Source organism: Triticum dicoccoides, chromosome 3B (genome assembly GCF_002162155.2).
Source record: "Triticum dicoccoides isolate Atlit2015 ecotype Zavitan chromosome 3B, WEW_v2.0, whole genome shotgun sequence".
Classification (NCBI taxonomy): domain Eukaryota; kingdom Viridiplantae; phylum Streptophyta; class Magnoliopsida; order Poales; family Poaceae; genus Triticum; species Triticum dicoccoides.
Window position 1 is genome coordinate 662486834 of NC_041385.1, and position 62840 is coordinate 662549673.

The 62840-nt window shown below is 47.0% G+C and overlaps 1 protein-coding gene across 2 annotated transcripts; it reads right to left on the minus strand.

Annotated features, from left to right (window-relative positions):
- Positions 1 to 30198: 30198 nt before the first annotated feature.
- LOC119277685 (pentatricopeptide repeat-containing protein At2g36240-like) lies at positions 30199 to 37203 on the minus strand. 2 transcript variants are annotated; one of them, XM_037558989.1, is made up of 2 exons: positions 35501 to 35704; positions 30199 to 35085 (listed from the first exon to the last, which is right to left on the minus strand). In XM_037558989.1, exon 2 carries the CDS (start codon positions 32662 to 32664, stop codon positions 30412 to 30414), a length of 2253 nt encoding a protein of 750 aa, XP_037414886.1. In that variant the 5' UTR covers positions 32665 to 35085; positions 35501 to 35704; the 3' UTR covers positions 30199 to 30411. The 2 variants fall into 2 exon arrangements, with proteins under 2 accessions (XP_037414886.1, XP_037414887.1); XM_037558990.1 differs by having other exon boundaries at positions 32671 to 35085; positions 35501 to 37203.
- Positions 37204 to 62840: the final 25637 nt, after the last annotated feature.

A 62840-nucleotide genomic window follows, 5' to 3' on the forward strand; every position in this document is an offset into this window, starting at 1 on the left:
CTTCATGCGCTTTACACCGATATGACCCAAACGGCAGTGCCACAAATAAGTTGCACTATCATTATTAACTTTGCATCTTTTGGCATCAATATTATGAATATGTGTATTACTACGATCGAGATCCAACAAACTATTTTCATTGGGTGTTTGACCATTTGAAGGTTTTATTCATGTAAATAGAACAACAATTATTCTCTGATTTTAAATGAATAACCGTATTGCAATAAACATGCTTAAATCATATTCATGCTCAACGCAAACGCCAAATAACATTTATTTAGGTTTAACACTAATCCCGAAAGTATAGGGAGTGTGCGATGATGATCATATCAATCTTGGAACTACTTCCAACACTCATCGTCACTTCACCCTCAACTAGTCTCTGTTTATTCTGTAACTCCTGTTTCGAGTTACTAATTTTTAGCAACCGAACAAGTATCAAATACTCAGGGGCTACTATAAACACTAGTAAGGTACACATCAATAACCTGTATATCAAATATACCTTTGTTCACTTTGCCATCCTTCTTATCCACCAAATATTCAGGGCATTTCCGCTTCTAGTGACCATTTCCTTTGCAGTATAATCACTCAGTTTCAGGCTTTGGTCCAGCTTTGGGCTTCTTCGCGGGAGTGACAACTTGCTTGCCATTCTGCTTGAAGTTCCCTTTCTTTCCCTTTACCCTTCTCTTGAAACTAGTGGTCTTGTCAACCATCAACACTTGACGCTCTTTCTTGATTTCTACCTTCGTCGATTTCAACATCACGAAGAGCCCGAGAATCGCTTTCGTCATCCCTTGCATACTATAGTTCATCACAAAGTTCTACTAACTTGGTGATGGTGACTAGAGAACTCTGTCAATCACTATCTTATCTGGAAGATTAACTCCCACTTGATACAAGCGATTGTAGTACCCAGACAATCTGAGCACATGCTCACTAGTTGAGCGATTCTCCTCCATCTTTTAGCCATAGAACTTGTTGGAGACTTTATATCTCTCAACTCGGGTATTTGCTTGAAATATTAACTTCAACTCCTGGAACATCTCATATGGTCCATGACATTCAAAATGTCTTTGAAGTCCCGATTCTAAGCTGTTAAGCATGGTGCACTAAACTATCAAGTAGTCATCATATTGAGCTAGCCAAACGTTCATAACGTCTGCATCTGCTCCTGCAATAGGTCTGTCACCTAGCGGTGCATTAAGGACATAATTCTTCTGTGCAGCAATGAGGATAAACCTCAGATCACGGATCCAATCCGCATCATTGCTACTAACATCTTTCAACACAATTTTCTCTAGGAACATATCAAAATAAACATATGAAAGCAGCAACGCAAGCTATTGATCTACAACATAATTTGCAAAATACTACCAGGACTAAGTTCATGATAAATTAAAGTTCAATTAATCATATTACTTAAGAACTCCCACTTAGATAGACATCTCTCTAGTCATCTAAGTGATCACGTGATCCAAATCAACTAAACCATGTACGATCATCACGTGAGATGGAGTAGTTTTCAATGGTGAACATCACTATGTTGATCATATCTACTATATGATTCACGCTCGACCTTTCGGTCTCCGTGTTCCGAGGCCATATCTGTATATGCTAGGCTCGTCAAGTTTTAACCTGAGTATTTCGCGTGTGCAACTGTTTTGCACCCGTTGTATTTGAACGTAGAGCCTATCACACCCGATCATCACGTGGTGTCTCAGCATGAAGAACTTTCACAACGGTGCATACTCAGGGAGAACACTTCTTGAAAATTTTAGTGAGAGATCATCTTAAAATGCTACCGTCAATCAAAGCAAGATAAGATGCATAAAGGATAAACATCACATGCAATCAATATAAGTGATATGATATGGCCATTATCATCTTGTGCTTGTGATCTCCATCTTCGAAGCACCGTCATGATATTTATCGTCACCGGCACGACACCATGATCTTCATCATCTTGATCTATATCAATATGTCGTCACATTGTCGTCTCGCCAACTATTGCTCTTGCAACTATAGCTACCGCATAGCGATAAAGTAAAGCAATTATTTGGCACTTGCATCTTAGGCAATAAAGAGACAACCATAGGGCTTCTGCCAGTTGCCAATAACTTCAACAAAACATGATCATCTCATACAACAACTTATGTCTCATCACGTCTTGACCATATCACATCACAACATGCCCTGCAAAAACAAGTTAGACGTCCTCTACTTTGTTGTTGCAAATTTTACGTGGCTGCTACGGGCTGAGCAAGAACAGTTCTTACCTACGCATCAAAACCACAACGATAGTTCGTCAAGTTAGTGCTGTTTTAACCTTCGCAAGGACCGGGCGTAGCCACACTCGGTTCAACTAAAGTTGGAGAAACTGACACCCGCTAGTCACCTGTGTGCAAAGCACGTCGGTAAAACCAGTCTCGCGTAAGCGTACGTGTAATGTCGGTCCGGGCCGCTTCATCCAACAATACCGCTGAACCAAAGTATGACATGCTGGTAAGCAGTATGACTTGTATCGCCCACAACTCACTTGTGTTCTACTCGTGCAAATAACATCAACGCATAAAACCTAGGCTCGGATGCCACTGTTGGGGAACATAGTAATTTCAAACAAAAAATTCCTACGCACACGCAAGATCATGGTGATGCATAGCAACGAGAGGGGAGAGTGTAATCTACATACCCTTGTAGATCGAAAGCGGAAGCGTTAGAACAACGCGGTTGATGTAGTCGTACGTCTTCACGGCCCGACCGATCAAGCACCGAAACTACGGCACCTCCGAGTTCTAGCACACGTTCAGCTCGATGATGTCCCTCGGACTCCGATCCAGCCGAGTGTCGAGGGAGAGTTCCGTCAGCACGACGGCGTGTGCCGATCTTGATGTTCTACCGTGCAGGGCTTCGCCTAAGCACCGCTACGATATTATCGAGGTGGATTATGGTGGAGGGGGGCACCGCACACGGCTAAGAGATCCAAGGGATCTATTATTGTTGTGTCTTTGGGGTGCCCCCCTGCCCCCATATATATAGGAGCAAGGGGGAAGGTGGCCGGCCTATGGAGGAGGCGCACCAAGGGGGGAGTCCTACTCCCACCGGGAGTAGGACTCCTCCTTTCCTTGTTGGAGAAGGAAAGAGGAGGAGTAGGACTCCTCCTTTCCTTGTTGGAGAAGGAAAGAGGAGGAGAGGGAGAAGGAAAAGTGGGCTGCCCCCTTGTCCAATTCGGACCAGAGGGGGGCCGCAGGCCTCCTTCCTTTTGGCCTCTCTCCTCTATTCCCGTATGGCCCAATAAGGCCCATATACTCCCCGGCGAATTCCCGTAACTCTCCGGTACTTCGAAAAATATCCGAATCACTCGGAACCTTTCCGAAGTCCGAATATAGTCGTCCAATATATCGATCTTTACATCTCGACCATTTCGAGACTCCTCGTCATGTCCCCGATCTCATCCGGGACTCCGAACTCCTTCGGTACATCAAAACTCATAAACTCATAATATAACTGTCATCGAAACCTTAAGCGTGCGGACCCTACGGGTTCGAGAACAATGTAGACATGACCTAGAACTATTCTCGGTCAATAACCAATAGCGGAAGCTGGATGCTCATATTGGCTCCCACATATTCTATGAAGATCTTTATCGGTCAGACCGCATGACAACATACGTTGTTCCCTTTGTCATCGGTATGTTACTTACCCGAGATTCGATCGTCGGTATCCAATACCTAGTTCAATCTCGTTACTAGCAAGTCTCTTTACTCGTTATGTAATGCATCATTCTGTAACTAACTCATTAGCTACATTGCTTGCAAGGCTCATAGTGATGTGCATTACCGAGAGGGCCCAGAGATACCTCTCCGACAATCGGAGTGACAAAACCTAATCTCGAAATACGTCAAACCAACATGTACCTTTGGAGACACCTGTAGTACTCCTTTATAATCACCCAGTTACGTTGTGACGTTTGGTAGCACCCAAAGTGTTCCTCCGGTAAACGGGAGTTGCATAATCTCATAGTTACAGGAACATGTATAAGTCATGAAGAAAGCAATAGCAACATACTAAACGATCAAGTGCTAGGCTAACGGAATGGGTCATGTCAATCACATCATTCTCCTAATGATGTGATCCCATTAATCAAATAACAACACATGTCTATGGTTAGGAAACATAACCATCTTTGATCAATGAGCTAGTCAAGTAGAGGCATACTAGTGACGTTATGTTGGTCTATGTATTCACACATGTATTATGTTTCCGGTTAATACAATTCTAGCATGAATAATAAACATTTATCATGATATAAGGAAATAAATAATAACTTTATTATTGCCTCTAGGGCATATTTCCTTCAGTACGTACATACGGGCGGGGTCTCCAATGCCTACTCGTACATATGTACGGCCAGGGCTCGTGTACATGGAGAAGCAGCGGAGGGCAGCAATGGCGTCCTGTTCATCGACAGCCAACTGGCTGGGTCAGAACAGAGAAATTGTATCCTGTTCATCGGGAGGCAACGGAATGCGTCCTGTTCATCGGGAGCCAACCGGCTTGGACGGAACAGCTGAAGCGAGGCCTGGCGTACCGCAGAATAGAGGAAATGGCCTTCTGTTCCATCGCCTACGGTAGAAACGGGATCCTGTTCACCGGGAGGGGTCTGGCGTACCGCAAAACAGAGGAAAAGAACTTCTCTTCGACCTCCTACAGTCGAAACGGGGTCCTGTTGATTGGGAGGGGTGTGGCGTACCGTAAAACGGAGGAAACGAACTTCCCTTCGACCTCCTACAGTCAAAACGAGGGTCATGTTCATTGGGAGGGGTGTGGCGTACCGTAAAATGGAGGAAATAGACTTCTCTTCAACCTCCTACGGTCGAAACGGGGGTCCTGTTCATCGAGAGAGGTGTGGTGTACCGCAAAACTGGACTCCATGGGCTACTGTTCATCCACCGTCGACCTCCTCCAGCCTCCACTAATGACTGTTCATCCACGACGTCTCCCTCCTGCCTCCACCAGCTACTGTTCATCCAGCCTCCACTGGCTACTGTTCAACTAGCCCTCTACGAGCTACTGTTCATTCAGCCCTCCACCGGCTACTGTTTAACCAACCCTCCATGAGGTCCTGTTCATCCACCCCCAACTGGCTAGACGGGGGTCCTGTTCATCAAGCGGCAACGACCTCTACTACCACGGGGTCCTGTTCATCCAACCCGCACCGGGAACTGTTCATCCAACCCCAACAACGCTCACTGTTCATCAAGAGGCAGTAGGTTTGATCGGCTTAAGTTAGCAGCAGTAGAGAAGGAATCGCTCGATCGGATTCAGTTAACAGCCAGGGATCGATTGATCGCTCGGGTTCAGTAACACATAGCCAGTGCAATCGCTCGGGTTCAGTAGGCGAACGCCTCTCTCAGGTTCAGTTAGAGTCCAACGCCTCACACCCACGCACGTACGTGTACGAGAGAAACGCGCAATCCCTCCATGCATCGCTCGGCCCCGACCACCCACCGTAACCTGGAATTCCCCGATATTTTCCTTGCCCTCACTTCTACCATGGTATCTTTCGTCATGGACAGCCCAAAGAATGTCATGCAGCTGCTTCTCCGGCCCCCTCAGAATGAAAAGCCCATTTTCTGTCATTATTTTTTGTCATAGAAGTAGGAGCCCACCACATCTATGATGATACCGGGTTTTGTCATAATTATCGTCATAGAAGTGTCATAAGCATGACAGGAAAAAAATCGTTCGGCCCAAAATGTCATGGATGTGTCTTTTTTTGTAGTGAATGTAGGAAATGGTACCCACTGCCCAGGACTAATTCTGATTTCTATCTGCAAGATAAATTTGTCAGCGCAGGGGCAGAGGTGGTAGAGAATGGTCCGGATAAGGCATCGGATCCAGGGAAGACGGTGGAAGGCCGCAGGGCACGTGGCGAGGCGGCCATCCGCCAGCCGCGGAAGGGGAGGGAGATACTTATATATTTTATCCTTTTCCTAGGGTATATTTTCTCTTGTTTAGACCTATATTTTCTCTTCTTTTATTGGGAAAGAATGTGGCCAGAATCAGTGTATAGAGATGGGCTTAGCCCCGATGCGCTGGTCTCTCCGTTAGCGTGTTCGCTTATTTCTCAAAAAAAAAAACTTGTGCGCTTGTTCTAGAAAAAGTAACGGGTTTTTTTAGGGTTAACATTGCCGCTTTATTTTGCTTTTTTGCGGATTTTATTTTGCTATTGTAGCTAGGAATATCATCCAAAATTACATCTAAAATAAAGTCCGGGGGAACCCCCTCCCAAACCATACAAAGTTCGTCCCCAACACCAACTTTAGCTAGCTTATGTGCGGAAATATTAGAAAAATGACGAGTCCATTCAACCTTGAAGCTCACAAATGTCTCCAGCATCTCCTTGAGCTCTTGAATCCATGGTCCAACGACATTCGTGTTCTTCTTCGGGTCTTGCAACATATGCACAACTGACTTGTTATCTAGCTTGACTTGGACTCTCTCAATCCCTCTCTCCATAGCAAGCTACACAGCGCTCTTACAGGCAAGAATCTCAACCGTTTCTGGGTCACACTATGTTTTATTTATATTTTCGATTTTGGGCATTTTGTAATGGTCAAACGATAGACATATGAAGGGACAACTAGATTCCAAGGGATTTTAATATGAGGCCAATCACTCATCTCACCCAGGATGTACCGCAATTTGTAAGTGACCTTATCTAGCAAAACACGGCGGATTGGATCAGGAAATTAGTTTGCAACACCTTCATCCCCATCGATGCCGAGGCCATTCTATCTATTTCAATTTCAATGAGGATTGGAACTTTGATCGAAAGGGCATTTTTGTTTTCGTTGAGATCTGCTTACCGAATGATTATCTCAACAAAACACCACGCATGAAGCGTGGCTAGAGGACCGAGTTAATTCATCAAACTCTAAAGAAGAGCAGCAAGTGTGGTGCAAGCTATGGAAGGTACAGACGTCGTCAAAGATCAAATTTTCCCTTGGCGTCTTGCACAACAGTCTATCCCATCTACGAACCTGCTCCACCATCGCAACATGGCTATTTGTAGCAAGTGCACTCTTTGTGGGGTGAAGGATTCATGGAGACATTTGCTCCTAGACTGTACAATGTCACGTTGATCAGGACTTAGTGGAAGCTATGAACCAGACAAGGGAACCCGATGCCAAGTGTTGGATATTTTCTCTACTAGTATCACTTCCGCATTCAAAATTCATCCGACTGTTCGTTGCCCTATAGGCTATATGGCATGCTCGCCAAAAAGCAATTCATGAATATGACTTCTAAAGCCCCAACACCACACACGAGTTTGTGGAGTGTTTCCTTGGAAAGATTACTGCATACAAAGCACCGTCCATTCCACATCAGACTAACATTTGCCGGGGCACTGCTCCTCGGTGGATTCCTCCTCCCGTGGGTAATGTAAAACTAAAGGTGGATGGAGTTGTATCCAAAATGTTAAATGTGGGCTTGATCAGTCCTATACAGATAAATCAACGGAGCATGCCTGGTAGCTTTGACCCTAGTATTGGCAAGAGTTGTTGACTTTGCTTCCCTTGAGGCTTTGGCATGTCAAGGAGCCATGTTCTTAATGATAGATCTCATGCAAACTCGTATCGTCATCGCCTCGGATTGCAAAGAAGTGATTAAGATCATCAAAAAGGGAACTGGTGGGATGCATGGACAAATCATTCATGAAATCAAGTTTATTTCGTCTGAGTTTCAAGCTTGCTCTTTTCTTTCTGAAAGAAGAGCTTCAAATATTGAGGTACACAACCTCGCTAAACACACATTAGGTTTACTTGAATGATGTTATCTTTCGCTTCTTCACCCTCCCAAGCAACTTGCTGCGGTGCGTGTGCCGGTGGGGGTGTGATGAGACCCACAGGCAATGGTACGGGTGGTGACTTGGCGCATATCTGGTTGTTGCCTGCTGAAGAGCAGGTGGATGAGCAGCCAACGAACATGGTTGATGCGGCTAGAGCTTCTGATGCTAGGCAGAGTAAGTAGAGAAGAGGAGAACCAAACGTTGGATATGTCAGTTTCATTACTTGCAGAGTAGCATAGCACCATATATAGTCATAGTCTAGGTTTGGACTCGAACCAGCTAGAGGAGCACGTCTCTCTTTTTTCTAAAGCTGAGCAACGTGTCTTTACTAGTACACTAACTTGTTCTGTATGCCTTCCCAAGTCTTTGCTTTTCTTTCTTTTTTGGCAAGGAAGGAAGGAGGACAAAATTGAGAGTTCTTGGGACTCAAACCCAAGACCTCTCTGTTGAAAACCAAGGGTACTAGTCACTTATGTGGCGAACGTTCCCTGGGAGGAGGACGGCAGACAAACGCATTTTCCTCGTAGTTTTAGTTGCAACACAAGATCGAACGGTCGCAATTTCGGGAATGTTATCAGACGAACGAGCTCAGTTTTTCTTTTCTTCCTATATATAAAAAAGTATGCTAGTTGGTGTCGGCTTAGTCAAGAAACGATTGTGCCAACCTTGACCGTTGGATTGACATTCAACGTCTGTCGTGTTTCTTCAGTCTCTTCTTCCTCCAGCAGCCAAAGCTAAACTAGTGCCGGCGGGACCGCCTACTCCCGCCTCCCAAGGCTGGTTGTGCTGTCGCGCAAGCATCATGGCCACATCACACCCTAAAACTATGCGCACCTTCCCTAGCTCCTGTTCGTTCCCGTCTGAGGCCTCACCGTCGTCCTCTGCCTCGGTTCGCTTGTTGCGACGCCGCCCTCCAGTGTTGTCAACATGGTCAACAACCGAGAGGAATAAGGAGATGTTTGTACATGGTGAGGATTATAGTAGGGACCCAGCAGCGCGCGAAGTATTTTTTTTTGGGACGGAGAAGGGTATCAACTGGGTTGTGCGAGAGCTGTGGCCCGTCTAGCCCAGGCTTTTATTTCATATGTTTACCTCATGACCAGCCCAGCTTTTTTCATTTCTGAAAATGGCTAGCCCAGCTATTTTGTTTTTTGCAGAATAACCAACGTAGGCATACTTGCTTTTCTACGCCCTGTTGGGCTAGAAATCTTTCAAGACGAGGAGGGATGCATTCGGGCTTGCCCAGAAAATGGGCTATAAGTTATAAGAAATGAGCTATAAGTAATAATAAATGGGCTATAAAATGAAAAAAAAAATACAACAAACAGGCAATTAGTTCCAAAATACTTTTTTCTTTTAGATTTTAATTTTTTAAACTTCATAGTTTTTATGCGGGTTAAATTTCATTGGATTTAAATTAAGGTATCTTTAGTTTTTAAATTATTTTTAAACTGACTAGAATTTTTGGGTTGTATGCTATTTGGGACAAATTTGGAAGCTGACTTGTTGGTCTACTAGGTTGACGTGTACGAAAGGCTTTGTTAACTTAGTTCACAAACGATTCTAGTAGAAGTGACCGCGGGATGTTAATCCAGCGATCGTGCTGCTTCTTCAATATCTGATCTTCTTGCTCTAGCCGCCCAAACCAGCGCCAGTGGGACTGCCTGCTCCCACCTCCTGTGACTGGCTGTGCTGCCGCACAGGCCGCATCGCCCCACCCTACTTCGTCGCTGGCCAGGCCATTCCTCTACTCACCCACACCTCTTGTTATTTTGCGGCGACGGTAGCCGAACCAGTAGACCCTCGTACTCCCCACCGCATGGGCAACCACTGCGGAGTCTTTCCTGACTCCGTGTCATTCCCTTCCTAGACCTCGCCAACGTCCACTGCCCTGGTGCTCTCGGCGCGGCTTGGTCAACGTGGTCAACGAACGACATCCATCAGAAGTGGACTGTACGTGGAGAGGCTGACAGCTGGGTCCACAGCCACACACAAAGAAATGCCTCCTTATACGCTCAAAATACTGATTCCTCCACTTGACAACTGGGACCCACCGGAAGGGCCTATGTATTTCGCGAAAAAAAGGTTCCCCCCGCTGACAGCTTGGATCCACCAGCTATATCTTCACACGCAAGGAAGTGCCTCCTTATTATGCACAAAAAGATGAGTACTCCCCCTGCTAGCTCGGACCCACCATAGTGGGAGGCTGACTTGTGGGCCTACTAAGTTGACGCGGACGGAGGGCTTTGTGAACTTAATCAATATGAACGATTCTAGCTCCAGTGACCGTACGATGTCCATCCAACGGTCGTACTGCTTCTTCAACCTCTGGTCTTCTTGCTCCAGCCGTCGAAACATCGCCGGTCGTGCCGCCTGCTTCTGCTTCCCGTGGCTAGCTGTGCTACCGTGGAGGCATCACCGCCCCCTACTACTCCCACTGTTGGCCATGCCATCCCTCTACTCACCCACACCACCTGTTATTCTGCGGTGACGGCAAACTCACACCGCAGCCGAACCAGTCAACCATCATACTCCTCTCCGCGTGGGCATCCATTGTCGAGTCTTCTCCGGCTCCGCGTCATCCCCTTCCTAGGCCTCGTCTCCGGCTCCGCGTCATGCCCTTCCTAGGCCTCGTCGTCGTCCTCCGCATTGGTGCTCTCGGCGCGGCGTGGTCAATGTTGTCAAGGAACGACTTCCATCGGAAGAGTACTGTACGTGGAGAGGCTGACAGCTGGGTCCACGGCCGCAGCAAAGAAGTGCAACCTTATTACGTGTAAAATAATTATTTCTCCACCTGACAGTAGGGACCTATCGGATGGGCCACCGTATTTCGCGAATAAACATTTCCCCCTGACTGTTGGGACCCACCAGCTAAATCTTCGCAAGCAAGGAAGTGCGGCCATATTACGGGCAAAAAAAATTCTTCCCCTAACACCTGGGACCCACCAGCAATAACTTCACACGCAAGGAAGTGACTTCTTATCCTCTCTGACAGTCGGGACCCACCTGGTCGAACCGTATATAGTGTTGTCATTTTGGTCGCAAACGTGTACGTATATAGTGGTTGATAGGTCTGTCTGCAGGCTGCAACAATGAATCGTGGCCGAGTAAGGAAGGGCACCTGTCGTAGTAGAGGCGCGAACGTAGCATGTCACGCAGTCCCGTCAATATCATGTACACGTACGTACAGACAGGGTTTTCATAAATTTAGAAAAAAAATCTTGTAATTTATATTAAAAAAATAATGCATTTTCAAAAATATTCATGGGTTTTAAAAAATACGCACCAATTTTTAAAAAAATCATGTAATTTAAAAACTATTCATGAAATTTGGAAAATGTTCTCCAATCTAAAAAATGATCCTGTATTTTTTAAAATAATAGATTTTGAAAGTTGTTCTATAGTTTTAGAAACAATTGTATTTTAAAAACCGTCCTTGTTTTGAAATGTTCATGAATTTTTAATAAGCAGAGAGTAGTAGAAGAAAAATGAAACTGAAAATAAAAAAGAGAGGTAAGAGGTGAAGTAAAGACCCAAAGAATACCGGAGGAAAATCGATACAAGAAAACAAAAAAATATCATATGAAACATGTACAGAGAGAAAAACAAAGAAAACCATCCGCTTTGCTCGATCCATCCCTGAACTTGGGTTAGCCCATCACCACGCTTATGTGTGTGTTTGCTCGATAGATCGCCACAACGAGCGGCGAATAGGATTCACCCTATATACTACAACATCTGCCCAAACCTACTCGTATTCTATTAGAAAAATCTACTCAATTTTCACCTAAAAGACAAAAACAAACTGCCCTGCTTTCATTTATTTATTTTTGATACAAAAAACAGTAGGAAAGGGTTCTACGGTGATATCTTTAATTGAAGTAAAATATAAATATAGGAGGAAGATGCAGTGTGATACTTGGCTTTTAATTGAAGTCGTATCGTCATCACCACCTTGGACTGCAAAGAAGTGATTAAGAACATCGAAGAGGGAACTGGTGGGATGCATGGACACATCATTCATGAAATCAAGTTATGTCTTCTGAGTTTCAAGCTTGCTCTTTTGTTTCTTAAGGAAGAGCTTTGAATATTGATGCACACAACACGATAGTACCTTTCTACACCCAGGAGCAAATACTCCTGGTGTGAACAGTAAAATAAAAATATATAGAAAAATGTGCAAAAAAATTTTGAAATATTTTTGTGACATACTTTCACAAATGTTTGTTGTGCATACAAAATTTCATCGCGTAATCACATTGGTGGAAGGCGTACCAAAAAAATCAAAGCTCCAAAATGCTTTTGTAAGTAACATTTCAGAGCATCGATTTTGTTTTTTATCACGCCTTCCACTAATGTGATTTTGCGATAAAATTTTGCATGCACAACAAACATTTGTGAAACTATGCCACATTTTTTTTAGAATTGATTGAATTTATTTGATTTTTACTGTTCACACCAGGAGCATTTGCTCCTGGGTGTAGAACCCACACAACATTGCTAAACACACATTAGGTTTATCTGAAGGACGCCGATCTAAATTGTACCCCTCTAAACATTATTGAGCAATAAAGTGGAGCGTGGGTTTAGCCTAAAAAATGCAGTGGTTCTTTAGTCGGGTCTTTTCCTTTTTCATTTTTCAACCAATTTAAATATAAATATAAAAATGTTTACACAAATAAAAAAATGAAGAATTTAAACAATATAAGTATTAGCAAATTTATAAAAAAAATCACAAATTTAAAGAAATATTCTTGTAATTTATAAAAAATTAGAGAATTTTCATGTAAGTTAAAAAAATAGTCACCAATTTTTAGAAAATGTTCATGTATTTTACAAAATGGTCATGGAGTTTGAAAAATGTTCTAAAATTTAAAATATGATAGTATATTTTAAAAGTTGTTCTGAAGTTTTAGAAAAGAATTGTATTTTAAATGTTCATGAATTTTCAATAGGAAGAAAGTAGTAGAAGAAAAAATAAACTGAAAATTAAAAAAAGGAGGGGAAAAGATAAAAAAACAAAGAAAACTGGAGGAAAATCGATACAAGAAAATAAAAAAAACAGATGAAACACGTATGGAGAAAAAAAAAGAAAACCATTCATTTTGCTCGAGCGATCACTGAACTTGGGCTGGCCCATCGTCACACTTACTCTGCGTGCGTACGTGCGCGGCGCGCTTGTGTGTGTGTGTGTGTGTGTGTGTGTGAGTGTGTGTGTGTGCTCGCTAGGTCACCACAACGAGCTGCGAATAGTGTCCACCCTATACACTACAACATCTGCTCAAAGCTACTCGATTTCGATTTTAAAAATACTCAATATTTACCTCAAAAACAAAAACAAAACTACTTGTTTTCATTTTATTTTATATTGATCTAAAAACAGTAGGAAAGGGTTGTGCCGTGATTTCTTTAATTGAAGTAAAATACTAATGTATAGAGGAGGGAGAGGCGGTGGTCATGTTAGACCTGCATCACCAGGAGATGATGCGGTGGACGCGTGATGGTGGGACCCCCTCTGCCATGTGGCACGGACCCACCTGTAAGGCAGGTTGCCAAGTGGAGCGCGGCTATATAGCCAGTTGTAGGCCAATAGGCACGGCTTGCGATGTGTGTGCAGTGATAACTCTGAATTCTCACCTAATATGTACCTCCTCCCTTGGAAAGAAGCTTCTTTCCCAAGTCTCGATCTCATCCCCTTTCCCCTCTCGATCCGATCCGCCTAGATGAGTTCGTGAAAGTTGGTAATCAGAGCTAGGTTTTGCCCACCCAAAAAATTTCTTCGCTGCCACTCATCCCCTCTCGATCGAGCCGTAGAATCCACCGCTGCGGGTTCGGCCTTGCTTCGGCGAGCTCTGCTCGAAATCCCCAGCGGGGTTGGCCTGATTTGGAGTGAATGCGACGGCGCCGCCCAGCAAACCCTCTGCTCAAACTCGTCATATCATCACCGCCATGACGGAGTCCACGGGAGAACTCAAGACAATGCTGCAGGCGCTCCTGAAGCGCTTCGATGAGACCACGCTTGCAAGCGACAAGCATCGCGAGGCCCAGATCACGTTCAACACGCAAGTGTCCGCGGATCTGGCGCACATCCGCAAGCAACTGGACCTCACCAAAGCCAACATCGACGAGGTACGACAGCAACGCGAGCCACCACCTTCGCCGTTCACCGCCGAGCGCCGCCGACAGAACGCCGCCGACCACCAAGACAGCGACACCCAGGCCTCTGCGGTGACATCGCTGGAGCACGTCTGAGGGTCGCGTCCTCAAGGCCCCGCCATCGGCCCCGCCAACGACGGGCCGCCCCTGCTTCCTACGCGCCACCCTCTGTAGTTCGTGGGCATCGGGCAGACGACCGTGTTCACGGCGGGCCGCAATCCGCACCACGGGCCGCGTGAAGAGTACACGGTCAAGCCACTGAAGCATGATTTTCCCCACTTCGACGGTGACGCGCCCAACCTCTGGATCGGTCGCTGCATCACCTACTTCGACCTCTACCGCATCCGGCCGCACAGCTGGGTGACCACGACATTGCTCTACATCGACGGCCACGCGGCGCACTGGTTTCGGGCGAACCGGCAGACGCATCGCTCGCCGACTTGGGAAGAATTCACCGCGGCCATCATCAGCGAGTTTGCGCCGGATGAATTTGAAGTGGAGATGCATAAGCTGCTGCAGCTCCGCCAAATCGGCACCGTCTCCGAGTACAGGACAACGTTTGAGGCTCACATGTATCACCTTCTCACCCTCGACGCGTCGCTCAACCCCAAGTTGTGTTGGGGAACGTTGCAGAAAATAAAAAATTTCCTACGGTTTCACCAAGATCAATCTATGAGTTCATCTAGCAACGAGAGAGGAGTGCATCTACATACCCTTGTAGATCAAGCGGAAGCGTTCAAGAGAACGGGGTTGAGGGAGTCGTACTCGTCGTTATCCAAATCACCGGAGATCCTAGCGCCGAACAGACGGCACCTGCGCGTTCAACACACGTACGGTCAACGTGACGTCTCCTCCTTCTTGATCCAGCAAGGCGGAAGCAGAGGTTGATGAAGATCCAGCAGCACGACGGTGTGGTGGTGGATGCAGCAGGGATCCCGGCAGGGCTTCGCCAAGCGTCTGCGGGAGGGAGAGGTGTAGCAAGGGGGAAGGGAGGCGCCAAGTGCAAGGGTGCGGCTGCCCTCCCTCCCCCCCTCTATATATAGGGTCCCCAGGGGGGCACCGGCCCTAGGAGATGGGATCTCCTAGGGGGGGCGGCGGCCAAGGGGGGTGCCTTACCCCCCAAGGCAAGTGGAGGCGCCCCCTCCCCTTGGGTTCCCAACCCTAGGCGCAGGGGGGCCAAGGGAGGGGGCACACCAGCCCACCAGGGGCTGGTTCCCCTCCCACTTTAGCCCATGGGGTCCTCCGAGATAGGTGGCCCCACCCGGTGGACCCCCGGGACCCTTCCGGTGGTCCCGGTACAATACCGGTGACCCCCGAAACTTTCCCGATGGCCGAAACTCGACTTCCCATACATAATTCTTTACCTCCGGACCATTCCGGAACTCCTCGTGACGTCCGGGATCTCATCCAGGACTCCGAAAAACTTTCGGTTTGCTGCATACTAATATCTCTACAACCCTAGCGTCACTGAACCTTAAGTGTGTAGACCCTACGGGTTCGGGAGACATGTAGACATGACCGAGACGGCTCTCCGATCAATAACCAACAGCGGGATCTGGATACCCATGTTGGCTCCTACATGCTCCTCGATGATCTCATCGGATGAACCACGATGTCGAGGATTCAAGAAACCCCGTATACAATTCCCTTTGTCAATCGGTATGTTACTTGCCTGAGATTCGATCGTCGGTATCCCAATACCTCGTTCAATCTCGTTACCGGCAAGTCACTTTACTCGTACCGTAATGCATGATCCCGTGACCAGACACTTGGTCACTTTGAGCTCATTATGATGATGCATTACCGAGTGGGCCCAGAGATACCTCTCTGTCATACGGAGTGATAAATCCCAGTCTCGATCCGTGTCAACCCAACAGACACTTTCGGAGATACCCGTAGTATACCTTTATAGTCACCCAGTTACGTTGTGACGTTTGGTACACCCAAAGCACTCCTACGGTGTCCAGGAGTTACACGATCTCATGGTCTAAGGAAAAGATACTTCACATTGGAAAAGCTCTAGCAAACGAACTACACGATCTTTGTGCTATGCTTAGGATTGGGTCTTGTCCATCACATCATTCTCCTAATGATGTGATCCCGTTATCAATGACATCCAATGTCCATAGTCAGGAAACCATGACTATCTGTTAATCAATGGGCTAGTCAACTAGAGGCTCACTAGGGACATATCGTGGTCTATGTATTCACACGTGTATTACGATTTCCGGATAACACAATTATAGCATGAATAAAAGACAATTATCATGAACAAGGAAATATAATAATAATCCTTTTATTATTGCCTCTAGGGCATATTTCCAACAGTCTCCCACTTGCACTAGAGTCAATAATCTAGTTACGTTCTGATGAATCGAACACCCATAGAGTTCTGGTGTTGATCATGTTTTGCTCGTGGAAGAGGTTTAGTCAACGGATCTGTGACATTCAGATCCGTATGTACTTTGCAAATATCTATGTCTCCATCTTGAGCATTTTCACGGATGGAGTTGAAACGACGCTTGATGTGCCTGGTCTTCTTGTGAAACTTGGGCTCCTTGGCAAGGGCAATAGCTCCAGTGTTGTCACGGAAGAGAGTGATCGGCCCCGACGCATTGGGTATGACTCCTAGGTCGGTGATGAACTCCTTCATCCATATTGCTTCATGCGCTGCCTCCGAGGCTGCCATGTACTCCGCTTCACATGTAGATCCCGCCACGACGCTCTGCTTGCAACTGCACCAGCTTACTGCTCCACGATTCAACATATACACGTATACGGTTTGTGACTTAGAGTCATCCAGATCTGTGTCGAAGCTAGCATCGACGTAACCCTTTACGACGAGCTCTTCGTCACCTCCATAAACGAGAAACATGTCCTTTGTCCTTTTCAGGTACTTCGGGATATTCTTGACCGCTGTCCAGTGTTCCTTGCCGGGATTACTTTGGTACTTTCCTACCGAACTTACGGCAAGGCTTACATCAGGTCTGGTACACAGCATGGCATACATAATAGATCCTATGGCTGAGGCATAGGAGATGACACTCATCTCTTCTATATCTTCTGCCGTGGTCGGGCATTGAGCCAAGCTCAATCTCACACCTTGCAATACAGGCAAGAACCCTTTCTTGGACTGATCCATATTGAACTTCTTCAATATCTTATCAAGGTATGTGCTTTGTGAAAGACCTATGAGGCGTCTCGATCTATCCCTATAGATCTTGATGCCTAACATGTAAGCAGCTTCTCCAAGGTCCTTCATTGAAAAACACTTATTCAAGTAGGCCTTAATGTTGTCCAAAAGTTCTATATCATTTCCCATCAGAAGTATGTCATCTACATATAATATGAGAAGTGCTACAGAGCTTCCACTCACTTTCTTGTAAACGCAGGCTTCTCCATAAGTCTGCATAAACCCAAACGCTTTGATCATCTCATCAAAGTGAATGTTCCAACTCCGAGATGCTTGCACCAGCCCCTAAATGGATCGTTGGAGCTTTCACACCTTGTTAGCATTCTTAGGGTCGACAAAACCTTCTGGCTGCATCATATACAGTTCTTCCTTAAGATAGCCGTTAAGGAATGCCGTTTTGACGTCCATCTGCCATATCTCATAATCATAGTATGCGGCAATTGCTAACATGATTCGGACGGACTTCAACTTCGCTACGGGAGAGAAAGTCTCATCATAGTCAACCCCTTGAACTTGCCGATAACACTTAGCGACAAGTCGAGCTTTATAGATGGTAACATTACCATCCGCGTCCGTCTTCTTCTTAAAGATCCATTTGTTTTCTATCGCTCGCCGATCATCGGGCAAGTCTGTCAAAGTCCATACTTTGTTTTCATACATGGATCCTATCTCGGATTGCATGGCTTCAAGCCATTTGTTGGAATCTGGGCCTGCCATTGCTTCTTCATAGTTTGAAGGTTCACCGTTGTCTAACAACATGATCTCCAGGACAGGGTTGCCATACCACTCTGGTGTGGAACGTGTCCTTGTGGACCTACGAGGTTCAGTAGCAACTTGATCCAAAGTACCTTGATCATCATCATTAATTTCCTCTCCAGTCGGTGTAGGCACCACAGGAACATTTTCCTGAGCTGCACTACTTTCCGGTTCAAGAGGTGGTACTTCATCGAGTTCTACTTTCCTCCCACTTACTCCTTTCGAGAGAAACTCTTTTTCCAGAAAGGATCCGTTCTAGGCAACAAAGATCTTGCCCTCGGATCTTAAGTAGAAGGTATACCATATGGTTTCCTTAGGGTATCCTATGAAGACGCATTTTTCCGACTTGGGTTCGAGCTTTTCAGGTTGAAGTTTCTTGACATAAGCATCGCATCCCCAAACTTTTAGAAACGACAGCTTAGGTTTCTTCCCAAACCATAATTCATACGGTGTCGTCTCAAAGGATTTAGACGGAGACCTATTTAAAATGAATGTAGCTGTCTCTAGAGCGTATCCCCAAAATGATAGCGGTAAATCGGTAACAGACATCATAGATCGCACCATGTCCAATAGAGTGCGATTACGACGTTCGAACACACCGTTACGCTGAGGTGTTCCAGGCGACGTGAGTTGTGAAACGATTCCACATTTCCTTAAGTGCGTACCAAATTTGTGACTTAAATATTCTCCTCCACGATCTGATCGTAAGAATTTTATCTTTCGGTCACGTTGATTCTCTACCTCATTCTGAAATTCCTTGAACTTTTCAAAGGTCTCAGACTTGTGTTGCATCAAGTAGACATACCCATATCTACTCAAGTCATCAGTGACAGTGAGAACATAACGATATCCTCCGCGAGCCTCAACGCTCATTGGACCGCACACATCGGTATGTATGATTTCCAATAAGTTGGTTGCTCGCTCCATTGTTTCGGAGAACGGAGTCTTGGTCATTTTTCCCATGAGGCATGGTTCGCATGTGTCAAATGATTCATAATTGAGAGACTCTAAAAGTCCACCAGCATGGAGCTTCTTCATGCGCTTGACACCAATGTGACAAGGGCGGCAGTGCCACAAGTATGTGGGACTATCGTTATCAACTTGACATCTTTTGGTATTCACACTATGAATATGTGTAACATTATGTTCGAGATTCATTAAGAATAAACCATTGACCATCGGGGCATGACCATAAAACATATCTCTCATATAAATAGAACAACCATTATTCTCGGATTTAAATGAGTAGCCATCTCATATTAAACGAGATCCAGATACAATGCTCATGCTCAAACTTGGCACTAAATAACAATTATTAAGGTTTAAAACTAATTCCGTAGGTAAATGTAGAGGTAGCGTGCCGACGGCGATCACATCGACCTTGGAACCATTCCCGACGCGCATCGTCACCTCGTCCTTCGCCAGTCTCCGCTTATTCCGCAGCTCCTGTTTTGAGTTACAAATATGAGCAACGGCACCGGTATCAACCCAGGAGCTACTACGAGCACTGGTAAGGTACACATCAGTTACATGTATATCACATATACCTTTAGTGTTGCCGGCCTTCTTGTCCGCTAAGTATTTGGGGCAATTCCGCTTCCATTGACTCTTCCCTTTGCAATAAAAGCACTCAATCTCACGCTTGGGTCCATTCTTTGACTTCTTCCCGGCAACAAGCTTACCGGGCGCGGCAACATCCTTGCCGTCCTTCTTGAAGTTCTTCTTACCCTTGCCTTTCTTGAACTTGGTGGTTTTATTGACCATCAACACTTGATGTTCCATTTTGATTTCTACCTCTGTTGACTTCAGCATTGAAAATACTTCAGGAATAGTTTTCACCATCCCCTGCATATTGTAGTTCATCACAAAGCTCTTGTAGCTCGGTGGGAGCGACTGAAGGATTCTGTCAATGACCGCCTCGTCCGGGAGGTTAATGTCCAGCTGGGACAGGCAGTTGTGCAACCCAGACATTTTGAGTATGTGCTCACTGACAGAACTATTTTCCTCCATCTTACAACTATAGAACTTGTCGGAGACTTCATATCTCTTGACCGGGGCGTGAGCTTGGAAAACCATTTTCAGCTCCTCGAACATCTCATATGCTCCGTGTTGCTCAAAATGCTTTTGGAGCCCCGGTTCTAAGCTGTAAAGCATGCTGCACTGAACGAGGGAGTAATCATCAGCACGTGACTGCCAAGCGTTCATAACGTCTTGGTTTTCTGGGATGGGTGCTTCACCTAGCGGTCCTTCTAGGACATATGCTTTCTTGGCAGCTATGAGGATGATCCTCAGGTTCCGGACCCAGTACATATAGTTGCTGCCATCATCTTTCAGCTTGGTTTTCTCTAGGAACGCATTGAAGTTCATGTTGACATGAGCGTTGGCCATTTGATCTACAAGACATTTTTGCAAAGCTTTTAGACTAAGTTCATGATAATTAAGTTCATCTAATCAAATTATTTAATGAACTCCCACTCAGGTTAGACATCCCTCTAGTCATCTAAGTGTTACATGATCCGAGTCAACTAGCCCGTGTCCGATCATCACGTGAGACGGACTAGTCATCATCGGTGAACATCTCCATGTTGATCGTATCTTTCATACGACTCATGATCGACCTTTCAGTCTCTTGTGTTCCGAGGCCATGTCTGTACATGCTAGGCTCGTCAAGTTAGCCTAAGTGTTTTGCATGTGTAAATCTGTTTTACACCCGTTCTATGTGAACGTTAGAATCTATCACACCCGATCATCACGTGGTGCTTCGAAACAACGAACTGTCGCAACGGCGCACAGTTAGGAGGAACACTTTCTTGAAATTATTGTGAGGGATCATCTTATTTACTACCGTCGTTCTAAGTAAACAAGATGCAAAAACATGATAAACATCACATGCAATCAAATAGTAGTGACATGATATGGCCAATATCATATAGCTCCTTTGATCTCCATCTTCGGGGCTCCCTGATCATCTTCGTCACCGGCATGACACCATGATCTCCATCATCATGATCTCCATCATCGTGTCTCCATGAAGTTTCTCGCCAACTATTACTTCTACTACTATAGCTAACGGTTTAGCAATAAAGTAAAGTAATTACATGGTGTTAAATCATTGACACGCAGGTCATACAATAATTAAGACAACTCCTATGGCTCTTGCCGGTTGTCATACTCATCGACATGCAAGTCGTGATTCCTATTACAAGAACATGATCTCATACATCACAATATATCATTCATCATTCATCACAACTTTTGGCCATATCACTTCACAAAGAAATTGCTGCAAAAACAAGTTAGACGTCCTCTAATTGTTGTTGCATCTTTTACGTGGCTGCAATAGGGTTCTAGCAAGAACGTTTTCTTACCTACGAAAAAGCCACAACGTGATTTGTCAACCTCTATTTACCCTTCATAAGGGCCCTTTTCATCGAATCCGCTCCAACTAAAGTGGGAGAGATAGACAGCCGCTAGCCACCTTATGCAACTAGTGCATGTCAGTCGGTGGAACCTGTCTCACGTAAGCGTACGTGTAAGGTCGGTCCGGGCCGCTTCATCCCACAATATCGCTGAAGCAAAACAAGACTAGTAGCGGCAAGAAAGTTGACAACATCTACGCCCATAACAGATTTGTGTTCTACTCGTGCAAAAAGAACTACGCATAGACCTAGCTCTGATACCACTATTGGGAACGTTGCAGAAAATAAAAAAAATTCCTACGGTTTCACCAAGATCAATCTATGAGTTCATCTAGCAGCGAGAAAGAGGAGTGCATCTACATACCCTTGTAGATCGAGCGGAAGCGTTCAAGAGAACGGGGTTGAGGGAGTCGTACTCGTCGTGATCCAAATCACCGGAGATCCTAGCGCCGAACGGACGGCACCTCCGCGTTCAACACACGTACGGTCAGCGTGAAGTCTCCTCCTTCTTGATCCAGTAAGGGGGAAGGAGAGGTTGATGAAGATCCAGCAGCACGACGGTGTGGTGGTGGATGCAGCAGGGATCCCGGCAGGGCTTCGCCAAGCGTCTGCGGGAGGGAGAGGTGTAGCAAGGGGGAAGGGAGGCGCCAAGTGCAAGGGTGCGGCTGCACTCCCTCCCCTCCTCTATATATAGGGTCCCCAGGGGGGCGCCGACCCTAGGAGATGGGATCTCCTAGGGGGGGCGGCGTCCAAGGGGGGTGCCTTGCCCCCCAAGGCAAGTGGAGGCGCCCCCTCCCCTAGGGTTCCCAACCCTAGGCGCAGGGGGGCCCAAGGGGGTGGCGCACCAGCCCACCAGGGGCTGGTTCCCCTCCCACTTCAGCCCATGGGGCCTTCCGGGATAGGTGGCCCCACCCGGTGGACCCCCAGGACCCTTCTGGTGGTCCCAGTACAATACCGGTGACCCCCGAAACTTTCCCGATGGCCGAAACTCGACTTCCCATATATAATTCTTTACCTCCGGACCATTCCGGAACTCCTCGTGACGTCTGGGATCTCATCCGGGACTCCGAACAACTTTCGGTTTGCTGCATTCTAATATCTCTACAACCCTAGCATCACCGAACCTTAAGTGTGCAGACCCTATGGGTTCGGGAGACATGTAGACATGACCGAGACGGCTCTCCTGTCAATAACCAACAGCAGGATCTGGATACCCATGTTGGCTCCTACACGCTCCTCGATGATCTCATCGGATGAACCATGATGTCGAGGATTCAAGAAACCCCATATACAATTCCCTTTGTCAATCGGTATGTTACTTGCCCAAGATTCGATCGTCGGTATCCCAATACCTCGTTCAATCTCATTACCGGCAAGTCACTTTACTCGTACCGTAATGCATGATCCCGTGAACAGACATTTGGTCACTTTGATCTCATTATGATGATGCATTACCGAGTGGGCCCAGAGATACCTCTCCGTCATACGGAGTGACAAATCCCAGTCTCGATCCGTGTCAACCCAACAGACACTTTCGGAGATACCCATAGTATACCTTTATAGTCACCCAGTTACGTTGTGACGTTTGGTACACCCAAAGCACTCCTACGGTGTCCGGGAGTTACACGGTCTCATGGTCTAAGGAAAAGATACTTGACATTGGAAAAGCTCTAGAAAACGAACTACACGATCTTTGCGCTATGCTTAGGATTGGGTCTTGTCCATCACATCATTCTCCTAATGATGTGATCCCGTTATCAATGACATCCAATGTCCATAGTCAGGAAACCATGACTATCTGTTGATCAACGGGTTAGTCAACTAGAGGCTCACTAGGGACATATTGTGGTCTATGTATTCACACATGTATTACGATTTCCGGATAACACAATTATAGCATGAATAAAAGACAATTATCATGAACAAGGAAATATAATAATAATCCTTTTATTATTGCCTCTAGGGCATATTTCCAACAAGTTGTTCATCACGCAGTTCCTGCTGGGTTTGCACGACGATCTGCAGGCTGCGGTCCGTCTTCAGGAGTCGTCCAGCATAACACGCGCAACGGTGTTAGCCAGGATCGTGGAAGAGGAGGCAGGCACGCAACATGCTCGACCGCGGATCATTCCTGCGGGGTGACCACCACCACCACCTCCCCCACCGCTTCCTCCTTGGGTCGCGGGGGTGCCTAGGCCAGGGGGCGCTACAGTGCCCAACGACGACCTGACACGCGAGCGGCAACTTTGCGAGCACCACCGAGCCAATGGGCTCTGTCTCAAATGCGGTGATCGATACTCCCGCGACCATTGCTGCAAACCGGCCACTCAACTGCTCACAATTCAAGTCGGGGACTATGGTGAAGTGCTAAGCGACGACGCTATGCATGCCCTGGATCTGCTCGACGCGCCGGCTGATCAAGATCCCGCACCGGAGTGTTGCGTGCTCTCCACACACGCTGTTGCTGGCACCGAGTCGCCGCGCACCATCCGCCTGCGCGCGCTCGTCGGCAATCAAGTCATGCTGCTCCTGGTGGACTCAGGGGGCATGCACAGCTTCGTCTCCAAGGCGTTCGCCAAACGCGTGCATGCACCATCTGTACCAGTGCCAGCGGTGGAGGTCCGCATGGCCAACAGAGAGCACATGATTTGCAACAGCATGGTTCAAGGGTTGAACTGGTGGATTCAGGGACACACGTTCACCACCGACATGAGGCAATTGGATCTGGGGGCCTACGACGGCGTGCTCGGCATGGACTGGCTGGAGCAGTTCAGTCCGATGAGCTGCCAGTGGCTCGAGAAGACTATGACCTTCGAACACCACGGCGCCATGATCACCCTGCAAGGTGTTCGACCCAAGCAGAGTGAGAGGATGGAAGAAATCGAGCCCGAGCAACTGCACAAGTGGCAAGCCGGCAACGATATTTAGTACATGGCAGTCCTGGACTTGCCCCGTGCACCAGAGCCGCACGCGACCAAGGTGCCACCAAGTGTGCAGAGCGTCTTGACGGACTTCGCCGACGTGTTCGCCCACCCCAAGGGCTTGTCTCCACATCGTCGTTATGATCACGCCATCACCCTGGTGGACAACGCGTGCCCCGCCAACTCGTGACTGTACCGCTACTCGCCCTTATAGAAAGACGAGATTGAGCGTCAGGTCCAGGAGATGCTCTAGTCGGGCGTCATTGAGCATAGAATGAGTCCCTTCATCGCGCCTGTTATGCTCGTGAAGAAGGACGGCACCTGGCGCTTCTGCATCGATTATCGCCGGCTCAACGACGCCACAGTCAAGAACAAATTTCCCCTGCCCATCATGGACGAATTGCTCGACGAGTTTGCCGGAGCAGCCTTCTTCTCCAAGATGGATCTCCGTGCTGGTTATCACCAGATACGCATGGCGCGCAAGCGACGAGGAGAAGACGGCATTCAAGACGCACCGTGGCCACTTTCACTTCAAGGACATGCCGTTTGGGCTGACGAACGCCCCGGCAACCTTCCAGTGTCTGATGAATGCAATCTTCGCCAAGTACGTGCGTAAGTTTGTGATTATATTTCTGGATGACATCTTAATCTTCAGTGAAACATTGGAGGAGCACCTCCGCCTCATCCTCGCCCTGCTCCGAGAGCACCAGCTGTACGCCAAGGAGTCCAAGTGCTCTTTCGCCCAAGACAGCATCTCCTACCTCGGCCATATCATTTCCAAGGAGGGCGTCGCCACGGACCCCGAGAAGACACAAGCTATAGTGGCATGGCCTACCCCAACCACAACGACAGAGCTTCGCGGCTTCCTCGGCCTCACCGGCTACTACCACAAGTTCATCGCGCACTATGTCATCATTGCCAAGCCGCCCACTAGCTTGCTGACCAAGAAGGGCTTTGAGTGGACAGAGAAGGCGCAGGTGGCGTTCGATCTCCTCAAGCGCACAATGGTGACTGCGCCTGTGCTCGTGCTCCCAGACTTCGCACGCCCGTTCGCAATTGAGACAGACGCGTGCGACATTGGCGTTGGCGCGGTGCTGGCTCAGGAAGGGCACCCGGTGGCATTCTTCAGCAAAGCCCTAGGCGTGCGCAATCAGAGGTTGTCGGCATATGAGAAGGAGTTCGTCGTCGTCATGATGGCAGTCGATAAGTGGCGGCATACTTGCAGCGGGGTCCGTTCACCATCATCACGGATCACAAAAGCCTATGCAACATGCAGGACCAGCAGCTCGCCACCGACCTGCAGCACAAGGCCATGGCCAAGCTAGTGGGGCTCCAATTCAAGTTCCGCTACCGTCGTGGCAGCAAAAATGGAGCTGCTGACGCTCTGTCTCGCGTGGGCACGACGCTGAACCTCGACGCGCTCTCCATCTGCCAGCCCGCGTGGGTTCAGGAAGTGGCAAATTCCTACGCCACGGACGCTGATGCGCAAGATCGCCTGGCTTGCCTCGCGATCCACAGTCCTGACGACGACGGGTACGAGCTCTACAAGGGGCTCATCCGCAAGCAGGAGCGCTTGTGGATCGGCAAGAACACGGCACTGCACACCAAGATCATCAGCGCTCTGCACGACAACGCGGTCGGTGGTCACTCCGGCGCCACGGCCACCTACCAGCGCGTCAAGAAACTCTTCATTTGGGAAGGCTTGAAGACCGATGTCACCGACTATGTGCGGCAGTGCCCAGTCTGCCAGCATGCCAAGCACGAGTAATCCAAGCCGGCAGGCACGCTCGCACCCTTGCCAGTTCCAATAGCTCCCTGGCGCGACCTCACCATGGATTTCGTGGAGGGCTTGCCATCATCGGTGGGCTTCGATTCGATAATGGTGGTCGTGGACAAACTAACCAAATCTGCGCACTTCATTCCGCTTCGCCACCCATTCAAAGCCCCTCAGGTGGCCAAGGTCTTCTGGGATCAGGTCATCAAGCTGCACGGCATCCCGAGCTCCATCATCTCCGACCGCGATCACGTCTTCACCAGCGCTCTCTGGCATGAGCTCTTCGCCAGCGTGGGCACCAAGCTGCTCTTCACCACGCATATCACCCCCAGACGGATGGCCAAAGCGAACGCGTCAACCAGTGCATGGAAATGTACTTGCGTTGTGCCGTGCACGACGCGCCCCGGCAATGGCGTCGATGGCTGCCTACAGCGGAATTTTGGTACAACTCATCATTCCATTCCTCGATAAAATGCTTCCCCTTCAAAGCTCTCTATGGCGTCGAGCCCAACCTGGGCGCCATGGCACTCTGGGACGACAAACAGGATGCCCATGATCGACGGTGAGCCCTGGGACTGGGTCGTGCACACGGCGCGGCTGCGAGAACACATTCTCCGTGCCCAGCACATGTTCAAGAAGCAGGCCGATCAGCATCGCACCGAGCGCTCCTTCGAGGTGGGCGACGGTGTTCTCCTCAAGCTTCAGCCCTATGCGCAGTCGTCGGTGGCCAACAGACCCTGCACCAAGCTGGCGTACAAGTACTTCGGGCCATTCTCGATGATCGACAAGGTCGGCAAGCTGGCGTACAAACTGGAGTTGCCGGCGGACAGCAAGATCCACCCCGTCTTCCACGTATCCCAGCTCAAGCCATTCACCCCCAACTATACACCGGTCTTCTCCGAGCTGCCACGACCCCCAGACCTCGCCGGCCACGATGACGAACCGGTGGAAATCCCGGAGCGGCACATGGTCAAGCGTGGCAACAACACCTTGGTGCAGGTCAAGGTGCGCTGGCGCAACGACGAGACGGCGACGACGTGGGATGACTACGACACCCTTCGCCGCCGTTTTCCACAAGCCTCGGCATGGGACGCACCACCGGCCGCCGCCGAGGACCAGCAAGCACAACCTGAAGACGACGTCCGTTCTGAAGGAGTGGGGAATGTCACACCTGCATCACCAGGAGATGATGCGGTGGACGCGTGATGGTGGGACCCCCTCTGCCATGTGGCATGGACCCACCCGTAAGGCAAGTTGCCAAGTGGAGCGCGCCTATATAGCCAGCTGTAGGCCAGTAGGCAGGGCATGCGATGTGTGTGTAGTGATAACTCTGAATTCTCACCTAATTTGTACCTCCTCCCATGGAAAGAAGCTTCTCTCCCAAGTCTCGGTCTCATCCCCTTTCCCCTCTCGATCCGATCCGCCTAGATGAGTTCGTGACAGGTCAAGTTACAAACAATTTGTCTCCAAGCTTTGAAACGAAGTAGGTGTTTCATCTTTATTCTATTGGCAGCTACAGTGAATCTTCTTTGAGATTCCTTAACCACCTTCCTATGATGGGATCTTCATTATTGAAAATTATTCCATTTCCTAGCCCTCCATATGTTCTAGCATCCAAGGATGATGGTATCCATGCTAAAAGGCTTTTTGGTCACTTGCCTTACCGGCTCCACTTATGTAAAAAAGTTAATCCATTTGAACTTGTTGGGAGCAATGGTATTCGGTTTTTCTCTTCCAAAAAATATTATTTTCAAACCCCGAACGCAAACGCACACATGCACTCGCAGCACCACCACATGGGCACATACACAAATTGCCTACTGATGACTAGAGTCATTGAGCTTCAAGCCCCTCATACTGAAAGAATTTTTCGCCTTAATGACATAGAAGTACTCACCTTACCGTCCAACCCAGGTTGATTCTCTTTCTAAAATACATTTTAACTATCGGAATTAGATGTTTATTTATTATTCAACTTTAGGTGGTTTTGCATTTTCAAATACTGCTGTAGAAGTCTACCAACTGGAACCTTCCGCAGCCAAAAAAAGGAAACAGAAAACAAATTAAAGGCACACAATTCAACATACATCCTCTCTGTTTTTCTTTCTTTCAGGTTCGTTCACAATTTTCTCTAGCAACATAAATATGCCTGGTTGCTTTTCCATCATCACAGCAGATCACTGTAACCACCCTGCTGCCTATGGATGATATTCATTCAGAAACAGAGGAGGAAACAGATTCTGACAGAGTTGTAATCCCGAATATGGAGACGCTTCTGAGACATAGAAAAAATAACTGAAGAAAAGTTCCGTCCCACTTTTATTACTCCTGTATTTTCTTCATCTGTGATCTTCTCTCATGTCATGGCAATTCACCGGAGCCAACAGGGTTATTACAATCATAGCATTTTCAGATGTTATCTTCACCGCTGCTTCTACCCGACTAGTGCTTCATCTGCAGGAACGCTGACAGCAGATGGCCTGCATAAGGCTAATTTTTTTAAAATAGTACATTTTTATATTAAATTTCAGAAATATTACGTCATAATTATATATTTTTTTTAAATATTACCCAGTCGGCCTACTGCTGACCGATTGGATCCAGTCGGTCTACTGCTGGCCGATTGGCCCCCAGTCGGCCCACTGCCGGCCCACTGGATCCAGTCGGCCCACTGCTGGCCGATTGGCACCTAGTCTGCTTCTTCTAGGCCGACAGGTGCATGCACCCATTTATCTGTTGAATAGGTATTTAAAAAATGTTGAAGAAGTATTTTAAAAAATGTTGAACATGCATATAAAAATGTTAATCAAGCATTTGAAAAAAAATGTTGAACAAGTATTTGAAAAATGTTGAACAAATATTTGACTGTTGAATAGGTATTTGAAAAATGTTGAACAAGTATTTTAAAAAAAATTATCATGTATATAAAAATGTTAATCAAGCATTTGCAAAAAATCTTGAACAAGTATTTGAAAAAAAATATTGAACAAGTATTTAAAAAATATTGATCATGTATATAAAAATGTTGAACAAGTATTTGTAAAAATGTTGATCATGTATATAAAAATGCTTAACAAGTATTTGGAAAATTTTGAACAATTATTTAAATTTTTTTGAACAAGTATTTTAAAAAATAATATAGAAAGAAAAGAAAAAAGAAAGAAATAATGGGGAAGACCGGCTCAGTCACCTCTAGTTGGTCACAATCCCTTTTCTAACCAGTAACTGGAAGCTGATGGGGTGGTTAGCTGCGCTGGCGATTGCCATGGCAGCTTCCAAATGTTAAACATTTCAAAAAAATTAAATACTTGTTTAATATATTTCAAATACTTGTTCAACATATTTTCAAATACTTGTTCAACATTTTTACAAATACTTGTTCAACATTTTTATATACATTGTCAACTTTTTTAAAATACTTCTGCAATATTTTCCAAATACCTATTCAACAATTTTCAAATATTTGTTCAACATTTTTTTCAAATACTTGTTCAACTTTTTTTCAAATACTTGTTCAACATTTTATTTCAAATGCTTGATTAACATTTTTACATGCATGGTCAACATTTTCCAAATACTTTTCAATATTTTTCAAATACCTATTCAACAGATAAATGGGTGCATGCACCTATCGGCCTAGAGGAAGTAGACTTGGTGTCAACCGGCCAGCAGTGGGCCGACTTTGGCCAATCGGCCAGCAGTGGGCCGACTGGATCCAATCAGCCGGCAGTGGGCCGACTGGGGGCCAATAAGCCAGCAGTAGGCCGACTAGATCCAATCAGTCAGCAGTAGGCCGACTGGGTAATATTTTAAAAAAATATAATTATGGCGTAATATTTCTGAAATTTCATAAAAAGATTGTATTATTTGGAAAAAAAAATAGCCTGCATAAGTGCATGCCGCTCTGGTTGATCAGATTGATGAGCAGCCAGCAAATTTGAAATATTACGCTTCAGTTTTTTTAACCAAATTCATAAGGAACCATGTGTTGGGAGCTAAAAATGATAACATTCATATGTTTCCAGAAACTCCACAAAATGGCTGCACAAGAAGTGCTCAAAACAGCATGCCTAGTGTTACTAACCAAAAAACAAGCTACAGATTCAGAATTATGACTACGTAACTGATTTCAAAGAACTCATTCACTTCACTCCAAATAGCCTTAGGTACCAAACAATCAAATCTGAAATCTGAAACCAGTAGGTTTCAGCGCCACAAAACCTGAGTAACATCAAATTACAACAAAACGTCCAACTAACAGAGGAAGGGAAATATTACAGACATGCTCGATATAGGACGCGATACACCATTACTTCAGCACCACGTGACACTCTTCATCATTCAGCGCCATTGACCCGAAAGTGCGACATGCAGCTATATATCTTCTTGGTTACCATGGCTTGCATGTTGTCCACATATTGATAGAACGAAAATCTCCATGTCTCGCTGCGGAACATGAACATGCCCCAGTACAGCCAGAACCCAAAGATGAACCCAGCAGCCACGAAGCAATACAACCACAATGCCTCTCTATCTTCAGCCTGACTCTCTTCGGTTTGCGTAGGTGTCGACGAGTTTACACAGTCTTCCAACGGAAACCCGCACAGCCCAGGATTATTGCTGTATATTGAAGGATCTACGAGTGTCTGCAACTGATTGCCCGTAGGTATCCTCCCTGATAAACTGTTGCTCGAGAGGTTCAGGACGCTTATGGTCTTCAAATCTGCAAAGCTTGGAGGAATTTCCCCTGATAGTTGGTTCCGAGAAAGGTCCAAGGATTCCAGCAGTACCAGATTGCCAATGTCTTTGGGAATACGACCTGACAAATGATTTCCTGATAAGTTCAGGTACCTGATTCCAAGAAGCGTTGTGAGCCCATGTGGGATCTCTTGTGAAAGAAAGTTCCCAGATAAGTCGATACCGGCCATGCCTGCTATCACCATAACGTAAACATGATCTACATTCTTCCAAACTATTTGGATTTGCTGTGCATGCACGCCGTAGCCAGTATATACATAGTCAATTTGTTCCTGTTCATGTGCCATGCCAGTAAAATTTGAAAAATCATCTGGAACGGGTCCTGTGAGCTTGTTTTTTGACAAGTCCAACAATTGGAGTTTGTGAAAGTGTAATACCTGAAGAGGTATGACACCTTCGAATGTGTTGGATGACAGACGAAGAAACTTGAGTCCAGGTAAGTTCTTGCTTATCCAAGATGGTATCGTACCTGAGAAATTATTGCCTCCAAGATCTAGAGTGATCAGGTTTTTACATTTCTTAAGACCAAACGGGAAGGCTCCTATGAAATGGTTATTGGCTAGGTGTAGATAGTTCAGATCAACACTACATGTCCTCGAGAATGGAACCACGCCACTGAAGGAGTTGCTCGATAGATCCATGAACATCAAGCTTGCCATGTCCCAGAAACACTGGGAGAGACCTCCATGCAAGGAATTATTTGATAGGTCTAGGAAGTCTAAAAGGGTATAATTACAAAGGAATACCTCGCCCCAATCTGTCAGAACCGTGCCATAGAACTGGTTTTCACTGAAATCCATTGCCTGAAGCTGTCCAAGATGCTCATGAAAACAGTCCCTTAACTCTGCAACAATGTTGTTTGCCGTGAAGTCAACACTGTGCAAGGATGTGCAGTTTTTAAAGGTCTGACGGTGAATGCCGGTAAATCCATTATATCCAGCAATGAGAAATTTCAGTGCACCTCCTGCGCAAATGGATGACGGGAACACCCCAAAGAAGTTATTCTTTGCAATCTCGACCTCATCCAGGAGACTGCTATTCCCAAGCTCCGGGAAGATGTGGCCTCCAAGTTGGTTTTCTGACAGATACAAATACCTGAGTTTTCTCAGATGAATGATGGTACCTGGCAGCTGCCCTTCCAAATGGTTATCATCCAGCTCTATGGACTGCAGTTCTGTCATGTTTCCAATCTCCAGCGGGATTCTCCCTGTCAGCTTATTGTTTCGCAGGATAAGCTTCCGGAGCTTCACGAGCAACCCAATTGTTGGTGGGATTGACCCTGTCAAAGTAACTGAGTACAGATCGAGCTCGTCCAAGCTCGTCAGGTTACCAATCTCTTCAGGTAGCGTGCTATCAAGCTTCAAATATCTCAATCGCAGTAAACCAAGGTGCATCAGCTGGCCAATGCTGCGAGGAATGGCGCCTCTCAAATATGGGTTTCTGCTGAGGTCCAACACAACCAAACTCGTGAGGTTGCCAATCCCCGCTGGAATTGTGCCATATAGACCAACGTCGTACAGGATGAGTTTCTCCATGTGGGGAAAGGCGGGGAAGTCGAAGTCATCAAGTGTGCCATTCAGACTTGTCTCGATAAGCATGAGCTGCCTGATGTGCCCAGCCAAGTCACAAGTGACGTGCCACCAGTTGCAAAGGCTTGTGGAGTTGGCCATCGACCATGTACTAAGGGACCCATCGGCATCGACCAAGCTAGCCTTCCACTTCACAAGTGCTTCAGCTTCACCCCGGATGTTGGCACTCGCCGGCGCGGCGACGTATAATAGGAGACAAGTGTAAGAGAGTAAGAGAAAGCATACAGAATGGAGATGCTTCATGATGGCTTGGTAGAAGCTTCGCTTGCTGCGGAGGATATGTCTCTGGATGAGCCAGCCGGCCGGCCGGCCGTTCCTAACAGGGTGGTCTGGTGGAGTATTGTAGCTTACATTAAGGGCAAGCACTACATGCTAGTCTTAGTAGTCCATTATAGAGGGCTGCCCATAATAAGAATAAGAAATATGTCGTTATCAGGGTGACACTTGGAAGTCATGGCACAATATGCTTAATCAACTCCAGTACTTGACCATATCACCCGATATATTGTTGATATCTAACATGCTGAAGACAAATAGACAATACGCTACCAATGCTGAACACATAGAACCTTGGTCCTGCCTCCTAGAGCAGCAGTTCAGGCTTCAACGGCAGAGGCTTGCGCCCACAAAAAAAGGCACACAAAAAGAAGAGAAACATAGGCAAATAAAACGGAAGCACATTTGCCAAATATAATTACCAGGGTGTCAACTCTAATAGTGAAATGTATCACTATCACCCTGGTTGATATCTAATATGCTCTTTGTCACAAAAAAACTAATATGTTGAAGAACATAAGCTACCAACCCGATATTCATGATTTAGATGCTGAAGACTTTGGGTACTGTAGTTACCAAAACCAACTGATATGTTGATTAGCACTGTGAGTACTTTCACTTTATATATTTTGTAGATTACAAATGGCAAGATGTATGCATGTGTCGTTATCCAAAAAACATTTCAACTCTGATACAGGAATGTATCACCTGAAACATTTAATCGATATCTAATATGCTGAAGATAATAAGCTACCAAGCCAACATTCATGGTTTAGAAGCATGCTCCCAGAGGAGCAATTGAGGCCTCAATGGCAGGAATCTAAGCCCGGAAGAAAGCATAAAGAGAGAAAATTAGCTAAAAATACATTTTAGAATATATATTTCTAGTTCGTGCTTCATTTAGTGTTCAGACCAAAAATGCATGCATCCGGCACTAAGTCATAAAATTCTCTAAAAAATATAGAGAAAGTTACAAAAACAAAGAAAAAAAAGTGAATCAATTTAGTAAGAAAGTATCCTATCAGATTCAAACCAGTGATTTGCATCTTAGCACGAGATTACTCTACTATGAATTTAATGTGCGGAAAATAATGGGTGTGGCTAGCTCTCATCTAGACGAGAGTTCACTAAGTCTCATCTAAGTGACATTAGCATGGAAAAATAAAAAGAAAAAAAACTGCATGAATCTCCGCATAAAATCAAATGGCATAGGAGTTAGATGAGACAATTCTCATGAGAATTAGCAAATCCGAAAATGATGTCAAAGAAACTAGTAATGATTCTGTATCCCAACTTACTCGCCTCCTTTTACCTCCAAACTTCACAAGCTCCCTTCCAATACATTTGGCCACCCTAACGGACGGAGCCTGCAGTATACTTACTAGTACACTTTTGCAACGAGTTCACTTGTTTCAGTTTCGAAATCCTTGATTATCTGGGTTTTTTCGCTTTTATTAGAATGGGAATATATGTTGTGCAGGGTGACATGAATAAGCACTATATCATGGCAGCAAATGAGTAGCAACTGGTAAATGGGTGTTGTATATGGCAGATTTTATTCAGTATTGTTACCAAGAAAACTTTTATCATGGTTCATATATTTCTCTAGATAACTCTTATGGGTTTCACCTCTAGCCTACCCCAACTTGTTTGGGACTAAAGGCTTGCAGCATGTTGCTGTTGTTGTTGTAATGTAGGACGTTTTTTGACACTAAAAAAATGGCTTACATTATGAGACGGAGGGAGTATTTCTCTAGATAGTCTATTTCAGCCAGCCAATCTGGAAGGGTAATTCAATAACAATGTGGGACTGTGGGTACTGTCACTACTGCAATCAACTGATATATTTGCGAAACACTGCGAGTACTGCCACTTTACATATTCATAAGATGAAGTTTATAAAAAAGGTACTTAGCTCATATTACTACAAATTCTCCTGGTCAGCGTCCATGAAATATAATGAAGTAGATGGCCAATAGTAACTGATTATTGGGGAACAAGATCAGCAGAAGCACAAATTGATGGTGAGTGCAATTTTAGCTTGTTAGGTCCCCGGCGTGTCAGCCATTTCTCATAGTATTTAAACCAGGATGACTAACCTTGTCAACGTTCCAAATCCAAACATAAATCTGTTGATGGAAGGGAAATATCCAATCACGTTCTGCAACCAGCTGAGAGGCTTATCTTCTAGCATTCTGGTCAGGCCCGGCAAATTATCTTGGTGTTTCTCGAACATATCACAAATGCCTCAAGCAGAATAACAGATGCAGGGGTGATTTGCTAGATGCACGTGTTGAGCTTGGGGAGGAGGAAGGCCATGGCTTCATGTTCTTGCTTGGGTGCGTGCAGTCAATACCCATGTGCGCTGTTCATTGGATTTCCCAAACGCTATTTTGTAGAAGCATTTTTAGTCCAAACAAAGAATTGTACAAACTAGTTCTAATAAAAAACTAACTAAAATGCATTTTCCTAAAATCTCTCCTAAAACCTGTTTTCTGATAACCCAGCTTAATTTCTTCCAATCCAAACAACCACTAAGTTGACTTTAAATATAGTTATATATCTATTCCAAAAAATGGTATAGCTATATGCAGGCTTGGCGAGTTGGCTGATTGCATCCTTGACGAACAAAGTAAATATAGATCCCGTAGGAGGACGAACAAATCAGTGAATCGCGTAACTATTTACAGATACCATGAGTCCAAGACAATGACTAATGGTGCTTTAACTAAGAAGCAACAATGTGTGCAGACAACAAAATCGAGACTAATATTCGAACTAAAGGGCATAATCAAAACAATACCTCATTCGAATCATTGGAATTTCGCAACTTCTGTCAGTGCAATTATGACCACCGCTCGTCTCAACTGCCATCTATCTGACTATCCCTTGTTTTGTTTTATGTTCCTCCAAAAGTCTTTGCACATGAATTCTAAGCTCCAACTCTCTGACATCTTGCAGTTTGATGCTTCCATGTGGCCAACAAATGTTTGGAGCATACACATGCCTAGAGGAGTTCACTTGTTATTGCAAAGATCTCCGCACGTGTAAGCTATCAAGAAGCCTATTGTAAGCCACAATGTTAGGTATAAACCCTAAATCAAGCATTTCATCCAACACAGCCTCGCCTTCCGACACCCTTCCCTGCCTACCAAACCCCTGCACCAGCATGCTATAGGTCACACCATCAGCCTGAAAACCCTTCTCCTTAGCCAGAATCCTCAGCTTGTTTGCATCAGAAGTCCGTCCAGCTTCACAAAGTGCCTCCAAGATACAGTTACAAGATATGGTATCTGGTACAATCCCCTCCCGAACCATCCTTCCCATCAACCGGCACACATCATCCAGCCTCCCCGCCTTCACCAAGCAATCCAGAAACGTTACGCCAGCAGGGACACTCAAGCAGGATGCCCTGTTCCTCTCCAATACCAACTCCACCACTTCCACTGCTTTGTCCACCCTTCCAACATGGCACAGCGATTCAACCAGATCCAAGCAATCAAACCCTTCCTGCGCCACCGCATCCACCAAAAACTCGGCAAATAACTCTGCTGCCTTCGAAGCCTCGCCTCCACGGCACAGCCCACCGATCAAAATCTCCATGGAAGCAACGGACAGCCCGACCCCAAGCTGCAGCATCTCATGAGCAACCTTAAGACCTTCCTTGTGCCTTCCTTCTCTGAAGAACCCGCGCATAAGAGTATTGAAGCTCACACCAGTCGGCGCACAGCTCCGGCGCCGCATCTCCTCAAACCACCGCATGGCGGCATCGACGCCTTCGACGCGGCAGGAACTGTTGATGAGTATGTTGAAGGTGTAGGCATCCGGTGCGACGCTGTGGACGCTGGTCATCTCGCTGTAGAAGCGGATGGCGTCGTCATGGCGGTGGACACGGGCGAGGGCGTGGAGGATGATGTTGTAGAACTCGGCGGGGAGGGGCGAGTCCGCGGCGCGCCGGAGGGACGCGAGGGCTTCGGAAGCCGCGGGGATGTCGCCGGAGGTGGCGAAGGCGAGGATGGCCTTGCGGAAGGTCGGGAGGAGGTCGGGGCATGCGAAGATGGAGTCGTCGGCGCAGGGGCAGGGGCGCGAGAGGACGAGCTGGAGGAGGCGCCGCAGCGAGGGGAGGCGCGCGGCGAGGAGGCTCGTGAGCCGGTGGTCGGGGCGGAAGGCCGAGGAGGAGTCGGCGGCCGCGAGGAGGAGGTGGAGGTCGAGCGGCGCCAGGCGCGGGTGGTGCCGCGCGCGGCGCAGGAGGCGGAGGAGCGCCTCCGGGGAGGAGGCGTGCGCCGAGGGGAGAGCCGGGAGGGGGCTCGGCGGCGAGAGGTGGGAGACGGCGAGCGGGAGTAGCGGCAGGGAGGGGTCGAGGGGGATGGAGGCGGGCGAGGTGGAGATTTCGGGGGTCTCCTCTAGGGTTTCGATCTCCGGCGAGATGAGGCGCTGGTGCTTGGAGATGATGGAGGGGAGCTTCCGCGCCAGGCGGCGGGAAGCGGCCATCGCCGGCCACGGGAGGGGAAGGGGAGGAGTGTTTTTTTTTTTTTGAGACAAATCAGAGGAGAGGAGAGGAGTGTGTGTGTGGCCGGGACAGTGAGATGGGCTTAGCCCATGGGCTACATGATTCGATTTCCACTGGCGAAGCCCAGAATATAGTACGACTACTATTCAAATTTCCCCATTGAAAAATGGTAAATGCTTGCGTTCGGCGCGCCGGCCGAACTTTCAGCCGGCTCGTGCCACGCTGGCTGTGGCCCCTGCCTGTTTCCTGTGCACGTGAAGTCCGTCCCGCACGCCACACGTGTTGTGGACCCGCTCGACCGCTTTTTCTGCCTTGACCTTATCTCTTTCTCTCCAGCCCTTTTCACTCGTTCTCATCCCCATCGTCTTCGAGTGAATTGCACGTACAGTCCCCATACTCGTCGGTTTGGTCCAGAACGGTCCTCGAGCTCGCGGGTTGCCTCGCTACGATCCTGGTACTTGCGAAGATGGTCCATCGACGGTCCTGGGGCGGGCCCCACGTACGTACGCGTCTACGCCTCAAGCCACGTCAACGCGGGCCGACGCAGGCTGTCACGGCCTCGCGGGCCGCATCGTTTTCTCTATAGTTGAGCTTGAGAAGCGGAAACTTCCTCTGTTCGATCCCCAATTCTTTCTCCAATCCCTAACTGTAGAGAACCATGCGTGGCGGCGGCGGTTGGGAACCACAGGCGTTCGCTGGAGAAGGCAGCGGCCATGGGCATGGCGCCCGGTGGCAGGGCCGGCGAGTGCAGGATGTCGAACAGCGGCGGTGGCGGGGTGCTCTGCGTGGGTCATACGCGCAGCGGCCGGCGGCAGGGCTGCTCCGCGTGGTGTACAAGGCGGCGGACTACAATGTGGAGGCGGAGTGGAAACCGTGCTAGTGCTCCGCGGCTGCGCGGGAGGACGGAGAAGGGGGCAGCGCCGGCGCTGGGCCGAAGGACACTGTCTTTCGAGCCCCTGCGGACGGCGACAATGGAGCCGCAGGTGGTGCGGCTGTCGGCGGCGGCGCAAGATGCTGCTGCAGGATTCCGGCACGATATACGTCCGTGCGTCGCTGCTGTCAGACGCCGTCCGGAAGTCTGGACCAGCTGCGGGGAGGCACTGTCTGCACAAGATGCAGTGTACTGTTCTGAATTTCAGTGGACAAAATGCAGTGAAATATGTTAGTTAAGCCAGATGATCTGGGCTGTCTGTGATCTTTTGGTAATTGCATAGTACGTACTGTGTTGTGATCTGTGCTATGATTGTGATGAGTTTTGTAGCCTGAACAAAAAATTCCTATTTGATATATGATGTTTGAGCTGTGCCATTTGGTGAGATTATTAGCATTTGGTCAGATTGGTACCATTTGGTCATTTGCTTACCATTTTCTACATGATATGATCTTGTAATGTGCCAGGCACATTTGGTCATGTGATGTGCAACCTGTACAGGGCATGGGTGATGTGCAATCTGTACAAGGTATGGTCATGTGCTCAACCATTTGGTCACTGCTTTGCATTTTCCACAGGATTTACACATGAACTTGCAATATTCAGAAAGTAGGCAATAGATCACAGGATATTTGCAAATCTCAGGAAACACAAACAGCATATCACATAATTTGGGCAATATATGACAGGAAACAAACAACATATACTAATCTGACGGCACGACATATGGCATATCCAAAGACAGAATGATCATGAACAGTACATGATCAGTTCATGGTCATGAGCACATGTGACAAAATAAACATAGTTTCAACTAGGTAGTGGTCCAAAACACTCTCATGCTCCTGGTCTCTACTGCACTCCGTAGGATTGATAACATCAGGCAATTGAGTGGTGGGGTTTGCAGTAACATTATGCCATGTTTCTGCGGTAATGTTATTCTCATGCCCAAGATAAAACATGAGAAATCTGTGTCCCTCTCTAACCATTGCCTTGATGCACGCTGTGTCGCTGTCCTTTGATAACAACCGAAGACCATCTTCATTGATTTGCATACCCGGCAGCAATAAGTATGTGCTAATTCTTCCCTTTCTTTCATAACCCAGTGTCTCAATTAAATCATCAAACATGGCCATGCATATTATGTTAGCTTCGCAGTAATCATAGCAAACTTTTCTGCCATTAACATATGATCTATTTCCTCCGGTCCCCGTGAAAAATCCACCATGAACGAACTCTATAGTGAAGTGATCAGTCTCATGTCCTGACATACAAAGAAAAATCAAAATTATCAGTTCATACGTACTGAAATCCTATGCTGATCGAAACCCGAACACAATCAGTAACAAGTTGAACTAAACTGATGACCAGAACGGTGCAGAGCCTCGAAATCAACATAATTGTACATGAAAACCTTTAACCAAATCAGCTATGGGCTGTAATCAAACTAAGCAGCAGATATGATGGTTCTGAAAAAACCCAAATGGTTCTTGCGAGCACCAAAGAGGCGGGTGCTGGTGTAATATTCAGAGATAAAAAAGGCCAAGTGGGCCTGTCCATTTGCAGACGCCTGCCAAAATGTAATAGCCCTGAAGAAGCAGAGTTGATAGCAATAATTTGTGGCCTGTCGAAAGTTAGTAAAGTGTACATCAGCTGGCTGTGTGTGGAAACTGATTGCTCTGAGGTGGCAGCACTTCTGAATCCCTCCTTGGTAAACCAATCTGCTCCATACCCGCTAGTTGAGTATGAGAGGGTTTAATGAAGAGTTTAAGGAGGTTTTGATCAGTGCACTCAAGAGGGTGTGTAACAGAATGGCCCATGAACTTGATGCTTATGCTAGAATATTTGAGTATACTATCAGTTTCATCAGATAGTACCAATGGAAAGCCAGGAGCAATGGAACCTCCACTTCTGTTCACGAAAAGGAAACAGCAGCCTTGCTCCTAACTTTTGATCGTAGAACATCTAATGCCCGCAACTCCAATGGGAATCCTCCGTTTGGATTAAAAAACACATCTGAAAAAAATGGTGCTATGAGATACCACAATTGAGCACGGGCCCCTATCATGCCGCCGGACGGGAGCCATCGCCACCGATGGCGACTCACGGTGGCTATGTCCTCGCCACCGTCGCCGATCGCCTCCTACTTTCTCTCAAAATGGTTGCTATCTCCTCGCCGATCGCCTCTGATCAAATCCAACCGCCGCCGCCCCTGTTCGTCGTTTCAATCAGCGTACGTCCAGCCTGAGATGATGTACTGCGGGCTGTATTCTTCTCAAAGTAAGGGGCCGCATTGCAAAAAACTGATTCGGCCCGCGTCGGCCTGTGCTGCCGTGGCTGGACGCGTAGATGATACGTACGCGGGACCCGCCTGAGGACCGTCGATGGACCATATTGGCAAGTTTCAGGACCGTAACGAGGCAACACGCAAGCTCCAGGACAGTTTTAGACCAAACCAGCGACTACAAGGACCGTATGTGCAATTCACTCCATCGTCTTCTCATCTCCGTCATTTCCATCCAGCAGACAACGACCACCACCGTTGCCCTTGCCACTGGCGCCTCCCTCAAATCCACCTGGTGCACAACGAAATTCACCGGATATTGCGTCCATCTAGCAAGAAGCTGCACCCGCACCCGCAGGGAGTTGCAACCTCAATTCCGGGGAGCTGCAAAGTTTCTCAGTTGCGGCAAGCGGCCATGGTTGAAGCAACATGAAGGAGAATCCGGTGTTGCAACCACCACAGCAACGACCGACGAGCGACCGGGACGGCGAGAGTAGATACTGGAGGCGGAGGGAACCTCTACTGGCGACAATGGGGGGCGAGATGCTGCAACCGGCATTGGTGGTGCTACAGCGGGCATCACTGGAAGCTGGAACCAGCGTTCCCGGTGCTGGAACCAATGCATCATTTTTTGCATTTTTGCTACCACCGTTTTGTGCTTTTGCTACAACCAGTGTCAATTTTTGCTACCATCCCCTTTTTGATTTTGCTGGAACCAAGGCTCAGTTTTGCATTTTTGCTACCACCTGTGTTTTTATTTGCTGGAACAGTACCCAATTTTTGCTACCACCATTTCTTGGTTTGTTGGAACGCCTAAATTTCCCAATTTTGCTACTAACATTTTTTTGATTTTTGTTGGAACCATCATGCTGTTTTGCTATGACAGGCAGCAATTTTTGCTGCGTCCAATAAATCGAGGGCGAGGTACAACACAAGCTCGACGACGGGTGTTGCGGCGCCCGTCACCGCCGGAGCTGCGGTCATCTCTACCGGAGTTGCAACGGCGGGGTGAACCGTGCAGGCGTGCACTCTGTTGCATGCGTGCCGACGAGAAACACATGCGGCGACCAGCGGGGAGGGCGGCGACCAGCGGCGATGGCGGTGACCGGTGGCGAGGGTGGCGACCGGCGGCGAGGGACCTGCGGCGGCGATGCTTCGAGGGTTGTTGCCTAGGTCATCCACGGCGAGTGTTGGCGGCGACCACTGCTTTTTCCGTGTTTCCCTCTGCTTTTTGTTGGATGCGATTATTTTATAGAAAAACGATTCGAGGCCGTGATCTGACGGCTACACGCAGTTAAATCGGACGGCCGCGCATTGACCGGCCGAAAGTTTAGCCGGTGCGCCGGCGCTTATCAGTGCCCTTGAAAAATCATTACACACTTAAAAAATTTCATTGTGAGCATCCACAAGAGCAACAGACTCGGGCCGCCACCCCGCAGCTCCAAGAACAGGCCGGCCCCGAGGCGACGCGGGCGTCTGTTGGATAGTTTGCTCTAATCACCCAATTTTAAATACCAAAAAGGTTTTCGTCTCGCTTTATATACAGAGCAACATGTCCAAACTGATACAAAGTGATAAGGAAAACTCGTTAAAAAGATCAAAGATTACAAGAGTGCCCACACTCCATCACGCACACCTGAGAGGCTGAGACTACTGACTAGAAGAAAGACCATGCCTCCATGAGAAACCATCGGACGTCGATGCAACACACACATATCACCGGAGAGGACCCCTTGCTCTCTCGCTCCGGGTCATGGAGTGCCGATCCTACCCAATTTGAAATACAATGACAATAGTGTGCCTACTGTCATTAAAGAAACCAACTGATATGTTTGAGAAATACTGTGAGTAAAATAATGTTACTAAAATGGCATATAGAAATAAAAAATATGTTCATGACAGTATCATAAGTACACAACAACTTCTTACTTCCCCTAATAGTCAAGGTCTATGCAATATAATGAGAGTGACTGATTATTGGGGTACAATATCAGCACAAGAACAAAATAATTTGCATACCGTTTAAATTCTTCAGACATCTCGACCGTTTCTCAAAGTGCTTAAACAGGATCACTAACCTTGTCGACCTTACCAATCCAAACATAAATCTTTTGAAAGGGACATATCCGATCGCCTTCAACATCATGTGAAGAGGCTTCCAGCATTCCGTTGAGACCTGCAAAATTATCTTATATAATTAGTGTTCTCTGAACATTTCATGATTACTCATCCTGTCAGGCATGTATTCTCATCAACTGAATGCAAGAAGTGGATACATATGTAAAACTTGAGAGATAGCACACTGTAGTTTTTCCTATGTGTACAACCTCGGTGTAGTATAACACGAAAACTCGTGAAGACAAGGGGACTATAATACCTAGAGACTACAGGCATAAAAAAGTAAAAGGGAAGGAGACTCTGTACACTGAGAGCAGTATATGAGGTGTGGCAGAAATGGGCTGAGCCCAGCAGCAGATATCGATCCGGCTGCTCTAAGCTCCGTGGCCCGTTGAACACTATTGAAAAGAAAAACCGCAGAAAAGTTTCCATCTCACTTCGTTCCTCCTACGGTGTATCTTCTTCTCTCACGCCGGAGGCAACGGGGACATTGCAATCAGCAGTCGTTTCAGATGCTATGCTCATCAGAGCCTCTCCCGGAATCAGTAATCAGAATCGAGAGCTCGCAACCTACCAGTATGGTGAGCGCCTTCATCTGCACAATCAACACACGGCCTGCATCAAATGCAGGCCGCCTTGGTTGATCAAATTGATGAGCAAACCAGCAAATTCGACATATTACGCTTCAGTTTTTATTTACCAGATTCATGATTACTGACCCACTGATTGACATTCAATGATCCATTTGTTGAGAGCTAAACACAATATAGCATTCCCACATTTATCCAGGAACTCCACAAAATGGCGGCACAAGAGGAGCTCAAAACAGCAAGTCTACAGTTACTAACCAAAAAACAAGGTACAACAGATTCAGAATTATGACTAACTGATTTCACTCCAAATAGCCTTAGCTACCAAACAATCAAATCTGAAACCAATTACTAGCAAGTACTAGCAAACAATCAAAGTTTGTTCACTCGGCAGGAGGTGGGCTTGCTAGCCCGACGAAGCTGTCAATGTCGATGCCGTCTGCAATGCGAGTGGCAGCGTCAATGAAGGTCTCCATGAAGGATTGGAATTGGAGCTTCTTGGTGTTGGCAACCTTGAGAGCCGCCAACTTGTCTTCTTTGACTTCCTTGCAATGGACTCGGATCAAGGACAGAGCCACATCAGCGCCACAGCGAGCAGACAACTTCTTCCACTCTTGCACTCGACCAGGGATTTTGTTGAGTCGAGTCATCAGGGACTCGAGATCATTTTGGAACTCCACTCGGGGCCAGAGCTCTGCGTCGATCCGTGACACCGCCACTTTCAGACGGGCAAGGTAATCCACAACACTGTCAAGACGAGACTCCAATCGCAGCACGTTCATCACAACGTCGTCCTTGACGGGAGAGTTTATGGGGTCTAGATCCGTATCGACCCGCCCAGTCTCTGCCTCGAAGTCTTGACAGAATTCTGCACACCTGGAAAAATGGTGAGTCGACAGCTTTATGATGAGTCGACGGTTGCAAATCAGTCGGACAAGAGAAAGTACCTTCAAGCTTCAGGAGCAGCTTCTCAGCGAGTCTTCCCAGATAAGCCTCCAGTTCGCCCTTCTTTTGAGTGAGATCTCCAACCTTGTCAAACAGGGTCTCCTTGTCCTTCTTCAGCTTCACAACTTCTTTATTGGCTTCACTAACAGCAGTCTTCAGCTTGGCGTTTTCCTCTTCTAACTTGCTGACTGAAGCCAGCTTCTTGTCAGCAAGTTCTGTTTTCTCTCGCGCCTCTCTCTGTGCTGCGGCAAGGTCAAGGTCCTTCTGCTCCAGAGCCTGCTTCATTTTGACTAAAGAAATAACATTCTTCAGACGAGCTTGGAGTTGACGGTTTACGCACATCTGTTCGAGTGAAGTCACTCGGTTCAAAAGACTAAAAGGGAAAACTATAAGGTGGACAGTCGGCTAGTTATTACCTCCCATAGCAGCAGCATCATCCTTGGCCTTCTGAAGATTCTTCTTGGCCAGCTCCAGGTCAAGGTTGAGGCTGATCTGTTTCTTCTCCAACTCAGCAAATTGGGCCCCGAGTTCACAAGATTTCTGCGGTCAGCAAATAAGACACGTCAGTCGACAGAAAAAAAAGTTAATCACAACAAAAAGTGTTCTATGACTACTGCCGAATCAAACATTCAACAGTAGTCTCGGGGACTACACCCAGTGGGTGCACTTGGCGTGCCCCCACTGGTCCGGTTTACCGCTCGACATGGTCTGCCCAGCGCGAGTATGCATATAAAAAAAGAGACATTCTCAGACCCTCGCCGACTGCCCGCAGTCGACCGCGGTGTTGGGGACTACACCAAGTGGGTGCACTCTACGTGCCCCCACTGGATTGGATCCAACTCGGTTCAATCTATTCCGCCGAGTGAAAGAATAATGAAGAGACACCCGACAAAGACCCCCGCCGAATCAAACATCCGACGGCGGTCTCGTGGATTACACCCAGTGGGTGCATTTTGCGTGCCCCCATTGGTTCAGAGATACACTCGACTTTACTTAGTCGACTCAAGTGGAATAACAATTCAGCAAAAAGTTAAAACACCCAATGGGTGATTGGATGTAAAGTGCGGACTCATGATAGATGCACATAAAAGGTTCCAAAACACTCATCCAGGGACATCTTACGCATAATGAATCAGCAGCTTACAACTACCATATCGTAGTAGGGCAAAAATCAAACTGGAAGATCAGTCGGAAATTAACTGACCTTGACATTAATGTGCAGAGCAGAGTTGGCATTATAGGCAGCCTGGCTGGCCTCGTGCACCACCTTCATCTGCTCCATCATAAGGTCTGCTCGGAGTATGGCTTCCTTAGCAGCACCCACCGGGTCATCTGGGGTACGATGAGCAGCAAAGAGCGGTGTCGGTAGTGCAGTCGAAGCAATCACAGGATCTGAGGCATGGAGCTGCGCAGACGAAGCAGGGACTTGAGCAATCGACGCCGAAGGACGGTCAGTCGACACAAGATGGCAAAAGAAACAGAGGCCCGAATCGGATCTCCGGATCGCCGGACCACTGTTTCCGGTGCTGATGTCGACTGATGCACCTGGTTGGCAGATGTTCTTCTGCTTGAAGTCCTACCCCTCCTTCCCATATTATTCTGAGGCGCTTCTTCATTGTCGTCTGGAAGTTCAATGATGTCTTGTGGGGCTTCACAAAATTCAACCATATAAATTTCAGTCGACCGACAGTCCAACCGACAAAATAAACACAAGATTGCAGAATCGTACCCGCTTTGGAAGTAGCCGCGTCTTCAGTTTCTTCATCATCCTGAGGCTTGTCAATATTCATGGAGGTCCCAGAAGTTGCATCACTGAAAGATTCAAAACTCACTCGGCCAAAGCAAAAGTATGAGTCGACAGTAAAATATATAAAGACAGAACATTTACGCAGAAGCGATGGGAACGTCCATCTTGATCCTGGGGAAGGTCTTCCGAGGCTTTGAAGGGACAACCTTGGGCTGCTTGGCGACCTTTTCAGACGGCTCCGGAGTTGAAGTCCAAGTGTGTTTGTGCACTTGTGTAGTTGGAGGTGCTGCCTTGTTGCGCCCACCTGCAGGATCGTGAGACAGCTAGGATCGGTGCTATGTGCGGGGTGGTGAGTCGACCTCTTCTTCATCGTCCGACTCATCACTCTCTTCCTCATCATCATCGTCGGGGGATTGCCAGTCGGCACTCTCGTCCGCGCTCTCCGCTCCCTCTTGGGCTTGCTCCCCATTCGGCATCGAGTACATCTCAGTATAAATCTGCAAGGCAAGAAGTTAAACAAACATCAGTTAGATTCAAAGATGGTTGCAAGTCAGATTGAAAAGACACTCGGTAATAAGGATCTGACCTTATCCGGCTGATTTTCGGCGTCGAATGGGTTGACTCTCCTGGACCCCCTAGGATTGTCTTTGTTTCCAGTAATGCCCTTCAGCCACTGGGCCACCATCTCATTGGTGACCTCCTCTGGGTGGACCCAAGCAGTGTCATTGGAGCCCGAATGCATCCACATTGAATGATCACGAGCTTGGAGTGGTTGGATGCGTGGACTGAGAAACACTTCCAATAAATCCATGCCAGTCACGCCCTCACGGACCAACTGGACTACCCGCTCGACTAGCATGTTCACCTCTACTTTCTCTGCTGCAAACACGATTAGTGAATAAGGTTGTTGGACTCGATCTAGGGTGATGGGAGGAAGACCGGTCGACTGACAGGGGATCGGAATATGTTGGCAGTAGAACTAGGTCGACTGCCATCCCCTAACCGACTCGGGAAGCGTCATAGGAGGAAAAGTGCTCCTAACCCTCATCTGAATCCCTAAACCCCCGCACATTTGAATCACGTGCGTCCTCTCATCAGTCGGATTCGTCTTCTTCACAGATTGGGAACGACAAGTGAAGATGTTGAAGGAAATATGCCCTAGAGGCAATAATAAAGTTATTATTTATTTCCTTATTTCATGATAAATGTTTATTATTCATGCTAGAATTGTATTAACCGGAAACATGATACATGTGTGAATACATAGACAAACATATAGTCACTAGTATGCCTCTACTTGACTAGCTCATTAATCAAAGATGGTTATGTTTCCTAACCATAGACATGTGTTGTCATTTGATTAATGGGATCACATCATTAGGAGAATGATGTGATTGACATGACCCATTCCGTTAGTCTAGCACTTGATCATTTAGTATGTTGCTATTGCTTTCTTCATGACTTATACATGTTCCTGTAACTATGAGATTATGCAACTCCCGTTTACCAGAAAACACTTTGGGTGCTACCAAACGTCACAACGTAACTGGGTGATTATAAAGGAGTACTACAGGTGTCTCCGAAGGTACATGTTGGGTTGTCGTATTTCGAGATTAGGTTTTGTCACTCCGATTGTCGGAGAGGTATCTCTGGGCCCTCTCGGTAATGCACATCACTATAAGCCTTGCAAGCAATGTAGCTAATGAGTTAGTTACGGAATGATGCAGTACGTAACGATTAAAGAGACTTGCCGGTAACGAGATTGAACTAGGTATTGGATACCGACGATCGAATCTCGGGCAAGTAACATACCGATGACAAAGGGAACAAAGTATGTTGTTATGCGGTTTGACCGATAAAGATCTTCGTAGAATATGTAGGAGCCAATATGGGCATCCAGGTTCCGCTATTGGTTATTGACCAAGAATAGTTCTAGGTCATGTCTACATAGTTCTCGAACCCATAGGGTCCGCACGCTTAAGGTTTCGATGACAGTTATATTATGAGTTTATGAGTTTTGATGTACCGAAAGAGTTCAGAGTCTCGGATGAGACGGGGACATGACGAGGAGTCTCGAAATGGTCGAGATGTAAAGATCGATATATTGGACGACTATATTCGGAGTTCGGAAAGGTTCCGAGTGATTCGGGTATTTTTCGGAGTACCGGAGAGTTACGGGAATTCGCCGGGGAGAAGTTTTGGGCCTTATTGGGCCATACGGGAAAGAGAGAGGGGCTGCCTAGGGCAGGCCGCGCGCCCCCCCAAAGCCTAGTCCGAATTGGACTAGGGGGAGGGGCCGCACCCCCTCCTTCCTTCCCTTCTCTCTTCCCTTTCCTTATCTCCTACTCCTACTACATGGAAGGGCTCCTAGTTCTACTAGGAAAGGGGGAATCCTACTCCCGGTGGGAGTAGGACTCCCCTAGGGCGCGCCATAGAGAGGGCCGGCCCTCCCCCTCCTCCACTCCTTTATATACGGGGGTAGGGGGCACCCCATGGAAACACAAGTTGATCTACGGATCGTTCCTTAGCCGTGTGCGGTGCCCTCCTCCACCATATTCCACCTCGGTCATATCGTCGTGGAGTTTAGGCGAAGCCCTGCACCGGTAGAGCATCATCGTCGTCACCACGCCGTCGTGCTGACGGAACTCATCCCCGAAGCTTTGCTGGATCGGAGCCCGGGGATCGTCATCGAGCTGAACGTGTGCTGAACTCGGAGGTGCCGTACGTTCGGTACTTGGATTGGTCGGATCATGAAGACGTACGACTACATCAACCGCGTTGTCATAACGCTTCCGCTTACGGTCTACGAGGGTACGTGGACAACACTCTCCCCTCTCGTTGCTATGTCATCACCATGATCTTGCGTGTACGTAGGAAATTTTTTGAAATTACTACGTTCCCCAACAGTGGCATCCGAGCCTAAGTTTTATGCGTTGATGTTATATGCACGAGTAGAACACAAGTGAGTTGTGGGCGATACAAGTCATACTGCTTACCAGCATGTCATACTTTGGTTCGGCGGTATTGTTGGATGAAGCGGCCCGGACCGACATTACGCGTACGCTTACGCGAGACTGGTTTTACCGCCGTGCTTTGCACACAGGTGACTAGCGGGTGTCTGTTTCTCCAACTTTAGTTGAACCGAGTGTGGCTACGCCCGGTCCTTGCGAAGGTTAAAACAGCACCAACTTGACGAACTATCGTTGTGGTTTTGATGCGTAGGTAAGAACGGTTCTTGCTCAGCCCGTAGCAGCCACGTAAAACTTGCAACAACAAAGTAGAGGACGTCTAACTTGTTTTTGCAGGGCTTGTTGTGATGTGATATGGTCAAGACATGATGAGATATAAATTGTTGTATAAGATGATCATGTTTTGTTGAAGTTATCGACAACTGGCAGAAGCCTTATGGCTGTCTCTTTATTGCATAAGATGCAAGCACCAAATAATTGCTTTACTTTATCGCTATGTGATAGCAATAGTTGCAAGAGCAATAGTTGGCGAGACGACCATGTGACGACACATTGATATAGATCAAGATGATAAAGATCATGGTGTCGTGCCGGTGACGATAGAGATCATGACAGTACTTTGGAGATGGAGATCAAAGGCGCTAGATGATCATGGCCATATCATGTCACATATATTGATTGCATGTGATGTTTATCCTTTATGCATCTTATCTTGCTTTGATTGACAGTAGCATTATAAGATGATCTCTCACTAATTATCAAGAAGTGTTCTCCCTGAGTATGCACCGTTGCGAAAGTTCTTCGTGCTGAGACACCACGTGATGATCGGGTGTGATAGGCTCTACGTTCAAATACAACGGGTGCAAAACAGTTGCACACGCGAAATACTCAGGTTAAACTTGACGAGCCTAGCATATACAGATATGGCCTCGGAACACGGAGACCGAAAGGTCGAGCGTGAATCATATAGTAGATATGATCAACATATTGATGTTCACCGTTGAAACTACTCCATCTCACGTGATGATCGGACATGGTGTAGTTGATATGGATCACGTAATCACTTAGAGGATTAGAGGGATGTCTATCTAAGTGGGAGTTCTTAAGTAATATGATTAATTGAACTTAAATTTATCATGAACTTAGTCCTGGTAGTATTTTGCAAATTATGTTGTAGATCAATAGCTTGCGTTGTTGCTTTCATATGTTTATTTTCATATGTTCCTAGAGAAAATTGTGTTGAAAGATGTTAGTAGCAATGATGCGGATTGGATCCGTGATCTGAGGTTTATCCTCATTGCTGCACAGAAGAATTATGTCCTTGATGCACCGCTAGGTGACAAACCTATTGCAGGAGCAGATGCAGATGTTATGAACGTTTGGCTAGCTCAAAATGATGACTACTTGATAGTTTAGTGCACCATGCTTAAACGGCTTAGAATCAGGACTTCAAAGACGTTTTGAACGTCATGGACCATATGAGATGTTCCAGGAGTTGAAGTTAATATTTCAAGCAAATATCCGAGTTGAGAGATATGAAGTCTCCAACAAGTTCTATAGCTAAAAGATGGAGGAGAATCGCTCAACTAGTGAGCATGTGCTCAGATTGTCTGGGTACTACAATCGCTTGAATCAAGTGGGAGTTAATCTTCCAGATAAAATAGTGATTGACAGAATTCTCTAGTCACCACCACCAAGTTTGTAGAACTTTGTGATGAACTATAGTATGCAAGGGATGACGAAAACGATTCCCAATCTCTTCGTGATGTTGAAATCGACGAAGGTAGAAATCAAGAAAGAGCATCAAGTGTTGATGGTTGACAAGATCACTAGTTTCGAGAAAAGGGCAAAGGGAAAGAAAGGGAACTTCAAGCGGAATGGCAAGCAAGTTGTCACTCCCACGAAGAAGCCCAAAGCTGAACCAAAGCCTGAAACTGAGTGCTTACACTGCAAAGGAAATGGTCACTGGAAGCGGAAATGCCCTGAATATTTGGTGGATAAGAAGGATGGCAAAGTGAACAAGGGTATATTTGATATACAGGTTATTGATGTGTGCCTTACTAGTGTTTATAGTAGCCCTTGAGTATTTGATACTTGTTCAGTTGCTAAGATTAGTAACTCGAAACAGGAGTTACAGAATAAACAAAGACTAGTTGAAGGGTGGAGTGATGATGAGTGTTGGAAGTAGTTCCAAGATTGATATGATCATCATCGCACACTCCCTATACTTTCGGGATTAGTGTTAAACCTAAATAAATGTTATTTGGCGTTTGCGTTGAGCATGAATATGATTTGGTCATGTTTATTGCGATACGGTTATTCATTTAAAGTTATAGAATAAATTGTTATTCTGTTTACATGAATAAGACCTTCGAAGGTCATACACCCAATGAACATAGTTTGTTGGATCTCGATCGTAGTGATACACATATTCATAATATTAATGCCAAAAGATGAAAAGTTAATAATGATAGTGCAACTTATTTGTGGCACTGCCGTTTGGGTCATATCGATGTAAAGCGCATGAAGAAACTCCATAAAGATGGATTTTCGGAATCACTTGATTATGAATCATTTGATGCTTGCGAACCGTGCCTTTTGGGCAAGATGACTAAAACTCCGTTCTCCGGAACAATGGAACGAGCTAGTGACTTATTGGAAATAATACATACCGATGTATGCGGTCCAATGAGTGTTGATGCTCGTGGCGGGTATCGTTATTTTCTGATCTTCACAAAATGAATTGAGCAGATATGAGTATATCTACTTAATGAAGCACAAGTCTGAAACATTTAAAAAGTTCAAAGAATTTCAGAGTGAAGTGGAGAATCATCGTAACAAGAAAATTAAGTTTCTGCAATTTGATCGCGGAGACAAATATTTGAGTTACGAGTTTGGTCTTCAATTAAAACAATGTGGAATAGTTTCACAAACTCATGCCACCTGGAACACCACAGCTTAATGGTGTGTCCGAACGTCATAACAAGTACTTTATTGGATATAGTGCAATCTATGATGTCTCTTACCGATTTACCACTATCGTTTTGGGGTTATGCATTAGAGACAGCTGCATTCATGTTTAATAGGGCACCATCTAAATCCGTTGAGACGACACGGTATGAACTATGGTTTAGCAGTAAACCTAAGTTGTCGTTTCTTAAAGTTTGGAGTTGTGATGCTTATGTGAAAAGGTTTCAACCTGATAAGCTCGAACCCAAATCGGAGAAGTGTGTCTTCATAGAATACCCAAAGGAAACTGTTGGGTACACCTTCTATCACAGATCCGAAGGCAAATTATTCGTTGCTAAGATGGATCCTTTCTAGAGAAGAAGTTTCTCTCGAAAGAAGTGAGTGGGGGGAAAGTAGAACTTAATGAGGTAATTGTACCTTCTCCCTTATTGGAAAGTAGTTCATCACAGAAATCAGTTCCAGTGATTCCTACACCAATTAGTGAGGAAGTTAATGATGATGATCATGAAACTTCAGATCAAGTTGCTACCAAACCTCGTAGGTCTTCCAGAGTAAGATCCGCACCAGAGTGGTACAGTAATCATGTTCTGGAAGTCATGTTACTAGACCATGATGAACCTACGAACTATGAGGAAGCGATGATGAGCCCAGATTCCGCAAAATGGCTTGAGGCCATGAGATCTGAGATAAGATCCATGTATGAAAACAAAGTATGGACTTTGATTGACTTGCCCAATGATCGGCGAGACATTGAGATTAAATGGATCTTCAAGAGGAAGACGGACGCTGATAGTGTTACTATCTACAAAGCTAGAATTGTCGCAAAAGGTTTTCGACAAGTTCAAGGTGTTGACTACGATGAGAGTTTTTCACTCGTATCTATGCTTAAGTCTATCTGAATCATGTTAGCAATTGCCGCATTTTATGAAATCTGGCAAATGGATAAACAAAACTGCATTCCTTAATGGTTTTCTTAAAGAAGAGTTGTATATGATGCAACCAGAAGGTTTTGTCAATCCTAAAGGTGCTAACAAATTGTGCAAGCTCCAGCGATCCATCTATGGACTGGTGCAAACATCTCGGAGTTGGAATATATGCTTTGATGAGTTGATCAAAGCATATGGTTTTATACAAACTTTTGAAGAAGTCTGTATTTACAAGAAAGTGAGTGGGAGCTCTGTAGCATTTCTAATATTATATGTGGTTGACATATTGTTAATTGGAAATGATATGGAAATTCTAGATAGCATGAAAGGATACTTGAATAAGAGTTTTTCAAAGCAAGACCTCGGTGAAGCTGCTTATACATTGAGCATCAAGATCTATATAGATAGATCAAGACGCTTGATAAGATTTTTCAATGAGTACATACCTTGATAAATTTTTGAAATAGTTCAAAATGGAACAGTCAAAGAAAGGAGTTCTTGCCTGTGTTACAAGGTGTGAAGTTGAGTAAGACTCAAGACCCGACCATTGCAGAAAATAGAAAGAGAATGAAAAGTCATTCCCTATGCCTCAGTCATAGGTTCTATAAAGTATGCTATGCTGTGAACAGACCTATTGTATACCTTGCTCTGTGTTTGGCAAAGGAATACAATTTTGATCTAATAAGTAGATCATTGGACATGGGTCAAGAATATCCTTAGTGAGGACTAAGGAGATGTTTCTCGATTATGGAGGTGATAAAAGAGCCCGTCATAAAAGTTACAACGATGCAAGCTTTTACACCAATCCAGATGACTCTAAGTCTCAATCTGGATACATATTAAAAGTGGGAGCAATTAGCTAGAGTAGCTCCATGCAGAGCATTGTGGACATAGAATATTTGCGAAATACATACGGCTCTGAATATGACAGACCCGTTGACTAAGCTTCTCTCACGAGCAAAACATGATCATACCTTAGTACTCTTTTGGGTGTTAATCACATAGCGATGTGAACTAGATTATTGACTCTAGTAAACCCTTTGGGTGTTGATCACATGATGATGTGAACTATGGGTATTAATCACATGCAGATGTGAATATTGGTGTTAAATCACATAGCGATGTGAACTAGATTATTGACTCTAGTGCAAGTGGGAGACTGAAGGAAATATGCCCTAGAGGCAATAATAAAGTTATTATTTATTTCCTTATTTCATGATAAATGTTTATTATTCATGCTAGAATTGTATTAACCGGAAACATGATACATGTGTGAATACATAGACAAACATATAGTCACTAGTATGCCTCTACTTGACTAGCTCATTAATCAAAGATGGTTATGTTTCCTAACCATAGACATGTGTTGTCATTTGATTAATGGGATCGCATCATTAGGAGAATGATGTGATTGACATGACCCATTCCGTTAGCCTAGCACTTGATCGTTTAGTATGTTGCTATTGCTTTCTTCATGACTTAAACATGTTCCTGTAACTATGAGATTATGCAACTCCCGTTTACCGGAGGAACACTTTGGGTGCTACCAAACGTCACAACGTAACTGGGTGATTATAAAAGAGTACTACAGGTGTCTCCGAAGGTACATGTTGGGTTGGCGTATTTTGAGATTAGGTTTTGTCACTCCGATTGTCGGAGAGGTATCTCTGGGCCCTCTCGGTAATGCACATCACTATAAGCCTTGCAAGCAATGTAGCTAATGAGTTAATTACGGAATGATGCATTACGTAACGAGTAAAGAGACTTGCCGGTAACGACATTGAACTAGGTATTGGATACCGATGATCGAATCTCGGGCAAGTAACATACCGATGACAAAGGAAACAAAGTATGTTGTTATGCGGTTTGACCGATAAAGATCTTCGTAGAATATGTAGGAGCCAATATGGGCATCCAGGTTCCGCTATTGGTTATTGACCAAGAATAGTTCTAGGTCATGTCTACATAGTTCTCGAACCCGTAGGGTCCGCACGCTTAAGGTTTCGATGACAGTTATATTATGAGTTTATGAGTTTTGATGTACCGAAGGAGTTCGGAGTCCCGGATGAGATCGGGGACATGACGAGGAGTCTCGAAATGGTCGAGACGTAAAGATCGATATATTGGACGACTATATTCGGAGTTCGTAAAGGTTCCGAGTGATTCGGGTATTTTTCGGAGTACCGGAGAGTTACGGGAATTCGCCGGGGAGAAGTTTTGGGCCTTATTGGGCCATACGGGAAAGAGAGAGGGGCTGCATAGGGCAGGCCCCCCCCCCCAAAGCCTAGTCTGAATTGGACTAGGGGGAGGGGCTGATGGAGTCATGTACCTAGGGTAGGGTCACAGACCTGATCTAAGTACCCTGCCCAAGGACACCCTTAGAAGAGATCACCTTCCAGTCGACCTACGAGGGACTCAATCGACTGACTTGAAGGACTCGACCATGAAGGCTCACTCGACCACCAGAAGGTCAAGAGGCACTCTGCACTGCAACGGTCTGTAATTAAGTAGACTTTATGATAGTAAAGACACTTTATGTGGGGCATTACCAGTAACGCCCCGGACTTAATGTACCTTAAACCCTTTATTACGTGGGTTGGCTGGGGTCCTGGCGCACTCTATATAAGCCACCCCCCTCCACAGGCAGAGGGGTTGGGCACCCTGTAATCCATATACACATAATTCACTCGACCGCCTCCGGGCTCCGAGACGTAGGGCTTTTACTTCCTCCGAGAAGGGCCTGAACTTGTACATCTTTTGTGTTTACAACCTCTCCATAGCTAGGACCTTGCCTCTCCATACCTACCCCCCACTCTACTGTCAAATTTAGATCCACGACAGTTGGCGCCCACCGTGGGGCCGGTGTTTTAGCGATTTTGTGGAGAAGTTGCGATTCTTCCGAGTACTTTCATCATGGTAGCTGCTGGAGTTTTGGTCGAGGGTCGAGAGATTCGTCTCGGTGCTCTCACCTTCGTCGCCGACGACTCCGCCTGGCTCCAGGAGGCTCCACTCGACGTCGATGCACTCCCCGTCCGCGGTGCGACGCATTTTCGCGCATGTGTCCGCGGCGTTCTGCTGCGGCAACCGTCGACCCCATATCGGTCGACTCCCCTATCGACCACCCTCCCGGTCTCCCGCCAGCGCAAGCGCTCGGGTCGGTCGAGGCTTCAGCAGTGGGTGAGACACGCGGTGGCTCGCCAGACGGCCACCACCCAAGTTGCAGCAATCGAGCCCGACGAATCTCTCTACGGCCTGTTCGATCTGTCGACTGGCTCCGTAGAGACTGCATCCGAATGCGATAGCAGTGATCCAGCAGCAGAAATCCTGATGGTCGACGGGCCTCGCAGCCCCCCTGGCTTCGCCCGTGATGGTGGGGCAGGCGACGGAGGCGACCCCGCACGAGACCACGAAGAGTACCAGCCCGAGCCACTCGACTCTCTGCAAACAGAGGAACTTCGCCGCAGGAACATGGATGCCCTGCATACTCCCATCGCAGGAGAAACCCCCGAGGCTCGCGCCTTGGAGGAGGCACGTTTGGCCAATTTGGCCGAACGCGCTCGCCTGGAGAATCTTCAGCGAGCACTCGACGAGCGCGCGCGGCAATGAGTTCCCGACGCCAATCGACGTCAACTCTTCCCGCCGACTCAGGTATATCGAACCCCAATCCAGAATTTAGCAGCTGCGACCCGTATAGCAGAGTCCATCCAGCCCTCTCAGTCGGAAGCTGGCAGAGGCATGATGCAGATCAGGGATCTGCTCCGGGCAGCAGGAGATCAGAATTCAGCCGTGTCGCAGTCGCGCAACAGAATTCACAGTCGATCCGTCGCTGCGAATACGGTTCAGTCGGCTCACAGTCCCAGATCGCCTCCGCGGCGTGAAGGGCGCGAGAATCGGCGAGACCAATATGGAGACCGACACGACCGAGATGATAGGCGTCGAGTGCCCACTTCCCCTCCGAGGGGTGGGTCTTACGCTCCTCGGCAGCAAGATGACAGACGTCAGCTCAGTGCGGGGCGAAGAGTTCCAGTCGACCCCAGAGAACCAGGCTTCGACGCGCGATCCATTATCGTGCAAGGCTTGGTCGACCGGAACAGAGCCCATCGAGGTGGACTCGACAGAGATGCGCCCACGAGCAGTCGAGTGCACGTTTCTGGTCCGGAATGTTTCAGCAGAGCTATCAGAGCCGCAGTGATTCCTCCCAATTTCAGGTTGGCAACAGGAGTCAGCAAGTTCACCGGTGAGTCTAAGCCTGAAACTTGGCTTGAGGACTACCGAGTGGCGGTTCAGATTGGTGGTGGGAATGACGAGGTGGCCATGTAGCATTTGCCCCTCATGTTGGAAGGTTCTGCCAGAGCGTGGTTGAATCAGTTACCTCCTAGCAGCATTTACACTTGGGAAGATCTGTCCCGAGTGTTCGTCGGAACGTTTGAAGGAACTTGCAAGCGACCGGCTGGATTGACGGAGCTGCAAGTCTGCGTGCAGAAGACCAATGAGACTCTCAGGGAGTATATTCAGAGATGGATCACTTTGCACCATACCGTGGAGAATGTGTCTGATCATCAGGCAGTCTGCGCCTTCAAGGATGGTGTCAAGAACAGAGAATTGAGTTTGAAATTTGGTCGAACCGGAGACATGACCTTGAGTCGGATGATGGAAATTGCTACCAAGTACGCCAACGACGAAGAAGAAGACCGACTCCGAAGCGGCAAGCACAAGCCGAGCCAGTCGGAGAAGGGAAACACCAGTCGGAAACAGAAGCGGAAGGCTGAACCGGCAGCTCCTGGAGAGGTTCTGGCCGTGACTCATGGAAAGTTTAAAGGGAAACCAAAAGGATCCTGGAACCCTAAGAAGGTAAAGGATAAAGAAGGGAACGACGTGATGGATATGCCGTGTCACATCCACACGAAGAAAGACGAAGAGGGGAATATCATTTACCCAAAGCATACCACTCGCCAATGTCGACTCCTGATCCAGCAGTTTCAAGGAAAACAGTCTAAAGACAAGGAAAAGGAGTCGGACAAGGCCGAAGACAAGGAGGACAGTGAGGAAGGATATCCGCATGCCAACTCCACTCTGATGATCTTTGCAGATGTGGAAAGCAAGAGTCGATTGAAAGTCATTAACCGCGAGGTGAACATGGTTACCCCAGCAAAAACAAATTATTTGAGATGGTCCCAAACACCCATCACATTCGACCAATCTGATCACCCGACTCATATTGCCACCCCTGGGAGGCAAGCTTTGGTGATCGATCCAGTTGTCGAAGGCACTCGACTGACAAAAGTGCTGATGGACGATGGTAGCGGGCTGAATTTGTTGTATGCAGACACACTGAAAGGAATGGGCATTTCGATGTCCCGACTGAGCACCAGTAACATGAGCTTTCATGGAGTTATACCAGGGAAGAAAGCCGAGTCACTCGGCCAAATAGCTCTGGACGTGGTGTTTGGTGATTCGAAACATTTTCGCAAAGAGAAGTTGACGTTTGAGGTCGTGGATTTTCATAGTGCATATCATGCCATTTTGGGGAGACCAGCTTATGCACGGTTCATGGCTCGACCATGTTATGTGTACCTCAAATTGAAGATGCCCGGCCCCAAAGGAGTGATCACTGTCACCGGTGATCGGAAAAAGGCAGAAGAGTGCTTTCAGAAGGGCTCAAAGATTGCTGATTCCCAGGTGACAGCGGTCGAGTTTGAAGAATACAAGCAAAACGCAGATCCGAGTGATTTGCTGCGATCCAAGAAACCCGCCACAGAATCTGCATTTCAGTCGTCCGGTGAGACGAAGCCTGTTCACATTCACCCGACCGACCCCGATGCAGCCCCGACCCACATCTCCACAACACTCGACCCGAAATAGGAAGAAGCGCTCATCCAGTTCCTCCGTGAGAACTGGGACATTTTTGCATGGAAGCCCGCTGACATGCCAGGTGTTCCCAGGGGACTGGCTGAGCATCGCCTAAGAGTCGACTCATCAGCAAAACCAGTCAAAGAGCATCTTCGGCGGTCCGCCGTCCAGAAGAGAAAAGCCATTGGTGAGGAAGTGGCTCGACTGTTGGCGGCAGGATTTATCCGAGAGATATACCACTCCGAATGGCTCGCTAATGTCGTCATGGTTCCTAAGAAGGACAAATCGCTCCGAATGTGCATTGATTTCAAGCACATCAACCGGGCCTGCCCGAAAGATCATTTTCCTCTCCCTCGCATAAATCAAATTGTTGACTCGACCGCGGGATGCGAGAGATTGTCTTTTCTAGACGCCTACTCCGGGTACCACCAGATCTGTCTGTACGGACCCAACGAGGTAAAAACAGCTTTCATCACTCCATTCGGGTGCTTCTGCTATATCACCATGCCATTCGGCCTCAAGAATGCCGGAGCCACATTTATGCGAATGATTCAGAAGTGTCTACTCACTCAAATCAGTCGGAATGTGGAAGCGTATATGGATGATATCGTCGTCAAGTCACGAAAAGGTTCCGACCTGCTCGCTGACCTCGCCGAAACATTTGCCAACCTCAGAAGGTATGATATCAAGCTCAATCCATCAAAGTGCACATTCGGAGTTCCCGGTGGCAAGTTACTCGGTTTTCTCGTTTCTGAGCGAGGTATCGACGCTAATCTAGAAAAGATCGGCACTATTCTCTGAATGAAACGCCCTGTGCGAGTGCACGATGTCCAGAAGCTTACTGGATGCTTGGCCGCATTAAGTCGATTCATCTCACGACTCGGTGAAAAGGCATTGCCTCTTTACCGACTAATGAAGAAGGCAGACAAGTTCGAGTGGACTCCAGAAGCTGATGCAGCGTTTGCCGAGCTAAAAGCTCTGCTCTCCACCCAGCCGGTGCTTGCTGCTCCAATCAGCAAAGAGCCTTTGTTGCTTTATATCGCAGCCACAGGACAAGTCGTCAGTACAGTGCTTACGGTCGAGCGGGAAGAAGAAGGAAAAGCTTTCAAAGTTCAGCGCCCAGTGTATTATTTGTCTGAAGTCTTGACTCCATCCAAGCAGAGATATCCTCATTATCAGAAGCTTGTGTATGGAATATACATGACCACAAATAAGGTTGCTCATTATTTCTCTGATCATTCCATCACAGTCGTCAGCGACGCTCCACTATCAGAGATTTTGCACAACAGAGATGGAACTGGTCGAGTGGCGAAATGGGCGATTGAACTTCTTCCCCTTGATATCAAGTTTGAGGCAAAGAAAGCCATTAAGTCCCAGGCAGTAGCAGATTTCCTCGCCGAGTGGATTGAACAGCAGCAGCCGACTGAAGTTCACTCAGAGCATTGGACCATGTTTTTTGATGGCTCTAAGATGTTGAATGGTTCCGGTGCTGGGGTTGTCCTGGTTTCCCCCAGAGGAGATAAGCTCAGATATGTGCTCCAGATTCACTTTGATTCCTCCAACAATGAGGCAGAGTATGAGGCCCTCTTATACGGATTGCGCATGGCCATTTCACTCGGCGTCCGTCGCCTGATGGTCTATGGCGATTCAGATTTAGTGGTCAACCAAGTGATGAAGGAGTGGGATGTGAGAAGCCCAGCCATGACTGGATACTACAGTGCAGTGAGGAAGCTGGAAAAGAAGTTCGAGGGGTTGGAGCTCCATCATATACCCCGACTGAAAAATCAAGCAGCTGATGATCTAGCAAAGATAGGTTCCAAGAGAGGAGCCATTCCGAGTGGTTTGTTCTTGGAGCATATACACACTCCGTCAGTCAAAGAAGATCCTTTCACCGAAGAAGCTCCACAGCCCAAGAGTGCCACAGATCCGACTGAGGTTGAAGTCCCAGCAGTGGTCGACTTGGTCATGGAGGTCTTGGTGGTCATTCCCAACTGGACAGTTCCGTATATCGCGTATATCCTGAGAAAAGAGCTTCTGGAGGATGAGGAAGAGGCTCGACAGATCGTCCGTCGATCTAAAGCCTTTACCGTAATCAAAGGACAGTTATATAGAGAAAGCGCGACTGGAGTTGGTCAGAAGTGCATAACACCAGAAGAAGGTCGAATCATCCTTAATGATATCCACTCGAGGACCTGTGGTCATCATGCGTCCTCTCGGACCATCGTGGCCAAAGCATACCGAGCCGGATTTTACTGGCCAAAGGCGAATGAGATGGCAAAGGAAATAGTGGATAAGTGCGAGGGATGTCAGTTCTACTCGAATATGTCGCACAAGCCTGCATCAGCTCTGAAGACCATTCCACTCGTCAGGCCTTTCGCAGTATGGGGGTTGGACATGGTCGGTCCTTTGAGAACAGGTCGAAGTGGCTTCACGCATGTACTCGTGGCAGTCGACAAGTTCACCAAGTGGATTGAGGCTAAACCAGTCAAGAACCTTGACGTCGGTACTGTTGTTAGCTTCATCAGGGAACTGATATTTAGATATGGAGTCCCGCACAGCATCATTACGGATAATGGGTCGAACTTTGACTCGGAGGAATTCAGGGATTTCTGCAACTCTCAAGGCACACGAGTCGACTACGCTTCAGTCGCCCATCCGCAGACGAATGGACAAGCAGAGCGAGCCAATGGCCTGATTCTCAAGGGATTGAAACCCCGACTGATGCGTGATCTCAAGCATGCAGCTGGAGCGTGGGTCGACGAACTTCCCTCGGTGCTTTGGGGACTGCGGACCACACCTAATCGATCGACCGGAAGAACTCCATTCTTCTTGGTCTACGGAGCTGAAGCAGTCTTGCCGAGTGATCTTCTCCACAATGCTCCTCGAGTTGAGATCTACAACGAAGCAGAAGCTGAACAAGCGCGGCAGGACGCAGTCGACCTTTTAGAGGAAGAAAGGGAGATGGCTCTGATCCGATCGACCATCTACCAACAAGATTTGCGTCGTTTCCACGCCAGAAATGTGAGGGGTCGAGCCTTCCAGGAAGGAGATTTAGTTCTCCGAGTGGATCAGAAGAAACATCACAAGCTTGCTCCTTCTTGGGAAGGACCCTTCATCGTCACCAAAGTTCTCCACAACGGGGCGTACCGTCTTTACAACGTCGAACATAATATCGACGAGCCCCGAGCTTGGAACGCGGAACTACTCCGCCCATTTTACACTTAAGTTTATCACTCGGATGAGTTGCAATAAAGTACTCCTGTAGTTCATGGATTTCAAAATAATAGTGTCATAGTTCCTCCATAATTTTTGTCACTTTTTATTTTGTCCAATAAAATTTTCCCCTCAGTGGGTGACTTAGCCGCGAATCCGTTTCGCCTAAGTTTGTAAAAATCCTTATCGAGTGGTGAGCCAGACTCCCACTCGGAGGCTTAGCTGCGAATCCGTTTCGCCTAAGATTAAATAAAATCCTACCGAGTGGTAAGCCAGACTTCCACTCGGGGGCTTAGCTGCAGTCCAAGTACTCGCCTAAGATATAAAAATCCTACCGAGTGGTAAGCCAGACTTCCACTCGGAGGCTTAGCTGCAGTCCAAGTACTCGCCTAAGTTATCAAAATCCTACCGAGTGGTAAGCCAGACTTCCACTCGGAGGCTTAGCCGCGAATCTGTTTCGCCTAAGTTTGTAAAAATCCTTACCGAGTGGTGAGCCAGACTCCCACTCGGAGGCTTAGCTGCGAATCCGTTTCGCCTAAGATTAAATAAAATCCTACCGAGTGGTAAGCCAGACTTCCACTCGGGGGCTTAGCTGCAGTCCAAGTACTCGCCTAAGTTATAAAAATCCTACCGAGTGGTAAGCCAGACTTCCACTCGGAGGCTTAGCTGCAGTCCAAGTACTCGCCTAAGTTATCAAAATCCTACCGAGTGGTAAGCCAGACTTCCACTCGGAGGCTTAGCTGCAGTCCAAGTACTCGCCTAAGTTATAAAAATCCTACCGAGTGGTAAGCCAGACTTCCACTCGGAGGCTTAGCTGCAGTCCAAGTACTCGCCGAAGTTATCAAAATCCTACCGAGTGGTAAGCCAGACTTCCACTCGGAGGCTTAGCTGCAGTCCAAGTACTCGCCTAAGTTATAAAATTCCTACCGAGTGAAGAGCAAACCTCTCACTCGGGGGCTTAGCTGCAGCCCAGTGCTCGCCTAAGATATAAAAATCCTACCGAGTGAAGAGCAAACCTCTCACTCGGGGGCTTAGCTGCAGCCCAGTGCTCGCCTAAGATATAAAAATCCTACCGAGTGAAGAGCAAACC

Coding starts and splice junctions, on each gene's coding strand:
- LOC119277685 (XM_037558989.1), bottom strand. CDS start 32,664: ATGAAGCATCTCCATTCTGTATGCTTTCTCTTACTCTCTTACACTTGT.